The following is a 70206-nucleotide window of genomic DNA, read 5'->3' on the forward strand; positions in this document are numbered from 1 at the left end:
GTTTCATCCCATTCCCCCTTGTTCTGTCACTTCAGTTGCTGACAAAGAGTCCTCTCCCACTTCCCTGTGGGTCAGGCTGTCCCTGCAGTGTCACACATGTGGCTGAAGCTGCAGCCAGGAGAGAGAGAAGCCAAGCTGCCAGAGAGAGGCAATGGGGAAAGTGACATGAGAGGTGAGAGAAGAAGGAAAAAGTAGAGACATGCAAGGCATTGGGTTGGGTGGGCTGTGGCATTCATGCCTTTTAGTAGAGGCCAGGTTCTCTGGTGCACTCAATGACTGTGTGATTGCGGCGTGTCCACAGTGAGCCCGTGTGAGCGAGCTGCACTCCCAGAGGCCGGAGCACACTTGCTTCAAGTGCTGATGAATGAGGCCAGAGACGGGTCTTTGTGTGGAACTCCAAACGCTGTGCATTGCCATGAAGAGGGTCCAGGGACGGAGAGAAAATGAGGCTGGGGTCTGAGGGTTTCATTCGGGGGGGAGAAGGGGTGAAGCCAGGACCAGCAGGGGAGAAGAGAGAGGAGAACATTCTCTGGAGAGTAGATCTAAGGAAAAAATGGCAGTTGAAGTGGGTGATAGCAACAAAACCTGCGGATTGCAAGAGGCTGCAAGTGGCCATGGGTGAGAGCCTTGCATTCAGAGGGGTTTCTCTGTTTCACCTTGGTCCCCTTTGCCCTAAGGTATTACAGTTCAATGGCAGGCCCCTGGGCCTCCACAACTGCCCCCTTTTTGTTTTCAGGAATGAAGGCTTCTGCCATGGACTTTTGCATGCGTTGAGCAAAACTGGATAGAATAACCAAGACAATGAATACAAGAAACAAAGCCCACAAAACAGTCTTGACTAAATCACAGAATCACAGAATCACAGAATCATGAGTTTGGAAGAGACCTCTAAGATCATCAAGTCCAACCTATGCCCTAACATCTCAACTAGACTATAGCACCAAGTGGCATGTCCAGTCTTTTTTTAAACACATCCAGTGATGGTGATTCCACCACCTCCCTGGGAAGACAATTCCAGTGCTTTATTATTCTTTCAGTGAAAATTTTTTCCTAATATCTAACCTATACCTTCCCTGACGTAGCTTGAGACTGTGTCCCCTTGTTCTGTCAGTTGCTACCCGGTGGAAGAGACCGACCCCCACCTGTCTACAACCTCCCTTCAGGAAGTTGCAGAGAGCAATAAGGTCACCTCTAAGCCTCCTCTTCTCCAGGCTAAACAACCCCAGCTCCCTCAGACGTTCCTCGTAGGGCTTGTTTTCCAAGCCCCTCACCAACCTCGTTGCTCTCCTCTGGACACGCTCAAGTATCTCAATATCCTTCCTAAATTGAGGGGCCCAGAACTGGACACAGTACTCAAGATGTGGCCTCACCAGTGCAGAGTACAGGGAGAGAATGACCTCCCTGCTCCTGCTGGTCAGACAAGTCCTAATGTAGGCCAGGAGGCCGTTGGCCTCCTTGGCCACCAAGGCACATTGCTGGCTCATATCCAATCGGCTGTCAACCAGCACCCCCAGGTCCCTTTCTGCCTGAACACTATCCAGCCACACCGTCCCCAGCCTGTAACGCTGTAGGGGATTTTTGTGGCCAAAATGCAGAACTCGGCACTTAGACTTATTAAACTTCATACTGTTGGACGTAAAGATGAAAGCCAGCCTTTCGTGCCCCAGTCTTTCAAAAGTCCAGTGAGCCAGTCGTTGTTGCCTTTTGTCTGGATCTTATTGATTTGATCTGTGAGCAGCTGGACGCTCTGGTATACTGATTCCCTATGTGAGAAGAGGTTGACATGCGTGGCCATGGGCAAGAAATTGTGGCTTGACTATGGAACCACCCATCCGAAGGCATGCGGCATAGTGAGGAGCATCCAGCTTCCTGCTGCAGTGGCAACAAAAGACAGCATCCTTTGACTTTAGCTAATTTAGTATTGGGTGGAGGCTTGGGTGGCCTGAAAGTAAAGAGATAGGGAGATTGCAATGTGAAACTGAAATTCTGGTCCCACTAAACTTTCTCTTCTGTAAGGCAAGGGTTTGAAGTCAGCTTATTAGAAGAATCAAATATCAAGGCTAGAATACAGTTTTTCCAATTGTTAAGCGGTATATCGCAGTTAGTGGTGTCTGAGCTCTCTTGGTGTTGGTCTGTGTGGTCCACACTGCTTAGGAGATCTTCTGCTGTCCTTCTTCTTCTTCTTTTCCAGGCTGCTGCTGTCTCTCTTAGGCTTTTGTTCTGTTTTTCTGATGGTGGCTCTGGTGTTTGCCTCGCCATTGGCAGAAGGGTTTGATGTTTTTTGCTGGGATCCGTCTTGGGCCTGCTGCTGTAGAGACACAAGCATATCCTCCCTCCCAAGTAATGAATGGGAAAGGGCCCATAATTTGTTTGGATTCAGGGTCTTTGATCAAGACAGGTGGCTTTTCTTTTTATTGGGCTGCCAATTAAATATAAAATGCCTGATGACTGGGGGAGTTGTTCAAAAAGTTGAGCACATCAAGGGCCTTGGCCAGTCTCTCAATGGGAGATACTATGTGGACTCCCTGTCTCTGTTGATCAAGGATCCTTTGGATGGAAGAGTGGGCCCTCTGGACTATGGACTGTCCTGTGGCAGAGTGTGCTATGGCTGTGACATGTTTTGTAGCCCACTGGTCAGAAAACGGTTGGAATCAGTGGGAGGTATTAGCAGGACCATGATCAGTTTTAATTTCCTGTGGAACAGGGAAGGTGGAAAAGGCTAAAAAGGAACGTTTTATAGCATCTTTTGATTTTTCACCAGCATGGGCAGGGGCAGAAACCGCAGCGTTGTCGGTGTGGATTGAGACGGGGATGTATTTTAGTCTCCCAAAAGGGGCTTGGTGTGTGATGTGTGATTGCCCGATCTGGAGAGTCTTTAGTCCTCTTGGATTGAGTGCAGCTCTGACAGAAGCAAAGGCACGTTGCTGACAATTTGGGCAGGTGGCTGCCATGAATCTTGCCTGATCTTGGGTAATTTTAAAGATGCTGAGCGGTGCAGGAATGTTTTGATGGTAGAAGTGGTGGCGGATCCTAGCCTGTTCAGAAACATTCCGTAGGGAGGTTTGGAGAAGCATTGCTGAGGCATCTGCTCTAGCATTGCCTACTATAAATGCAGGAAGGGTGGTATGAGACCTTGTGTGCATGATATAGCGTGGGTGTTGTCTGTGGGACAAAAGAGAAATGAAAGGGGAAAGCAAATGCTCTAGTTGGGGTTAGAAATGTCTTTGAAAATGGAATTTTCAGCCCGCTGCACTAGGCCATAGACATCTGCCGAATCAGTGATCAAATGAAGAGGTTCTTTGAAAGTGGAGAAGGTCCTAAGGACTGCAGTCAATTCAGAAATTTGGGCAGGGTGAGGATCCCCTGGCTTGGCTTTTGTCTCTTGAGCAATGCGGAGCCAGGGCAGTGCAGGGCAGGCCGGGAAGCAGAGCCCGGAGCCTTTGGAGGCTGCAAGCCTTAAACATCAGCCCCTGCAGCAGCCTAGATGCAGGTGCCACAGTTGCCAAGGCTGTCAAGGCCTTGAGAGCGGGCAGGTGGATTTTGCATCCCTGTGGGCTGATGGCGGCTCTGGAGCCAGGAGTGGCTGTGGCTGCAGCAGGAAGGGTGGCTGAAAGTTTCCTGCCTTGCTTTGGTGGCATGGCTGCAGGGGCCAGTGCAGTGAGAGCCCCCTCTGTGCTGGTGGCAGCTCAGCTCTTGGGGCCGCGGCTGTGCCCCAGCCCAGGAGCAGCAGCAGTGGCCAGCGGCAGCAGTGGTGTCAGTGGGACCCCCTGTGCACAGGGACCCCCAGCCGCGGGGTGGCCGTGGCAGCAGCCCCAGGGAGCTCCAGCCCCGGGATCCCGGAACAAGTGGAAATCCCAACTGTGCAAACGCTGCCTGTGCCTCTTGGGTTTTCTTTGGTTGAGGGGATTTCGAGGTATGTTAAAAGTCTCTTTTTCTCTAACTTAGCTGTCGAAGGAAGAGTTGAGAAGTATGTGGTTCACTCTCTTAAGGTTGATTTTTATGTTTTGTCTAAAACATTTTTTGCTGGCCTGCTGAGGTTTGTTCAGCAGCTCAGCTTAAGGTACTCTTTTTGCCTCTTGGGTTGGTGTTATCTTTTATATTAAAACCTGCCTATACTATGTTTGCAAGAATGTTTTAATACCTATTACTTAAGTTAGATAGTGACTTTCTACTTGAAACCAATTTGTGAATGGTAATATCGTCTTTCATATGGATGCTAGGGAGAAGAAAGAGGAAGGACAGGGTACGCCCACATTTTTCTATCTATGTAGATAATACCAAACTCTTTCGTACCAGGTTCAAAACCTCTGTGTACAGTGCTCTAAATGTTTTCCGTTCTCTTTGTGATTACTATTACTAGACTATCTAAATTGTTGTGACTTTTAATTCTTGACATAAAGGTGGTAACTTGCTTTATGAGTTAAATTCAAAGGCACAGGGGTCTTTGGCTACATGCCAGGGCCTCCGAAGCCCCTGCCAGGGATTTAAAGCCCCCTGGCTGGGGCTGGGATCATTTAGGATGGTCAGGGGGAGGTCCGGGCTTCTGACAGTGCCCAAAGGAATGAGAAGGAGAAGTGAAGTTTTATAAAGAAGCAGTATTTATTTGCTGATCATCGGCAAACACGAGGATTTACAGAACACATTTCATTACAACAATCCTTATAACAACAACAACAACAATCTACAGCACATATTTATATGGGATCCTATGGACTAACAATCTTCAAAACATATTTACAAAGAACTACTAACCTAAGAACATATTTACAAAAATCTTCTAACTTTTCAAACATATATACACAGGTGTAATATGTACGGCCGTCATCTCCAGCAGTCCTGGAAGGAAGAAAGAAGCAAAGCTGGAGTCAGCTGCCAGCACTGGGCCCAGCTGGGCCCCAGGAGCTGGGACAGGGCTGGCAGGGCTGGTGTGGCTCCAGGCAAGTGCAGGGCAGGCCAGGGCTGGTGCTTGTGGCAGCACAATCCAGGCCCCCTGCGGGCAGCGTGTCCCTGAGCGGGGCCATCCAGCCCAGCCCCAGCCTGGCGCCAGGGCAGCCACTGTGTCTGTGGGCAGGGCATGGGGAGCATCTGCCTGTCTTACTTGTGGGGCTCCATCTTCATCCAAGGACCATGGGCTCCTCCTCATCCTTCTCGTCCACTTCCATCTCCTCGATGTCATCCTCCACATCTACTTCCATCTCCTCAACCTGCTCTTCCACGTCCACCTCCATCATTTCTTCCTCATCCTGCACCATGTCCACTTCCATCTCCTCCACAGTGTCTCTGGCAGTCTGCAAGAGACTGCACAATGTCACAGTGGGGTTCCTGTCCCACACCATCCATTGCCACGTGGCTGCAGCCTGTTCAAGCAGGCTGCCCCCTCCCTGGAATGGCACAGTACCTCCACTGGCGCAGCAGTGCTCATCCTGCTGGGATTGGTGCTCCAGAGCAGGCAGCAGGAAAAGGCCAGGCAGCAGCAGCAACAGCTGAGTGCTGACGGGCAGAGCGCAGAGCGAGCGCCAACTGAGCGCTGGCAGCAGGCAGAGTGTCTGCTGTGGTGGTTTCCAGGTGCTGGACGTTCCACCTGGAACACTGTGGGAGCTGTGATGTCACAGAAGTTTCAGGGCCGCTCCACACTGGGAGGTGGGCATGGTGGAATGATGAAATCCTTGAATGGTTTGGCTTGGAAGGGATCCTAAAGATCATCTGGTTCCAAGCTGAGCAGCCTCCCAGCACAGCAGGTTGCTGCGGCCCCTGTCCAAGCTGGCCTTGGATGTTGGTGGGCATGGGGTATGCACAGGCTCTCTGCGCTGGTCCCTGTGTCAGGGACAAGCACCCTGACAGGAAAGAACTTCTTCCCATCATGGAATGGATTCCAGCTCTTGCAGTTTCATCCCATTCCCCCTTGTTCTGTCACTTCAGTTGCTGACAAAGAGTCCTCTCCCACTTCCCTGTGGGTCAGGCTGTCCCTGCAGTGTCACACATGTGGCTGAAGCTGCAGCCAGGAGAGAGAGAAGCCAAGCTGCTAGAGAGAGGCAATGGGGAAAGTGACATGAGAGGTGAGAGAAGAAGGAAAAAGTAGAGACATGCAAGGCATTGGGTTGGGTGGGCTGTGGCATTCATGCCTTTTAGTAGAGGCCAGGTTCTCTGGTGCACTCAATGACTGTGTGATTGCGGTGTGTCCACAGTGAGCCCGTGTGAGCGAGCTGCACTCCCAGGGGCCGGAGCACACTTGCTTCAAGTGCTGATGAATGAGGCCAGAGACGGGACTTTGTGTGGAACTCCAAACGCTGTGCATTGCCATGAAGAGGGTCCAGGGCCAGAGAGAAAATGAGGCTGGGGTCTGAGGGTTTCATTCGGGGGGGAGAAGGGGTGAAGCCAGGACCAGCAGGGGAGAAGAGAGAGGAGAACATTCTCTGGAGAGTAGATCTAAGGAAAAAATGGCAGTTGAAGTGGGTGATAGCAACAAAACCTGCGGATTGCAAGAGGCTGCAAGTGGCCATGGGTGAGAGCCTTGCATTCAGAGGGGTTTCTCTGTTTCACCTTGGTCCCCTTTGCCCTAAGGTATTACAGTTGCAATGAGAGGCCCCTGGGCCTCCACAACTGCCCCCTTTTTGTTTTCAGGAATGAAGGCTTCTGCCATGGACTTTTGCATGCGTTGAGCAAAACTGGATAGAATAACCAAGACAATGAATACAAGAAACAAAGCCCACAAAACAGTCTTGACTAAATCACAGAATCACAGAATCACAGAATCACAGAATCATGAGTTTGGAAGAGACCTCTAAGATCATCAAGTCCAACCTATGCCCTAACATCTCAACTAGACTATAGCACCAAGTGGCATGTCCAGTCTTTTTTTAAACACATCCAGTGATGGTGATTCCACCACCTCCCTGGGAAGACAATTCCAGTGCTTTATTATTCTTTCAGTGAAAATTTTTTTCCTAATATCTAACCTATACCTTCCCTGACGTAGCTTGAGACTGTGTCCCCTTGTTCTGTCAGTTGCTACCCGGTGGAAGAGACCGACCCCCACCTGTCTACAACCTCCCTTCAGGAAGTTGCAGAGAGCAATAAGGTCACCTCTAAGCCTCCTCTTCTCCAGGCTAAACAACCCCAGCTCCCTCAGACGTTCCTCGTAGGGCTTGTTTTCCAAGCCCCTCACCAACCTCGTTGCTCTCCTCTGGACACGCTCAAGTATCTCAATATCCTTCCTAAATTGAGGGGCCCAGAACTGGACACAGTACTCAAGATGTGGCCTCACCAGTGCAGAGTACAGGGAGAGAATGACCTCCCTGCTCCTGCTGGTCAGACAAGTCCTAATGTAGGCCAGGAGGCCGTTGGCCTCCTTGGCCACCAAGGCACATTGCTGGCTCATATCCAATCGGCTGTCAACCAGCACCCCCAGGTCCCTTTCTGCCTGAACACTATCCAGCCACACCGTCCCCAGCCTGTAACGCTGTAGGGGATTTTTGTGGCCAAAATGCAGAACTCGGCACTTAGACTTATTAAACTTCATACTGTTGGACGTAAAGATGAAAGCCAGCCTTTCGTGCCCCAGTCTTTCAAAAGTCCAGTGAGCCAGTCGTTGTTGCCTTTTGTCTGGATCTTATTGATTTGATCTGTGAGCAGCTGGACGCTCTGGTATACTGATTCCCTATGTGAGAAGAGGTTGACATGCGTGGCCATGGGCAAGAAATTGTGGCTTGACTATGGAACCACCCATCCGAAGGCATGCGGCATAGTGAGGAGCATCCAGCTTCCTGCTGCAGTGGCAACAAAAGACAGCATCCTTTGACTTTAGCTAATTTAGTATTGGGTGGAGGCTTGGGTGGCCTGAAAGTAAAGAGATAGGGAGATTGCAATGTGAAACTGAAATTCTGGTCCCACTAAACTTTCTCTTCTGTAAGGCAAGGGTTTGAAGTCAGCTTATTAGAAGAATCAAATATCAAGGCTAGAATACAGTTTTTCCAATTGTTAAGCGGTATATCGCAGTTAGTGGTGTCTGAGCTCTCTTGGTGTTGGTCTGTGTGGTCCACACTGCTTAGGAGATCTTCTGCTGTCCTTCTTCTTCTTCTTTTCCAGGCTGCTGCTGTCTCTCTTAGGCTTTTGTTCTGTTTTTCTGATGGTGGCTCTGGTGTTTGCCTCGCCATTGGCAGAAGGGTTTGATGTTTTTTGCTGGGATCCGTCTTGGGCCTGCTGCTGTAGAGACACAAGCATATCCTCCCTCCCAAGTAATGAATGGGAAAGGGCCCATAATTTGTTTGGATTCAGGGTCTTTGATCAAGACAGGTGGCTTTTCTTTTTATTGGGCTGCCAATTAAATATAAAATGCCTGATGACTGGGGGAGTTGTTCAAAAAGTTGAGCACATCAAGGACCTTGGCCAGTCTCTCAATGGGAGATACTATGTGGACTCCCTGTCTCTGTTGATCAAGGATCCTTTGGATGGAAGAGTGGGCCCTCTGGACTATGGACTGTCCTGTGGCAGAGTGTGGTATGGCTGTGACATGTTTTGTAGCTCACTGGTCAGAAAACGGTTGGAATCAGTGGGAGGTATTAGCAGGACCATGATCAGTTTTAATTTCCTGTGGAACAGGGAAGGTGGAAAAGGCTAAAAAGGAACGTTTTATAGCATCTTTTGATTTTTCACCAGCATGGGCAGGGGCAGAAACCGCAGCGTTGTCGGTGTGGATTGAGACGGGGATGAATTTTAGTCTCCCAAAAAGGGCTTGGTGTGTGATGTGCGATTGCCCGATCTGGAGAGTCTTTAGTCCTCTTGGATTGAGTGCAGCTCTGACAGAAGCAAAGGCACGTTGCTGACAATTTGGGCAGGTGTTTGCCATGGATCTTGCCTGATCTTGGGTAATTTTAAAGATGCTGAGCGGTGCAGGAATGTTTTGATGGTAGAAGTGGTGGCGGATCCTAGCCTGTTCAGAAACATTCCGTAGGCAGGTTTGGAGAAGCATTGCTGAGGCATCTGCTCTAGCATTGCCTACTATAAATGCAGGAAGGGTGGTATGAGACCTTGTGTGCATGATATAGTGTGGGTGTTGTCTGTGGGACAAAAGAGAAATGAAAGGGGAAAGCAAATGCTCTAGTTGTGGTTAGAAATGTCTTTGAAAATGGAATTTTCGGCCCGCTGCTCTAGGTCATAGACATTTGCCGAAATAGTGATCAAATGAAGAGGTTCTTTGAAAGTGGAGAAGGTCCTAAGGACTGCAGTCAATTCAGCAATTTGGGCAGGGTGAGGATCCCCTGGCTTGGCTTTTGTCTCTTGAGCAATGCGGAGCCAGGGCAGTGCAGAGCAGGGTGGCAAGCCGAGCCCGGAGCCTTTGGAGGCTGCAAGCCTTAAACATCAGCCCCTGCAGCAGCCCAGATGCAGGTGCCACAGTTGCCAAGGCTGTCAAGGCCTTGAGAGCGGGCAGGTGGATTTTGCATCCCTGTGGGCTGATGGCGGCTCTGGAGCCAGGAGTGGCTGTGGCTGCAGCAGGAAGGGTGGCTGAAAGTTTCCTGCCTTGCTTTGGTGGCATGGCTGCAGGGGCCAGTGCAGTGAGAGCCCCCTCTGTGCTGGTGACAGCTCAGCTCTTGGGGACGCGGCTGTGCCCCAGCCCAGGAGCAGCAGCAGTGGCCAGCGGCAGCAGTGGTGTCAGTGGGACCCCCTGTGCACAGGGACCCCCAGCCGCGGGGTGGCCGTGGCAGCAGCCCCAGGGAGCTCCAGCCCCGGGATCCCGGAACAAGTGGAAATCCCAACTGTGCAAACGCTGCCTGTGCCTCTTGGGTTTTCTTTGGTTGAGGGGATTTCGAGGTATGTTAAAAGTCTCTTTTTCTCTAACTTAGCTGTCGAAGGAAGAGTTGAGAAGTATGTGGTTCACTCTCTTAAGGGTGATTTTTATGTTTTGTCTAAAACATTTTTTGCTGGCCTGCTGAGGTTTGTTCAGCAGCTCAGCTTAAGGTACTCTTTTTTGTAAGAGCCTAAATGAGAGATGCGGGACTCCAGGCGGCTCTTCCAACATCCAGTTTATTACATGCAAGATGTTAGAGCAGTCCAGGGTCGTGGGCGACAGAGCCTGAGCCTACAGCTGTCAGCTGCAGCTGCAGGCAGGCCTGGAGACCCTGAGTTTAGGTTACAAATGCATTATATACTTTTCTTTGCTGAGCATCTTAATACAGTAGAACCAATCTATACCTTAACTTTTATCTATAGCCTATCATAACTAATACAATTACCATATTCATGTTAGTATTCTCCAATCACTAAAGGTTAGTACATTACAGTTTAAGCTAGAAGTTGTTCTTCAGTTTTCTTGCAGTGGAAAATTCTGAGACCTTTTTTCTACTTGCAACATTTGCTGACTTGTTTGCCTGTGCTATCTTTCTGCCTGGTAAAAACATCTTCTTGTTTGAGGTGGGTTTATCCTTTGTTCTAAGTCATAAAATTCCCTTCTAACTAACATACCCTTTGCCTCCTTGGTTATCCAGTAAGACTGGCTCAGCAATTCTTTTCTTCTATATCAAAACTTGCTTCTATCTCTATTCCTTCCTCAGCTTCTACATTCAAAAATCTTTCTGCTAAGCATACATATCTGTGAGACTTTCTTGTCAAACTTTCATCCTTCCCAACACTTTTTGCCTCTTGGGTTGGTGTTATCTTTTATATTAAAACCTGCCTATACTATGTTTGCAAGAATGTTTTAATACCTATTACTTAAGTTAGATAGTGACTTTCTACTTGAAACCAATTTGTGAATGGTAATATCGTCTTTCATATGGATGCTAGGGAGAAGAAAGAGGAAGGACAGGGTACGCCCACATTTTTCTATCTATGTAGATAATACCAAACCCTTTCGTACCAGGTTCAAAACCTCTGTGTACAGTGCTCTAAATGTTTTCCGTTCTCTTTGTGATTACTATTACTAGACTATCTAAATTGTTGTGACTTTTAATTCTTGACATAAAGGTGGTAACTTGCTTTATGAGTTAAATTCAAAGGCACAGGGGTCTTTGGCTACATGCCAGGGCCTCCGAAGCCCCTGCCAGGGATTTAAAGCCCCCTGGCTGGGGCTGGGATCATTTAGGATGGTCAGGGGGAGGACCGGGCTTCTGACAGTGCCCAAAGGAATGAGAAGGAGAAGTGAAGTTTTATAAAGAAGCAGTATTTATTTGCTGATCATCGGCAAACACGAGGATTTACAGAACACATTTCATTACAACAATCCTTATAACAACAATCTACAGCACATATTTATATGGGATCCTATGGACTAACAATCTTCAAAACATATTTACAAAGAACTACTAACCTAAGAACATATTTACAAAAATCTTCTAACTTTTCAAACATATATACACAGGTGTAATATGTACGGCCGTCATCTCCAGCAGTCCTGGAAGGAAGAAAGAAGCAAAGCTGGAGTCAGCTGCCAGCATTGGGCTGGGAGCTGGGCCCCAGGAGCTGGGACAGGGCTGGCAGGGCTGGTGTGGCCCCAGGCAAGTGCAGGGCAGGCCAGGGCTGGTGCTTGTGGCAGCACAATCCAGGCCCCCTGCGGGCAGCGTGTCCCTGAGCGGGGCCATCCAGCGCAGCCCCAGCCTGGCGTCAGGGCAGCCACTGTGTCTGTGGGCAGGGCATGGGGAGCATCTGCCTGTCTTACTTGTGGGGCTCCATCTTCATCCAAGGACCATGGGCTCCTCCTCATCCTTCTCGTCCACTTCCATCTCCTCGATGTCATCCTCCACATCTACTTCCATCTCCTCAACCTGCTCTTCCACGTCCACCTCCATCATTTCTTCCTCATCCTGCACCATGTCCACTTCCATCGCCACCACAGTGTCTCTGTTAGTCTGCAAGAGACAGCACAATGTCACAGTGGGGTTCCTGTCCCACACCATCCATTGCCACGTGGCTGCAGCCTGCTCAAGCAGGCTGCCCCCTCCCTGGAATGGCACTGTACCTCCACTGGCGCAGCAGTGCTCATCCTGCTGGGATTGGTGCTCCAGAGCAGGCAGCAGGAAAAGGCCAGGCAGCAGCAGCAACAGCTGAGTGCTGACGGGCAGAGCGCAGAGCGAGCGCCAACTGAGCACTGGCAGCAGGCAGAGTGTCTGCTGTGGTGGTTTCCAGGTGCTGGACGTTCCACCTGGAACACTGTGGGAGCTGTGATGTCACAGAAGTTTCAGGGCCGCTCCACACTGGGAGGTGGGCATGGTGGAATGATGAAATCCTTGAATGGTTTGGCTTGGAAGGGATCCTAAAGATCATCTGGTTCCAAGCTGAGCAGCCTCCCAGCACAGCAGGTTGCTGCGGCCCCTGTCCAAGCTGGCCTTGGATGTTCCCTGGCATGGGGCATGCACAGGCTCTCTGCGCTGGTCCCTGTGTCAGGGACAAGCACCCTGACAGGAAAGAACTTCTTCCCGTCATGGAATGGATTCCAGCTCTTGCAGTTTCATCCCATTCCCCCTTGTTCTGTCACTTCAGTTGCTGACAAAGAGTCCTCTCCCACTTCCCTGTGGGTCAGGCTGTCCCTGCAGTGTCACACATGCGGCTGAAGCTGCAGCCAGGAGAGAGAGAAGCCAAGCTGGCAGAGAGAGGCAATGGGGAAAGTGACATGAGAGGTGAGAGAAGAAGGAAAAAGTAGAGACATGCAAGGCATTGGGTTGGGTGGGCTGTGGCATTCATGCCTTTTAGTAGAGGCCAGGTTCTCTGGTGCACTCAATGACTGTGTGATTGCGGCGTGTCCACAGTGAGCCCGTGTGAGCGAGCTGCACTCCCAGGGGCCGGAGCACACTTACTTCAAGTGCTGATGAATGAGGCCAGAGACGGGTCTTTGTGTGGAACTCCAAACGCTGTGCATTGCCATGAAAAGGGTCCAGGGACGGAGAGAAAATGAGGCTGGGGTCTGAGGGTTTCATTCGGGGGGGAGAAGGGGTGAAGCCAGGACCAGCAGGGGAGAAGAGAGAGGAGGACATTCTCTGGAGAGTAGATCTAAGGAAAAAATGGCAGTTGAAGTGGGTGATAGCAACAAAACCTGCGGATTGCAAGAGGCTGCAAGTGGCCATGGGTGAGAGCCTTGCATTCAGAGGGGTTTCTCTGTTTCACCTTGGTCCCCTTTGCCCTAAGGTATTACAGTTGCAATGAGAGGCCCCTGGGCCTCCACAACTGCCCCCTTTTTGTTTTCAGGAATGAAGGCTTCTGCCATGGACTTTTGCATGCATTGAGCAAAACTGGATAGAATAACCAAGACAATGAATACAAGAAACAAAGCCCACAAAACAGTCTTGACTAAATCACAGAATCACAGAATCACAGAATCACAGAATCATGAGTTTGGAAGAGACCTCTAAGATCATCAAGTCCAACCTATGCCCTAACATCTCAACTAGACTATAGCACCAAGTGGCATGTCCAGTCTTTTTTTAAACACATCCAGTGATGGTGATTCCACCACCTCCCTGGGAAGACAATTCCAGTGCTTTATTATTCTTTCAGTGAAAATTTTTTCCTAATATCTAACCTATACCTTCCCTGACGTAGCTTGAGACTGTGTCCCCTTGTTCTGTCAGTTGCTACCCGGTGGAAGAGACCGACCCCCACCTGTCTACAACCTCCCTTCAGGAAGTTGCAGAGAGCAATAAGGTCACCTCTAAGCCTCCTCTTCTCCAGGCTAAACAACCCCAGCTCCCTCAGACGTTCCTCGTAGGGCTTGTTTTCCAAGCCCCTCACCAACCTCGTTGCTCTCCTCTGGACACGCTCAAGTATCTCAATATCCTTCCTAAATTGAGGGGCCCAGAACTGGACACAGTACTCAAGGTGCGGCCTCACCAGTGCAGAGTACAGGGAGAGAATGACCTCCCTGCTCCTGCTGGTCAGACAAGTCCTAATGTAGGCCAGGAGGCCGTTGGCCTCCTTGGCCACCAAGGCACATTGCTGGCTCATATCCAATCGGCTGTCAACCAGCACCCCCAGGTCCCTTTCTGCCTGAACACTATCCAGCCACACCGTCCCCAGCCTGTAACGCTGTAGGGGATTTTTGTGGCCAAAATGCAGAACTCGGCACTTAGACTTATTAAACTTCATACTGTTGGACGTAAAGATGAAAGCCAGCCTTTCGTGCCCCAGTCTTTCAAAAGTCCAGTGAGCCAGTCGTTGTTGCCTTTTGTCTGGATCTTATTGATTTGATCTGTGAGCAGCTGGACGCTCTGGTATACTGATTCCCTATGTGAGAAGAGGTTGACATGCGTGGCCATGGGCAAGAAATTGTGGCTTGACTATGGAACCACCCATCCGAAGGCATGCGGCATAGTGAGGAGCATGCAGCTTCCTGCTGCAGTGGCAACAAAAGACAGCATCCTTTGACTTTAGCTAATTTAGTATTGGGTGGAGGCTTGGGTGGCCTGAAAGTAAAGAGATAGGGAGATTGCAATGTGAAACTGAAATTCTGGTCCCACTAAACTTTCTCTTCTGTAAGGCAAGGGTTTGAAGTCAGCTTATTAGAAGAATCAAATATCAAGGCTAGAATACAGTTTTTCCAATTGTTAAGCGGTATATCGCAGTTAGTGGTGTCTGAGCTCTCTTGGTGTTGGTCTGTGTGGTCCACACTGCTTAGGAGATCTTCTGCTGTCCTTCTTCTTCTTCTTTTCCAGGCTGCTGCTGTCTCTCTTAGGCTTTTGTTCTGTTTTTCTGATGGTGGCTCTGGTGTTTGCCTCGCCATTGGCAGAAGGGTTTGATGTTTTTTGCTGGGATCCGTCTTGGGCCTGCTGCTGTAGAGACACAAGCATATCCTCCCTCCCAAGTAATGAATGGGAAAGGGCCCATAATTTGTTTGGATTCAGGGTCTTTGATCAAGACAGGTGGCTTTTCTTTTTATTGGGCTGCCAATTAAATATAAAATGCCTGATGACTGGGGGAGTTGTTCAAAAAGTTGAGCACATCAAGGGCCTTGGCCAGTCTCTCAATGGGAGATACTATGTGGACTCCCTGTCTCTGTTGATCAAGGATCCTTTGGATGGAAGAGTGGGCCCTCTGGACTATGGACTGTCCTGTGGCAGAGTGTGGTATGGCTGTGACATGTTTTGTAGCTCACTGGTCAGAAAACGGTTGGAATCAGTGGGAGGTATTAGCAGGACCATGATCAGTTTTAATTTCCTGTGGAACAGGGAAGGTGGAAAAGGCTAAAAAGGAACGTTTTATAGCATCTTTTGATTTTTCACCAGCATGGGCAGGGGCAGAAACCGCAGCGTTGTCGGTGTGGATTGAGACGGGGATGAATTTTAGTCTCCCAAAAGGGGCTTGGTGTGTGATGTGCGATTGCCCGATCTGGAGAGTCTTTAGTCCTCTTGGATTGAGTGCAGCTCTGACAGAAGCAAAGGCACGTTGCTGACAATTTGGGCAGGTGTTTGCCATGGATCTTGCCTGATCTTGGGTAATTTTAAAGATGCTGAGCGGTGCAGGAATGTTTTGATGGTAGAAGTGGTGGCGGATCCTAGCCTGTTCAGAAACATTCCGTAGGCAGGTTTGGAGAAGCATTGCTGAGGCATCTGCTCTAGCATTGCCTACTATAAATGCAGGAAGGGTGGTATGAGACCTTGTGTGCATGATATAGTGTGGGTGTTGTCTGTGGGACAAAAGAGAAATGAAAGGGGAAAGCAAATGCTCTAGTTGTGGTTAGAAATGTCTTTGAAAATGGAATTTTTGGCCCGCTGCTCTAGGTCATAGACATTTGCCGAATCAGTGATCAAATGAAGAGGTTCTTTGAAAGTGGAGAAGGTCCTAAGGACTGCAGTCAATTCAGCAATTTGGGCAGGGTGAGGATCCCCTGGCTTGGCTTTTGTCTCTTGAGCAATGCGGAGCCAGGGCAGTGCAGAGCAGGGTGGCAAGCCGAGCCCGGAGCCTTTGGAGGCTGCAAGGCTTAAACATCAGCCCCTGCAGCAGCCCAGATGCAGGTGCCAGAGTTGCCAAGGCTGTCAAGGCCTTGAGAGCGGGCAGGTGGATTTTGCATCCCTGTGGGCTGATGGCGGCTCTGGAGCCAGGAGTGGCTGTGGCTGCAGCAGGAAGGGTGGCTGAAAGTTTCCTGCCTTGCTTTGGTGGCATGGCTGCAGGGGCCAGTGCAGTGAGAGCCCCCTCTGTGCTGGTGACAGCTCAGCTCTTGGGGACGCGGCTGTGCCCCAGCCCAGGAGCAGCAGCAGTGGCCAGCGGCAGCAGTGGTGTCAGTGGGACCCCCTGTGCACAGGGACCCCCAGCCGCGGGGTGGCCGTGGCAGCAGCCCCAGGGAGCTCCAGCCCCGGGATCCCGGAACAAGTGGAAATCCCAACTGTGCAAACACTGCCCGTGCCCAAAGGAATGACAAAGTGAAGTGAGGTTTTAAAAAAAAATCAGTATTTATTTGCCAAAGATCGGCAAACACGAGGATTTACAGAACACCTTCCATTACAACAATCCTTATAACAACAACAACAACAATCTACAGGATTTATTTGCATGGGATCCTATGGACTAACAATCTTCAAAACATATTTACAGTGAACTACTAAGATGTGAACATATTTACAGAAATCTTCAAGTATTTTAAACGTATATACAGAGGCGTAATATGTACGGCCATCAACTCCATCTGTCCTGGAAGAAAGGAAGAAGGAAAGCTGGAGTCAGCTGCCAGCACTGGGCCTAGCTGGGCTGAGAGCTGGGCCCCAGGAACTGGGACAAGGGTGGCAGGACTGGTGTGGCCCCAGGCAAGTGCAGGGCAGGCCAGGGCTGGTGATTGTGGCAGCACAATCCAGGCCCCCTGCGGGCAGCGTGTCCCTGAGCGGGGCCATCCAGCCCAGCCCCAGCCTGGCGTCAGGGCAGCCACTGTGTCTGTGGGCAGGGCATGGGGAGCATCTGCCTGTCTTACTTGTGGGGCTCCATCTTCATCCAAGGACCATGGGCTCCTCCTCATCCTTCTCGTCCACTTCCATCTCCTCGATGTCATCCTCCACATCTACTTCCATCTCCTCAACCTGCTCTTCCACGTCCACCTCCATCATTTCTTCCTCATCCTGCACCATGTCCACTTCCATCTCCTCCACAGTGTCTCTGGCAGTCTGCAAGAGACTGCACAATGTCACAGTGGGGTTCCTGTCCCACACCATCCATTGCCACATGGCTGCAGCCTGTTCAAGCAGGCTGCCCCCTCCCTGGAATGGCACAGTACCTCCACTGGCGCAGCAGTGCTCATCCTGCTGGGATTGGTGCTCCAGAGCAGGCAGCAGGAAAAGGCCAGGCAGCAGCAGCAACAGCTGAGTGCTGACGGGCAGAGCGCAGAGCGAGCGCCAACTGAGCGCTGGCAGCAGGCAGAGTGTCTGCTGTGGTGGTTTCCAGGTGCTGGACGTTCCACCTGGAACACTGTGGGAGCTGTGATGTCACAGAAGTTTCAGGGCCGCTCCACACTGGGAGGTGGGCATGGTGGAATGATGAAATCCTTGAATGGTTTGGCTTGGAAGGGACCCTAAGGATCATCTGGTTCCAAGCTGAGCAGCCTCCCAGCACAGCAGGTTGCTGCGGCCCCTGTCCAAGCTGGCCTTGGATGTTGGTGGGCATGGGGCTTCCACAGGCTCTCTGCGCTGGTCCCAGTGTCAGGGACAAGCACCCTGACAGGAAAGAGACAGGAAAGAACTTCTTCCCTTCATCAAATGGATTCCAGCTCTTGCAGTTTGATCCCATTCCCCCTTGTTCTGTCACTTCAGTTGCTGACAAAGAGTCCTCTCCCACTTCCCTGTGGGTCAGGCTGTCCCTGCAGTGTCACACATGTGGCTGAAGCTGCAGCCAGGAGAGAGAGAAGCCAAGCTGCCAGAGAGAGGCAATGGGGAAAGTGACATGAGAGGTGAGAGAAGAAGGAAAAAGTAGAGACATGCAAGTCATTGGGTTGGGTGATTTGTGGCATTCATGCCTTTTATTAGAGGCCAGGTTCTCTGGTGCACTCAATGACTGTGTGATTGCGGCGTGTCCACAGTGAGCCCGTGTGAGCGAGCTGCACTCCCAGAGGCCGGAGCACACTTGCTTCAAGTGCGGATGAATGAGGCCAGAGACGGGTCTTTGTGTGGGACTCCAAACGCTGTGCATTGCCATGAAGAGGGTTGTCCTGGGTTGACTATATGATGCTTTCATCCCCAATCGTCTTGTTCTGTTTATACTGAATAATAAGTTTTACACCTTTAAGACTCTCTTCCAGACAGTCAAGAGGGGAGGGAAGAAGGGCGCAGTTTGTTTTCAGACTGCTCTCACTCCTCCACATTCCTGCTCCTGGACTGTGTTGTCTGCGGATGGACAGACAGCCGGACAGAGCTCCTTTTTTCCCTTTTACTTGCTTTTAGTTAGTTTTAGCTAGCTGAGGCAAAGAAGTTCTCCGGATTGTGATTTTTTTTCCTTTTTTCTTGGACCTGTTCAAGCCTGCTCTGGACTGAACACCCAGAAGAGCACCGGCAGCTCCACCTGTGGCCCCTGGCCAGGCCTGGGCCGCGGCGTTTCCAGCACCAGAGACTGATCAGAAACTGAGTGAGCCGAGCTGCAACCAGGGGAGAGGACTATTCTGAGTTTGCTTTCCTTGGATCAGTGAGAAGTTTTATTGTTTAATATTGTTTGGTTTCTATTGTTTAATAAACAGGTTTCTTTCCACTTTTCTCCAAAGAAATATTTTCTCCTGAACCGGTTGGAGGGGGGAGGGGCAATTGGATCTGCTTTTGTAGAGAAGCCCCTTTGGGAGTTATCTCCCAAACTTGCCCTAAACCAAGTCAAATACAGCTAGTGGCGCCCAATGTGTGGCTTGAGAATGTGGAAAAAAAACCTTTATTGATTGTAGGTTTGTTGTGCTTGGTGTGTAGTAGGTTAAAGTACCCAGTAGCCATGTTATTTGAATTTGTAATGTCTCTTGGGGAGGCCTTTATGTAGCTCTGGTCTCTAGACCTTTTTGAGGTTTCAATACCTTTCTGGTCACTAGGATTATTGTCCCTATCACGTAGTTTTTGCGGTAAAGGGGCATGGATTAGGTTAGCTATTGTGTTAGCCTTGGTGATAATGATTTATAAGGCGTTTACAAAAATACTGGCGTCTGTTTACGATATGTATGGTTTATGGTTTCTTCGTCCTATCCTGCATCCCAGTTCTAGCAGTATGTTTTGGGAATTTATTAGTAATTGCACCCAGCTGGTTAGAGGAGGAGCAGGGAATGAGGCTTTCCAGCCTTTCCTTTCCTTCTTCTCCTTTGAATCTGTTATGTCACTTGTAGAGAATGTTCAGTTTCCCCTGAATATTAAAGAGACCATCTTTCTGGTATTTAATCTGGTAGGCTTCCTCTATATGGTCTGCAGCTTCTCTAGAATCAGGGCTGAGATGTCTAGAAGAGCTGATGAGACCCCTGACCCAGAAGTAGACCCACGTGTGGAGAATCCTGAGTGGGGTGGAGAATGGGAAAATATGAGCCAAATCCTGAAAGAATTCTCTGACCCTATAGTCTGGGACTTTCCCCATGAACAAATTCAGAACCCAGCTGAGGTGGAGAAATATCTGAAAGAGAAGTATCATGATGACCCTAAAAAGAAAAGGATCATTGCAGTGAGCTGGGCCCTGGCATATGCTTATCGCACACTGCTAGATACTCTAGGGCAGCAGACCGAGGAAGAGGGGCAGGGAGATACATCAAGAGCTATCCCAGTCACTCAGGCTGCAGCCAACACCCCAGGCTCAAAGCCAGCAGCTAAACCACATAGTGAGCCTAAGCCAGCAGTTAAACCAGACAATAAGCCTCAACCAATGGCTGTTGCTACTAGCACTAGAAGTGGGAAGTGCACAGACAAGACCGATCGACCAGTGGATGATGATGATGATGATGCAGGAGAAGGACCCTCAACATTTCCTGACATAAAATCAGGAGTCAAAGCAACTGGCACAAGATCAGAAGCCAATATTGAGTCCTTCTCCCTGAAGGACCTGCATGGCCTAAGGAAGGATTACACCCGACTATCTGATGAATCCATAATTAGCTGGTTAGTCCGTCTTTGGGATGCTGCAGGTGAGGCTACAATTCTGGATAGCACGGAAGTGAGGCATTTGGGATCCCTGTCACATGATCCTGTCATCGACCAAGGCATGATGAGGGGGGCTAACCCTCACAGCCTTTGGGCACGGGTCTTGGACAGTGTAGCGCAAAAATACCTGTGTGCCGATGATCTCTACATGCAGCAAACACAGTGGAAGACCAGAGAACAAGGGATTCAACGCCTGAGAGAAATGGCAGTGGCGGAGATTATCTTCTCAGATGACATAACAACTAGGAATCCAGACTTGGTACCATGCACATCTGTGGTGTGGCGAAAACTGGTACGACTTGGGCCACATGAATATGCTTCTGCTCTAGCTATCATGAAGCGGGATGACACGGATGAGACCCTGCTTGACATGGCAAAGAAGCTCCGAGCTTATGCAGATGCTGTACATGTCCCAACACATGCCAGAATTGCAGTGGTGGAAACACGTCTGCAGAGATTAGAGGATAAGATAGAGGAGAATCATAAGAAGCTCAGAGAGGAGATTAAAGAAGACCTTCTCCAAATCTTGGCAGTACAGATCAGCACTGTGGGGCTGTCACAAAGGTGACTGGGATGAAGAGAATAATGATTCTCCCATTTGGCAAAGCCCCCATGCCTGTGAATTTGGCATTTATTCAGGAATTTAGCTGCTTGAGCTGGGCTTCTGGTGGGACTTTCAGCAGCCTTGTGTTCCTCACCTTGGGGTGAATGAACCTTGTCAGACTCACTGGTAACATTTGCTCCCTTTCCTCCAGTGTTTTTAAGAAACTTTTCAAGGAAGGACAAGAAAACATTTTCTTTCCACTGGCCACCGAGCCACCTACAGCCTTTTTCCTCATCAGTTCTCCCATAAGTTGCTCAGATGAAGCTGCATCCAAGTTTCCAAGAGTTCATCCAGAGAGAACCACAACCTCCTCAGAGGAGGGAACCATGCTGTTGTCAAAGGCACTTGGGGGCAGTGTCTAAACTCACTGTGCCCAAATAATGTTGCAGTCTGGTTAAGAAAATTGTCAGAGAGATGCTTCTGCCCCAATTAAGGTGCTAAGGAGACCAAATCCAAAGTGGATTTTATTGAACAGGAAACGTGAGGTAGAGAGAGACATGGAAAGAAAGAGAAAAAGAGAGAAGAAGGGGTAGGGCAAGGTAGTGAAGGGGACAGAGACCTCCCCTGGCAGGGCAAGTGTGACATTGTCCCCTGTGTGTGTGGCTTTCCTGGGGTGAGGGTTTTACACCTGAGCCAGTTTGGGTAAGGGGGGTGGTGTTCACCCCCCCAGCAGGGATTACCCCACTGTTTCAGGTTGCAGTGCAAGATGTAACCAAATGCATGTTTTCCATGACCATCTTGACAAACTTATAAACAGGCGGGGCAGTTTTCTTTATCTCTTCCATGACTCAGCCCTGATAACGCCCCCCAGGGGCTATCTTCTGTTAATGGGCCATTGAGTGTCCCTGCAGGACTGGTAAAATGACATCATCCCATTGTGGGATGCTCCGCCCAGGGGGAGGAGCCAGGCATTCCTACCTGGATATAAGCTGAGGCTTGCAGCCCCAGGAGCACCTTGCCTACTGGATTCCCAGAGCACAAGAGCTCCATAAGCACCACTGGACCTTCAGAGGAAGACCAGACCCTTCTACAGGATCACTGCTTTGACAGAATCACGTTCATCACTGCAACAGGACTGCAGCCACCATTTAACGGGACTGCTACCACCACCCGGACCAACAGGGTGCCGGGTTAGATCCTGACTCTGTCAGTTTAAGGCAGTGTATCATTGCGTTGACCTTATTGTAATTCTGGCTTAGACTCTCCCCCTGGTTTGCCTTCAAAGCAGTACAAAACTCAATGTACTCATCTCTTGCTTTCCTCCCAGAACAGAATTTCCCATCCCAAACTCTTTCCCAGATGGAGGAGGAAGCTGTGAGGAAGATGAAGATGCCCTGGGACACCCAGGCAGGTAAGGAGGAAGTCACTGCCCTTTTCCCCCTTTCCTTTGCTCCATGTCCCAGCCCAGCATGGCCCCTGGCTGCAGGACAACACCACTGGCAATGCTGTCCTGCCAGGGATGAACTGGGGGGATCTCCTACCCCTTCCCTGTGGCACGAAGGCAAATCCCATCCTCTTCTTGTCCTTCCTCCCCCAGACAATGACCTGAGGATGGAGACCAGTGAGGACAAAACCCCATGGCACAACTTCGTAGCAGAGGCCATTTTGAGAAGCTCCACAGCACAGGAATACAACAGGGAAGAAAAGCCCCAGAGATCCCACAGGAAGAGGGGCTGCAAACCCAGCCCAGGCTACTATGAAAAGGAAAGACCCACCCTGAGCCAGGAAGGTGGACAGAGCTTCAGCCAGAGCTTGGAGCTGGTGGTCCAGGAGCAGCTTCCTGATGGGGCTAAGCCCCACAAGTGCTTGGAGTGTGGGAAGAGCTTCAGGCAGAGCAGCACCCTGATTAGCCACCAGAGGATCCACACTGGGGAATGGCCCTACAAGTGTGGGGAGTGTGGGAAGGGGTTCAGCTACAGATCCACCCTTGTGACTCACCAACGCATCCACACCGGGGAGAGGCCCTATGAGTGCCCTCAATGCCAGAAGAGGTTTCGGATCAGCTCAGATTTCCTCCTGCACCAGCGGATTCACACCGATGAGAGGCCCTTCTGCTGCCCAGATTGTGGGAAGGGCTTCAAGCGCTACTCCCACCTCATCAGGCACCAGCTCATCCACTCCGGGGAGAGGCCCTATGAGTGCCCCCAGTGTGGGAAGAGGTTTCAGACCAGCTCCAATCTCCGCCTGCATGTACGGATTCACACAGATGAGAGGCCCTTCCGCTGCCCCGACTGTGGGAAGAGCTTCAAGCAGAAATTCACCCTCGTCAGGCACCGGCGCATCCACACTGGGGAGAGGCTCCACGAGTACCCCACATATGGGAAGAGCTTCACCCAGAGCTCTGACTTGACCAGCCAGGAGTCACCAGTAAGGGATGTCCTGCCAGTGCCCCAACTGCAGGAAGAGATTGATGAACTGCTCCAGCTTCTTCCCCCATTGGAGGACCCATATTGGAAAGAGCCCTGTGACCCATGGTGGGAAGACATCTGTTAATTTTCCTGCCCCTGCCAATGACGTGGTGTGAGATTGAAGAACATGAGGGTCTGGCCATGGCCCTGTCATCACATTCACTTCCACCTCAGGTCATTGCCAGGGGCAGGAAAGGGACTCTCTCTCTCTCTCTCTCTCCCTGAGTGTGGTATTCACATGCCTTCTGAACATGTGAATGTTTGAAGCTGTGAGACAAGCAGAGAAGAAGGAAAACATAATTATTACCTCTCTTGCTGTGCCTGTGTTGTGCTAAAGTAGAATGCAATATGGAGATTGTTTACTGTTGTGTTGTGTTTTTCAGGTTCTTAAGCTAAGTTGTATATTGTAAGTTGGTTTGTTCCATTCGCCCCTGTGGTTGTGTAATGGTTCTACCCAGGTTGTCTCCTCCCCTGCAATCCTTGTCAGTCCCCCTGTCCCCTCCCCTGTTACCCCAGTTAACATTATATCCTTTGTTTTGTCGCACCCTGGTGCTTTGTCTGTCACTCAGCAACCCATCCTCTCTATCTAGAAGCTTCTCTTCTGGGCACCAAGTGATTGGTTCAGCGGCTGGGGCCCTTCCCCTAGTCACTCCCCATTGGTCCCGTAGCAGTGTCCTTCTTTCCTTTTCCACTCCCTCCTGCTCCTCTATTGGTTGGAGGGCAGGCTCCACCCCTGTTGCCACCTCCCTTTATAAGTTGCTGTAAGCCCTTTTCCCACTGTCTTCAGCTTCTGGACGCACCTGGACTTTTCATCTCACTGCTGCTCCCAATAACCCTGTTTCACCAGAAGTCGGAACCCGCTTTCTTCACTCCTGTTGGCATCGGCCCAGAGTCCGTCAAGGCATTTGTGCCTAAGGCTCTCTCCTTGCAAGCGCAAGTGAGGAGAGTGCCCCCCACACCTCGCTGTCACTCACATGCTAAAAAGCTAGCCTGGGGCAGCCCTCAAGGTGGGCTTTTGGATGCATGTGGCCACATGTTTGGCACCCAGTGCGAGGGCTGAGGTCATCACCGGACCCTGTGGAAAGTGGACTCTGGGCTCTTGCAGATCTCCATCTGGACCTGCTGTGGGAGTGACCTCTTGAAACCACCTGGCCGTGAAGCTTCCTCCAGTAGGAGAAGACCCATCTCTGGTGGGTGGCACTCCTGGAGGCTCGAGGAGGCAGCTCCTGCACCCGAGGAGTCTTCCCCTGACAGGAACCACCCCCTTTGGTCTTTTGTTCACCTAACACTGGATTTTTCCTGAGAGGGGGCCCGAGTTGAAGTGGTGTCGAATTCTGCGCCTGACTGTAAGTGGTGTCCTCTCCCCTTTTCACCTCCTTCTTGTTCCCCTGTCTCTCTACCCCAGATCCTTTCTATTGTTGAAGGGTCGGGGCATCCTGAGTTCCTTTCATTTACTTTGAGCCAGGTCTTTTTAACTTAGCACCTTTGCCTCTTTTTCTCTGCTGTGCAGCCACCATCTTTTTTGACAGGGGCCGGTGTGGGTTTTTCTGCCTTTTCCTTTTATATTTTCTTACGGGTGGTGGGTATTGGTTCTCTCTCTTAACATCATAAGCCATGGGTGCGAGGCTTTCTGGGATCCAGAAAACAGTGTTTATCCAAGTTGAGGGAATCCTTGCGGGTGGGGATGTTCATGTTAAAAAGTGAGAATTAAGAAAGTTAATTGTTTGGTTGTTTTCTCATTTCCTGGAGGTTACCACTGGCCAATTGTATGGGGTCGATTTTTGGGATGTAGTCATTGCAAAGTTGGCAGAATTAGGACGGTCAGGGAACTCCTCCCTTTCTAAGATCATTTTCTGGTTTCACCAAGTAAGAGCCATTTTAAATTCAAGGTGGGAATGGAGAAAGCAACCGGCAGTTAACACTTTAATCCCCATTTCATGTGGTTCTCCCCGTCCTACCCCTCTTCCCTCTCCCGTGTTCCCAAAAGGTGAAATCTTGAAGGGAGCTTCCACAGTTGTCCCAGATTGGGGTCCCTATCTGCCCGGCTCTCTACAAGGTTCTCACCCCTCCCGCCCAAGAAGTCCCACTACAAACCAAGGCCTAACCCGGCCCTGGCCCCACATGGGCATTCCAAGCATCCCAAGGTGTCTCGGGACATTGATCTCATCCTGCCTCTGACAGCGACCACAGTGACTGTACGGAACCTCATGGAGCCAGGGGTCAGTTGTGACAACGCGGGTCCAAGGACACCATGGTGACACTACGGAACCTCATGGAACCAAGGGGCCACTGTGACACTCTGGTGCCTCATGCAATCAAGGAGATCATTGTGAAACTCGGGGCCCCAAGGAACCAAGGGTCCATGGTGACCTTGTGGATCCTGTAGTGTCACAGAGAAGCCATTGTGATACAGCGAGGGGGCATGGAGCCGAGGGGCCATGGTGACACATCAGGGCTTTGTGGGAGCATGAGCCATTGTGACGTTGCAAGGTCTCATGGAAGCACGGGGCCATTGTGACACTGCAGAAGCAGGGGGAACATTCTGACACTCCAGGGCCTCATGAAACCAAGGAGACCATTGTGACACTCTGGGGTCCCACAAAACCAAGGGAACAGGGAACAGGTCTGGCTGGCTGGGCCTCCTGGGGACCACCTGACAGGTCCAGCTGACCTTGGCATGTTGAGGGCTTCTTCTCATCTGTCCCTGGAGCACTGGGGCTCTGGGCTTTCCTTCTTATGAGAGAGAAGTGTCCTTCTCCTCCAAGGCCCCATGGCCAAAATTTGGATTCCTTCTCCACATTTCCTTATATGCAAAGGTTGTTTCCAGATGAAATCCGCCAGGAGTGACAGATCTGGTTGCCTTGGCCATCCAGGGGCCATCTCTCATCTGTCTTTGAAACACTGGGACCATGTGCTTTTCTTTCTTATGGGAAAAAAACATCCATCCCGACCAAGTACACATGGCCAAAATTGGGCATCTGTCTCCAGCATTCCCTATATCCAAGGATAACTCTGAGACAAAAGCTGCCAGGAGTGACAAGTCTGGCTGGCCTTGGCTTCCTGAGGGCTGGCACTCATCTGCCTCTGAAACACTGAGGCTCTGCGCTTTCTTTCTTCATAGAAAGAACTATTCCTGTCCACGTATCCACAGCCAAAATTGAGATTTCACCACCTCCAAAATGCTCTATGTCCAAGGATAGCCCCTAGACAAAAGCTGCCAGGAGAGACAGGTCTGGCTGTCTTGGCCTAAGGGTGGCTACCTCTCATCATCTTCCAGAACACTTGGACTTGGCACTTCTCTTTCCTGTAGGAGCAAATCATCCATCTTGACCAGGTGCCCATGGCCAAAACTGGGATTCCACTTCCAAAATTCTGTACATCCAAGGATTGCTCCCAAGTGAAAGTTGCCAGGACTGACAGGTCTGGCTGCCCTTGGCCTCTTGGGGACTGCTTTCCAAACACTGGGGCTCAGTGCTTTCCTTCCAATGGAAAAGAACCATCCTTCTTCTCAAGGTGTCCATTGTCAAATTAGAAATTCTTCCTCCCAAATTCCATATATCCAAGGACTCCTCCATGATGAAAGCTGCCAGGAGAAACAGATATGGCTGGCTGAGCCTCCCAGGAGCCATCTCTCTCCTCATCTCCATTTGAAACACTTGAGCTCTGTGCTTTCCTTCCTATGGAAAAGAACCATTCTTCTTAACAGTGCAGAAATGGCCAAAATTGGGATTCCACCTCCCAAATCCCCTATATCCAAGGGTTGCTGTCAGACAAAAGCTACCAGGACAGAGAGGTGTGGCTGGCCTTGGCCTCGCATAGCTGCCTCTTAGCTGCCCCTGAAACACCAGTGTTCTGTGCTTTCCTTCCTGTTGAAAAGGACTGAGATTCTCCCCCAAGTGCCCATGTGTGAAATTGGGATTCTACCTCTAAAATTCTGTATATCCAAGGGTTGCTTCCAGGCAAAATCTGCCAGTCCCATCAAGTCTGGCTGGCCTTGGCCTCTGGTGACTGCCTCTGCAACACTGGGGCTTGGTTCTTTCCATCCCATGTGTTATGAATAGAAAGTTGTATTTTTTTTAAGTTTCAGAGTTAAAAAAACCAAGCCAGACCGAGTCAGACTCCTTTAGGTTCCCTGTGGAAGAAAAGCCCTTAATCACTCGTTAATGGCAGGTGATTAACTGATTGTTTCCCTGATGCTAGCTGTATGCCAAGGAGATACCAAGGGAAACCCTCCAGGGTAAAGAGATGGGCAGTGACACCAGAGACAGCATGCAAATAAGAAACGCAGTGCACCCTGGATTTTTACAGTTTTACAGTTTTTATAAGAAAAACCCCTAAAATCACGAGCCAACAAGTGACTTAAAGTGACGTCTAAGGATGGGAGCATTGTCCCGTACCTGCTTGTATCTTTTTATTTCTCACCCTAACCTGAAAAGAAACTGATGAAAGAGACCCCCCCAGGTTTCTAAACCAACAAACCAAGGACTCAACGACTCTCCCGTGAGGACAGAGTCCCCAGTTCTGCCTGCAGACCAGTGGACAAAACTGCATCATCCTCCTGCTTCGTGCCACGCCTGGGAGCAGCGGCGGCGAGGGCGCAACCCGTCGATTTCTTCCCACCTGAGCTGATTCTTCTTAATAAAGGCATTAAAAAGGAGAAAGATCTCCTGCCCATTTATTTCACCATGGGGATCCCTGGGATACTGTGGGGACCTCATGAAAGCAAGGGGTTCATTGTGGCACCACTGGAGCCCATGGAACCAAGGGGCCATGGTGACACAGCGGGGCTTCATGGAACCCAGAGATCATTATGACTCTGTGGGGCCCGATGGAACCATGGAGACCATGAGGGCCTTTCAGGACCTCATGTCACCAAAGGGCCATTGGGACACCTCAGTGCGTCATGGAAGCAAGGGACCATTGGGACACTATGGGGCCCCGTGTAACTGAGGGAACATGGAGCAGGTCTGGCTGGCTTGGTCTCCCCATGGGCCACCTGACAAGTCTAGCTGACCTTGGCATGTCAAGGGCTGCTTCTCATCAGCTCCTGAAACACTGGGGCTCCGTGCTTTCCCTGCAATGGAAAAGAACCATCCATCTTTTCAGATGCCGGTTGCCAAAACTGGTACACTCCCTAAAAGATTTCTGGTGGGCAAGGGTATATCTCAGAAAAAAACTTACCTGCTCTGGCTAGCCTTGGCCTCTGGTGGTCACCTCTCATCTGCCCCTGAAACACTGTGGCTCTGTTCCTTAATTCCTGTGGAAAAGAACCACCTTTCATGCCCAGATGCCATGGCCAAAATTAGAATTTTATCTCCCAAATTCTATATATCCAAGGATTGCTCAGACAAAAACAGCCAGGTCAGGCTGGCCCTGTCCTCTGGTGATTTTCTTAGACTCTGAGCTGAATGTTTTCATTTGAAAACACCTTGGAGAGACCCCAGAAACCTCCCAGGGAGGGGTTTTGAGGCCTCGGGCACATGAGGACTACATATGGACAAAGGAGCTCTGTGCTCTGTGCTGTTGTGGTGGAAGTCATGTTCTAAGAGAAGGTGCTAGCACTTGCCTCCATGTCTAACAGAAAACCAATCAGTAATTAGCTTTGAGAATTGGCAATCTGTTAAACCACTAAGGAAACTATACACACCTCTGTGAAAACACATATTAAAGATGAGAAAGCCTAGGAGGGTCTCTTTCCCTTGGGGCCAGCAAAGAGATAACAAGGCTGGCCCAGCCCCCGTCTCAGCCGGGCCGGGCCGGCTCGGCCAAGATTCTGCCACCCTCGGGGTTCACCCGCAAGCCCCGGGCAGGGGGAGGAGAAGCCATGGGCCCCGGCCGTGCTGCTGCTGTGTTCTGGCCTGGCTGCTGAGATCCTGGCCCTCCCTCAGCGCGGCCCATCCTGACACAGCCCCAGCGCAGCCGCTGCAGAAACCTCCATCGTAAAACAGCTCCGGCCACAAGGACCCAGCCCGGCCGGGGTCACAGAAACATCTGCAGGCCCCGGGAGAGATATTAACTCTTTCAGTGCTTCCATCCTCCCTCGAGGGAGAGAAATGGACAAAGTGCAGGCACACAGAGGAGCAACACGAACACACCAACTTCAGTGAAGAGGAAGTTGAGCACCCGATGGGAGCTATGAGGAAATGCCCTGATCTGAAGATTTAATTCCTCTTGTAAAGCTAAGGAGAAGGATGTCATTGATACATCAGACTCTCTTTTTCCCAATAACGCATTGAAAATATGGGGAGATGACTTCTTCAGCAATGGCGTCCATGCTAAAGGAAGCAAATGTTGAAGTAGCTGTGATCCCATGGCAAGTTTGAACAGAGAAAGAGTGATGAGACCCTGTGCCCTCAGGGAGAGAAGAAAAAGGTCTCTGTTCTCAGAGATGAAGATGATTTCAGAAATAGATTAAGAGAACCTTTGCTTTTAAACAGCTTATCTTTAAACTAATACCCCATAAGTTGGCATGGCCCATAACCACAGCTGAGGGAAAAGCTGTGAAAAATGGGAGGGACTTGACGATTGCAGATTTTCCAGGCAGCTGGGATGTGGGCTAGGGGGGGATGCTGAGGGCAGGACAAGGGGCTGACAGTGCCCAGCCTGGCTGGGGCTGTGCCAGGAGGCCCCAGGGCCTCAGGACAAGGTGTCTCCTCCCAGCCCTTGGTGGCACAGACCCTGCTGTGCCCCAGGTCACCAAGACTTGGCTTCTCTTTGTCCCCACCTGTCATCACTGCCTCCAGTTCTCTGCTCTGCCTGGGGCCTGGGGACACCTTCTGAGTTGTGTCCCTCAGTGTCACCCATTAAAAGTCCAAGCAAATTTGGAGTTGGATTCTGACTTGGAGTTCTGGAGAGGTTTCTTCAGCTGCCTCTCACGGACTGATGTTCAGGGCCTCAGCACCACAAAGCCCCAGAGGGTCATTAAAGTCCTTGTGCTGTGTCTCTGCTGCTGAGCTGGGCTGAGCTCCTGGCACAGAGGCAGCTCCTGGTAAGCAAGAAGAGCTTCAAAAGCACATTTCTCTTGATGAGCAGCTCTTCTGCCAGCCCAGCAGGGCTGGGGCACTGCCTGCAGCCACCCAGGCACAGCCCAGAGGCACAGAGAGTTTCAATCAGTCAGGGCTGGGAAGGTGCTGAGAAGTGCCTGGGGCAGAATCACTGCCAGTCCTTGGCACAGGAACCTCTGGCTGCAGGACAATGCAGCTGCAGCTCCTGGAGCCATCTCCTAAAGCTGGAACATCCCAATGCCTCCAGACCCTGTGAGTACAACTCTGAATATTTCTGGTGCAGGGGCATGAAATGCTCCTGAAGCTCTGACATGCTGAGGGGTTCTGATCAGTCATAGAATATTTCCAGGACAAGGATTTTGATAAAAATAAGGAAATTTCTTAAGACTTTTTATTCAGTTTCGTACTAATTTGGAATGGCAGGGAGGGGAGATAAATATTAAAGGTTGATTATGAATTATATTGAGTTATGAATTATTGAATTATTATTAGTTATGAATTTATTATTTGTTCTGAATTTTGACAAGTGCCTGAGACATCCAGACTGTTATTTTTAGTGATCAGTAGCTTAACAGGAGATCCCCAATGTGTTTTCAGCCACTCTGCCCATGGACAGCAGCAGCATCACCTTTGCTGCACCCATCAGGCTCAGTCTGAGCTGTCCTTTCTCCAAGCTGCAAAGAGAACCTGCCCCCAGCCAGTGCCCTGCAAACACACAGGGTTCTGTCAGGCCAAGGAGAGTGCACAGAGATTTGAGGTCTGTGAGTGCTGGCAGGGAGAGATGAGGCACAGGGAAACACCTGCAGGAGAAAAATCTCCAGGAAACAGAGAGAAGATCAGGGAACGGGAGAAAACAAATCTGAGAAATGCTGAGGCAGGGAGAGTTTAGAGATGTCCACAGAAGGCCCTCCAGTGCAGCCCCTCCCTCTGAACAAGCCCCCTCCCTCCTGTCCCCCAGCCAAGCCTCTGCCCTCAGGGCCGGGGCTCCAAGGCGTGAAGCCCCTCCTGTGCAGGCAGAGCTGCAGCAGAGCCGTGGGGCAGCTCTGCAGACCCGGGCCCAGTTCCCTCTGCAGAGCACAGGGCTGGGAGCAGCTGCCTGGCCCTGGGGACTCTGGGAGGGGGCACAGCTGGCTCAGGGTGACGCTGTGCACAGTGCCTGGCTCTGGGCAATGCTGTCAGTGCAGCCAGGGAAGGAGCTGCATCTCCCTTCATCCAGTGCCAGCATAAGGACACTTGGAAGTCTCCCTGAGATTTCAGTCCAAGCTGGGAGCTTCAATGCAGGGGGCAAACCTGTCCTAGAGCATCTCTGAGTTGTAAGATTGATGGGGAAAGGCAGAGGTGTTCTGACACTGAAAATGCAGTTGGGTTGGTGAAATGAGCATCGTGAGTCCTTGGCTACAAATGTGGTGCTGGGCTGTGGTGGATCCATCTGCTCTCAGCAGTACTTGGTGAACTTTACAAATAACTTAGGAGTGCACAAATCCTCCAACTGAGGAAAGTGAAAGCCCAGAGAAACTCCAAATACAGTCAAGTGAGAGACCATCTCCCTACAATCTCCACTCATAATCTTTCCTCCGGGAAACTCACTGTGTTCTACCAGAGTGAAACAGAAATGCTGAGAGTTTCTGATATCCAAGAATACCAGGAGATTCATGGGGGAAGCTTAAAAAGAAAACCTCAGAACTCGTAAACACTAAAGAGGGTCTGTGTGGGTTACAGAGGAGGGTGTATGGGAAATGCCTTTGATTTTAGTTACAGGCATCTCTTCACTGTCCTTTCTCCATGAACAAGTCCCCATGGCCAGCCCCTGCAAATGTTCAACAGCAGCTCCATCAGGCACTTCCTCCTGCTGGCATTGGCAGACACGCGGCAGCTGCAGCTCCTGCACTTCTGCCTCTTGCTGGGCATCTCCCTGGCTGCCCTCCTGGGCAACGGCCTCATCATCAGCGCCGTAGCCTGCGGCCAGCACCTGCACACGCCCATGTTCTTCTTCCTGCTCAACCTGGCCCTCAGCGACCTGGGCTCCATCTGCACCACTGTCCCCAAAGCCATGCACAATTCCCTCTGGGACACCACGATGATTTTCTACACAGGATGTGCTGCTCAGCTCTTTTTCTTTATGTTCTTAATCTCAGCAGAATTTTATCTCCTGACCATCATGTGCTATGACTGCTACGTGTCCATCTGCAAACCCCTGCACTACGGGACCCTCCTGGGCAGCAGAGCTTGTGCCCACATGGCAGCAGCTGCCTGGGCAAGTGGCTTTCTCACTGCTCTCATGCACAGAGCCAATACATTTTCCCTGCCCCTGTGCCATGGCAATGCCCTGGGCCAGTTCTTCTGTGAAATCCCTCAGATCCTCAAGCTCTCCTGCTCCAAATCTTACCTCAGGGAAACAGGGCTACTTGTAGTTACTAGCAGTTTATCACTGTGCTGTTTCGTGTTTATTGTTTTCTCCTATGTGCAGATCTTCAGGGCCGTGCTGAGGATCCCCTCTGAGCAAGGATGGCACAAAGCCTTTTCCACCTGCCTCCCTCACCTGGCCGTGGTCTCTCTGTTCCTCAGCACTGGCATATTTGCCTACATGAAGCCCCCCTCCATCTCCTCCCCATCTCTGGATCTGTCCCTGTCAGTTCTGTACTCGGTGGTGCCTCCAGCCCTGAACCCCCTCATCTACAGCCTGAGGAACCAGGAGCTCAAGGCTGCAGTGTGGAGAGTGATGAATGGATGCTTTCAGAAACATTAAACTGCTGGCCAGTTTCAACAAATTGCTTGAAATAAAAGTTATCTCTGATGATTCTTTTTTTGTTTGGTTCTTGTATTTTTTTTGACGATTCCCATTTTAAATATTGTCCACACAATTATGTAATTGTTTGTGCAATTTCTCATTTTGTTTCTCTCCTCATTTACAGTGGCACCAGATTGTGTCAACAAAGAACTGGTTTCTCAATGGCTTTAAACAAGCTAAAGGATCTCCCATCAGCATTTTCTGCAGAGTTGCCCTTTTGTTGCCTTCTCAGGCACTGCAGCAGCAATGTCTGTGTGCAGAGCTGGGGGCAGATCAGTGCTGGCACAGCAGCTGTGCCCAGCAGCAGCAGCAGCACTTGGTGTTGGCAGTGCTGCTGCCGTGGCCCTGCCCCGCTGCCCTGGTGGCCCTGGTGTTGCTGCAGGGCCTGAGTGCTCTCGGGGCCGGGCACAGTCCTGGGGGTGGCAGTGCCGGGGCTGCAGCAGGGACAGGCCATGGGCACTGCTGGGGCAGCGCTGACGCCTCAGGCCAGGCCCTGGGGGCTCCAGGCTCCTTGCCCAGGCTCTCTCAAGAACACGGCCAGGCCAATGCTCAGCAAAACACATATGAGCAGACCCAGGCTGTTGGTGTGGTGACAGGCACCTGAGGGACCAAAAATGCCATCAGCCCCTGGGGCCAGCAAGGGCTGGGGGACACCAGGGAAAGCACTCAGCTTTGTCCTGGCCTCTGCAGTCAGCCAGAAAGTTTGTTCCCATCAGCTGGGAGTTTCCTGTCCCACTGCAGACCCTGTTGCTCAGAGCCAGGGCTGCCTGGCAGCCAGCCCCAAACTGCCCTCAGCATTTCCTTGGCTTCACCTTTGCTTTCTTTACCCATCCCTGATCCAGATTTCTTCCTATTGCCCAGCCCTGTCCCCTCCCCTGCAAAAAGCCAATTCCTGTTTGCCCTTTCCTCTCTGGCCCCACTCCCCATTGCAGTTCCTGACTTGGCACCACAGGAACGTCCCTTGGGGAGCAGGATCATCCTCCAAGTGCTGCAGAAATTGTCTGCAGGCTCCTGCAGTGCCTGGTGCTGCTCCATTGCCAGAGGCACCCCAGGCCAGGGGGGCACATCTGGGCTGCTGTGTCTGCCTGTGGGGCTCCCTATTCTGGGCAATGAGGAGGAGCTGCAGAGGCTCTGCAGGACTGACAGGATGGGCTTTGGGGCTGGCAGGAGAAGCTGAGGCACCTGGGCTGCTGGAGCTTCTGAACAGGAGGCCCAGGGCTCATCGTGCAACTGCTCCAAGGGTGGTTTCAGAGAATCACAGAATCAGCAAGGTTGGAAAAGGCCTTGGAGGTCATCAAGTCCAACCTGTACCCTGACACCACCGTGTCTCCTTTGAGCCTCCTCTTCTCCAGGATAAACAACCCCAGCTCCCTCAGCTGCTCCTCAAAGGACTTTTGCTCCAGTCCCTTCACCAACCTTGTTGCCCTTCTCTGGACACGCTTCAGCCCCTCCATGTCCTTCCTAAATTGGGGCCCCAGAACTGGACACAGCACTCAAGGTGCTGCCCAACCAGGGCCCAGCACAGGGGAAGAATCACTGCCCTGCTCCTGCTGGCCACACCATTCCTGATCCAGGCCAGGAGCCATTGGCCTTCTTGCCCACCTGGGCACACTGCTGCCTCATGTCCAGCCTGCTGTCCATCAGTCCCTGCAGGTCCCTTTCTGCCTGGCTGATGTCCAGCCACTCTGTCCCCAGCCTGTATTGCTGTAGGGGTTGTTGTGGCCAAAGTGCAGGACCCAGCACTTGGTCTTGTTCAACCTCACCTTGTTGGATTTGGGCCCTGGATACAGCCTGTCCAGGGCCCTCTTCAGAGCTCTCCTACCCTCCAGCGGATCCAGACTATCAATGCAGATATTGTAATCCACGCTGGCTGGCTCTGATCCCTCGGCCATCCTGTGAGTGCCCTGTGATGGCACTGAAGGTGAGCTGTTCCATAACCTTGCCAGGCAGCAAGGTCAGGCTGACAGGTCTGGAGTTCCCCAGATCTTGCTTCCAGCCCTTCTTGGGGATGGGCTCACATTGGCACCTCCACTCCTCTGGGACCTCCCTGCTGAGCCAGGACTGATGGTAAATGATGGAGAGCAGCTTGGGGAGCTCATCCACCAGCTTCCTCATTGCCCTAGGGTCGATCCTATCTAAACCCATACATGTGTGAGCACCTGAGTGGCTGAGCAGGTCCCTAGCTGCTTCCTCCTGGATTCCAGGGGCTGTTCTGCTCCTTGTGCCCATCTACCAGCTCAGGAGAACACTTGTCCTGAGGACAATCTGTGCTAATATTGAAAATCAAGACAAACAAGGTGTTAAGTATCTCAGCCTTTTCTTTATCTTTAGTTATTTTATTCTCTACTGTGTCCAATAAAACGTAGAGGTTCTCCTTATCCCTCCTTTTGCCATTTATTTTTTTACAAAAACTGTTGGTTTTTTTTAATAGAAAAGCCACCACATGAAGTTCTAACTGAGTCATCACCTCTCCACTTTTCTTTTTGTATAACCTAACATCATCTTTGGACACTTCCTGAGTTTTAAGTAATTTTTTGCTTTGAGTTGCCACAAAAGCTCCATGGGTAGCCAGGCCAGTCGTTTTCCTCACTAACTCAACTTTTGCCACACTGGAACAGGCTGCTCCTACTCCTTTAAGATTATTTTCTTGAAATGTCTCTCTCTTTCCTGGATCCCTTTGTTTTAAGGGCTGTTTCCCTTAAAAAATCAGTACCTGATTCAGTACTCCCCAAATCAGCATCCTAAAGAGGACAAAGTCTGCCCTACCTAATTCCAGTGCAGAAGTTTTGTTGCTGCCCCTCCTTCTTTCACAGAACATGGAAAACTTGATTATTTCATGGTCACGGTGCCTCAGGCAGCCTCCGACCCCCACATCTGCCACCAGCCCTTCTCTGTTTGTGAACAGCAGGAGACAGAGCTCCCCTTGGCGGTAGGAGTGTTACCAACAATTTGGTAAAACAGAAGACTCCTTAACACCACTGTAGCACTAAGAAGCAGCATTCTTTATTCAGCCAGATGCACAGAGCATAGCTTCTCCCAAAGCTGTGCATGCTGAGCACAGGAAAGTTTCTGTTTATATTCTGTATTTTGCACACATATTCATTGATTGCCCTGGACTAAACACACATATGATAATAATTTCCCCAAAATCATTAACATACTTCTCCTCCCCTTTACCCATGTGTTCTTCTATCCTAGGAGTCTCTCTGGTGGTCCCTGGTGGTCGTGGACCCCAATGTTCCAGTGGGCCTGGCTGAACTTCCTGAACTGGAAGTTCACCAGGCCACACTGAGGCTGGTGAACTTCCAGTTCCCCTTCTCACACAATGGGCATTGTGTGGTTTCCATAGGCCTGGGGTTTTGGAGAACAAGCTCCAGGTGTGAGCTCACCTGCTGTAGGCAATTGATCATCTGGTAACATGAGGTGACAGAATGGGCTATGACATCACAGAGTGCGTTAGGTGAGGTTATCAAGAACTATGACATCATAGACTGCCTCCGTGACGTCACAGAACTAGCTGTGACATCACAGGGCAGAGGTCTGGCATCACAGAGAAGACTATGACATCACAGAGTCAGCTGTGACATCAAAGACCACCTGTGTGACATCTAAGAATGCGCTGTGACATCCCAGAGGGGCTGTGTGACATCCCAGGAGGGCTGTGTGAGGTCACTGGGTTGCTCACTCCATCCCAGCTCCCCCTCGCAGTTTCTCCCAACAAGTCCAATGCTGTTCATGCCCAGCAGGGTCCCTGTCCCCCGGTATCCCCCCACTCCACCTGGAGCCACAGCCTCCAGCAAAGGATGTTGCACAGGATCTACCCCAGAGCCTGACATGGGGACAAGGGGCCAGGGCTGTGTGACCAGGACATCAAGGACGTGGATGATCCAGGTCACTGTGGCCTGATTTGGGTTGCCCAGGGCAGGAAAGATGTCTGGCAGCTGGAGCAGGGTTAGGGAAGGGCCTCCAAGGTGGGGCTGGAAGCCTTGGGCTGTGGGAAGAGGCTGAGGGAGCTGGGCTTGTCCAGCCCAGAGCAGGGAAGGCTGAGGGGCTCCTCATCCCAGCCCAGAGCAGTGCCAGTGAGGAGGTGATGGAGAACACAGAGCCAGGCTCTGCACCCGGGGGCCTGGTGGGAGCATCCTGATACAAGAACCTAATTGTGTTTATATCTATCACAGAAATATGTTTTTCTGAAATTAATTCTAGTATGGAAATCACTTGTGGATGGTGGACTCATCAGACACTGCTGGGACGTTGCACATAGCTCAGGAAAGAGTGTGATTGTTATTAAATTGTATCCTGTTCAACCATGGTCTGTTTGCCATGAAGAGAAACTTTCAGTTGGTTCCTGTGCCCTCAAGATTTCCGTTTTGAAGCATGCCCACCTTTCCCGAACTCCTTTGTTTTTAAGGGCTGCTTCCCAAGGAACTTTCTGAATAAGTCTCCTGAGAAGCCAAAGTCTCCGGAAGTCCAGTATAAGAGTCTTACTGACATTCCTTCTCATTTCACCAAATATCAAAAAGTCTGTAATTTCATGATCACTCTGCCCCAAGCAGCCTTTAACCACCACATCTCCCACCAGCCCATCTCTATTGGAAAACAAAAAGATCTAACACAGTCCCTCCCCTGATGTGCCCACCCACCAGCTGTGACAAAAGGTTGTCCTCCACACACTCTAAAAATTTCCTGGACTGCCTTTCTTTCTACTGTATTGAGTTCCCAGCAGATGTTAAAGTTACCTACAAGAACAAGGGCTGATGAGCCTGAAACATTCTCTAGCTGCTTATAGAATGAGTTGTCCACCACTTCTTCTTGGCAGGGTGGACGATAACAGACTCCCAGTAGGATGTCAGCCTTGTTGGTATTCCCTCTAATTCTCACCCAGACGCATTCATCTTCATCATCATTAGTTTCAATACCTGTGGTGTCCAAAGCCTCCCTAACATAAAGGGGCACCCCTCCACCTCTTCTCCCTTTCCCATCTCACCTAAAGAGCTTGTAGCCATCCAGTGCAGCACTCCAGCCATGTGAGTCATTCCACGATGTTTCTGTAATGGCAATTACATCATAGCTCTGCTGTTGGACCATGGCCTCCAGCTCTTCCTGTTTGTTACCCATGCTGCATGCACTGGTATCCATGCACCTCAGCTGGGCTGCTGATTTCACCCCTAACTCAGGCTTACCACCCTTGGGCCTGCTTCCAGACAGCCCAACAGCATCCCCTTCCCCCTTCAATCCTAGTTTAAAGCCCTCTCAACAAGTTCTGCCAGTTCATGAGCTAAAATTCTTCTGCCCTTAACAGAAAGATGGAGCCTGATGCTGTAAAAGTTGCCGCATGATTAAAGAATCCAAACTTCTGTTGGTAACACCAACCCTTAAGCCACTTGTTAATAATTTGAGCTCTCCTATTCCTTTCACTGTTCTTCTTAGCCACCAAAGGGACTGAGGAAAAGACTGCCTGTGCCCCTGTCCTATCAACCACTTGTTCCAGTGCCCTAAAGTCCCTTTTAATTGTCCTGACACTCCTCTTTTCAATCTCATCACTGCCAGCCTGGAGTATCAGCAGTGGGTAATAATCAGCAGGCTGAATCAGCCCAGGCAGTCTCTCAGTGATATCCTGTACCCAGGCCCCAGGGAGGCAGCAGACCTCTCTGTGGGGTGGGTCTGGTCAATATATGGGGCCCTCTGCTCCCATCAGGATGGAGTCACCCACTACAACTACTCTTCTTCTCTTTTTGATATTAAAAGTGGTGATCCTTCTCATAGATGAATCATAATTGGGAGGCAGATAATTTTCTTTTAAGTCTGACTCTCTAGATCCAGGGGTTCATACATGTTCTGAAGTGGCACCTGACTAACGGATGGGGATCAGGAGGAGTTTTTATTAATACTTCCCTGAGCAAGGACCCATTTCCACTCCCCTTCATCTACCAAGCATTCTTCTATACAGTGGGAGGCATAGGAGTCCTTTGGTCTTTGGTGGGCCTCCCTTAAGGATGGAAGGGCCAAACTCCACCAATCTATTTCCCTTTTCCTGATACTCCCTTAGTCTTTCAACTTCCTCTCTAAGCTCAGTGACCAATGAAAGGAGATTGTTCACATCTTCACACCACAGGCAGATTTCTTCCAACACCCCCTGAAACAACTGACAAGCTCAAACACTCCACACAGGAATGGGTTTGGAGAGATGGATCCTTTTTGGAGGGTTCCACCCGGTTACTTTTACTAACTGCAGTTTTCGATCACATAAAAACCATTACTACCAGAAATCCCAAAACCAACCAACCAACCAACCAACAGAAACACCGCAAACAACACACAGTAAAACCTACTAGCAAGAAAACTTGCAACCCTGACTTAAAAATGCAGTTGTTAGAATGGTGGGTGCTGCTGCCTACTATCTGTTCCCAACAAACCTCTGCTGTAGAAAAGCAGGTTGAATTAACATTCAGACAATACAGTCAAGCCCCCACTCAACACTCACCACAGCTGGCTCAGCAATACAGGCAAGAAAGGCTCTTTTTGCAAGGTTTTATTCCAGCAGAGTATCACATGTGGCTACAAGGAACCCAGATGAAAAGAGAACAACCACGTGGAGCAGGCAGCTTAAGAAGGGGAAGGGGTGGAGGGTGGAGCTAAGGGCAGAGCAGAGGGGCTTGGTCTCCAGGGGAAAGGGCACAGCCAGGGGTATCCAACCAATGAGGGGACAGGGCAAGGAGAAACCAGGAATCCGTGAGACAGAAGTCCAATGGGGAATCTGTCTTTTCCCCCAGCAGGACCACCTCTATGGTAAGTAGTTACTGCCATTGCCAGGGCCGAGGACTTAAGAATTGGCTGAAATGGGAGAGTTCATGGGATGCTACACTGCCTGCTTGCCCTGCCTGCATGAACTGCCTCGCAAGCTGCCGTGCCACGCTCTCAGAGGCGTGCCACACCCATTTGCCCACAAACTGCTGTGCCACACTCTCAGAGCCATGCCATGCCCGTTTGCCCACACACTGCCGTGCCACACTCTCAGAGCCGTGCCACACTCCTGTTTGCCCACACACTGACATGCCACACTCTCAGAGCCATGCCATGCCCGTTTCCCCACACACTGCGGTGCCACACTCTCAGAGCCGTGCCACACTCCTGTTTGCCCACACACTGCCGTGCCACACTCTCAGAGCTGTGCCACACCCCTGTTTGCTCACACACTGACATGCCACACTCTCAGAGCCATGCCACGCCCTTGTTTGCTCACACACTGACATGCCACACCCTCTGAGCCATGCCACAGCTGTTTGCCTGCTCCTGTTTGCCACCCTTGTTTGAAGCCTCTTTTAATCAGCTCACTACTCAGTGACAGAAGCAGCCGCACCTCGTCCCTGCCTGACTCACGAGCGCAATGAATGCACCTGCTCAGCATTCTTCTATGGGTTTGGGATTTAATGTTCTGTTTAGGAAGGTTTTGTCCTCATCATTGAAGTCCAAACATCAGCACTAAACACACTGAGGCCCTTTGCTCAGCTTCTCTGCTCTACCCTTCTTGCCAGCACTGGATGACAGCGTCAGACTTCACTTGAAACAAACTCCTCTGCGTGCCTCCCCTCTTGCTGAAGGAAAGCTCATGCTAAACTGTTCCTTCCCTGCTTTCCAGCCACAATGTCCACAGCCTCTTCCTGAAACATCCTCCCATGAATGTCTGTCCATTTAGAGGAGCACACACCCTTAGTTGTGTTTTGCACACAGGGTCTCTACTTCTGTGCTGTTTGTATTTCAGCCTGTAAGGGGAACACACTGTGCAAGGAGAATGCCAGAGGCTAAAGATAACAGGAAGTCATCTGGTTGCAAACAAACAATTCTGAAAAGTTTATTCCTTTGCTTAAATCTTATCTTATTAATGGAAGTCTAGTATTTATAACATTGAAAACAGAGATTGTTTCTAACAACCAATACAGAGAGTACTTCTAACAGTCAATACAGAGAGTATTTCTAACAATCAATACAGAGATTACAGCAATCAATACAAAGTATTTCTAACAATCAGTACAGAGTATTTCTAACAATATGGAGAATTTCTAACAATCAATATAGAGATTATAGCAATCAGTACAGTATATTTAACAATCAATACAGAGAAATAAAGAAATTCTTAACCTAAGGAGCTTAAGGAATTTCAAGCACCAAGTTTTTCCTACTGGAATGACGTAATTTAAGAGCTAATTCAACAAGTCTATATGCAAATACTGGAAGATATCCTCCAGTTCTGCCCATTGAGATGCAAATTGCCCTGAGCAGCACAAAGGGCTTTGTCAGGAAGGCCACTCCTTTCCAGGCTTTCCCCAGGAGCCCTGGGCCAGTCTCTTCTTCTCTGTTCTCCCCTCCATTCCTACACTGCCTCCAGATCATGAACATGGCAGAGACAACCAAGCAAATCACTGTGCATGTGTGCCATTGGATCTTTCTCTCCAGTTCCCACAGAGGCCATGCCAGAGACTCCTGCCTGGCTTCCAGGTCTGCCATTTCCTTCTCCAGGTGCAGCTGGTGCTGCCGAAGGATCAGATCACCTCCCGCTCCTTCATCCTCTGGACAATTTCTTTGTCATCCTCAGGAGGAATCCCATTCTTTCCAGAGGGCTGGTTGATGCTGACAATGGCCATCAGCACCTGTTACCTAAGGAAGATTCCTTCAGCCATGGCTGATCCTTCCTTGAAAGAGAAAGAAAGGAGGAAAGAGCCAAGTTCCAGACTGTATTGCCTTGGGAAGAGAAAGGAAAGAGGCTCTCCACTGGGAGGAAAGCTCTGGGTAGCCCTGCAGAAAGGCTGGAGGCCAGAGGTGCTCCTCAGGGCACACCTGCTGCTGCAAGTTCCAAGTCCAGCTGCCCAGAGAGGCTCCATGAGCTCGTGGTGAGGAGGAAGGGGAGGAAGATATGAGACACAGGGACACAAATGCTGAACAGCCAGGTTTGATGAGAGAGAAGCTCAGCATTGCAGATGACAGAGGAAACCAAGCCCACTCCCTCAAGCAGGAGGAGGAGAGGAAGGGCCCCCCAAGCTGGCTGCAGGCAGACAATGGAGACCTTGCCCAGATGTTCCCAAATGGGCTGGGGAGAGGGAATACACCGCCCTGCTTTCCAGCTGCTCCCAACACTTCTGACCCTGCCACTGTCTTGAGACAAAGCCTGATGAAATCCTGCTCAAGTTGCCTTCAAGGGCAACTAGGCCCTTGAAGGGCTTAGTGTCAGGTCAAGGCTTCCTTTCCCTCCCAAAGCCCTTTCCTTGGCAGCCTTGGGCAGGGGATTCATCCTCACTCCCTCCTCCTTCCCACAGACCTGCTCTGAACCACTCCATGGGCACACTTTCCATTCTCCGTGTCCTCCTCAACTGCAGTGTCAAACTGGGTCAGTGGGCTCTGCCCTGAGCTCCCAGGAGCTCGCAGGCTGCAGATGGCAATGCTCAGCCACACCAGGACACTGCCACTGCCAGCAGCACCCCCACAAGCAGCAGTAGCAGTAGCAGTTGCCTCTCAGCTGTTGGTGCCCCTGCACTGCAGCCCCTCCCACTGGCACCAAAATTCCCTCCTTGCCTGGGAGACAGTCCTCAAATCCATCCATGGGGTCATAGAGCCATGGAATCCCAGAGTGCTAGGTTAGTGGAATCCTGGAGTCATTGAATCCTGGGACCCACACTCATCTTTGATGTTGAGAAGATGCTGGGACATCACATTCCTGAGAATGATCTCTACTTGATTGTCTGGATATTTTCAGTCAATAATTATGTGACAGGGTTAGTTTGCCAGCCAACTGGCTCCCAAAGACAAATCTGCAGTGATGTACAGGGCTCGGCAGCTCATTCCGTACTCCTCACCATTTGAATCCATTACAACCAGCCAAGAAAGTGACTAATTTCAACTATGCATGCTTCTTTAAAGGAATGGGAGAAAAGGATTTATTGTGAAAATATTAACTTTTATTCTCCCTGCCCATTACGGATTGTGGGACAGCCTGTACCATCATAAGAGCACAAAAAAAAGGAGACCAAATTACAAAGGGAAGTGAGAGCAAACATAGGTTTCTGCTCTTCTGCCTGGCAGGGGTATTTAAACAGAGACACATCTGGAGTTCCAAGGCTGCCATTCAGATGGTTAAATGGGCTAATTGACACAGTTTTCTTGTAGGGGGTAGGTGCCATATGAGAGGTCAGCAGAAGCAATGAAGAGAACCTTTGCTTTAGCAGCAGCTACCACTGAACATCCACCTTTTCTACCCAGCACACTCAGCACACACAGAGAGTTTGGGGTTTTTCTCAGTTTGGCAGAGTATGGCCATTCTGATCCAAAGCTCCCATTTGCTGCAAGGGCAGCACACTCAGATTGATCCTGTGTGATTCAGAGAGGCTCCTTTCTGTGTCAGATGGCTGATACAGACATCATGCAGAGAAGCCTGAACCTTTTCATCTTGGAGTGGGTGATTGTGAAAAGCATCTATGCAATTATTCAAATTGCTTGAGTTACTGTCAGTAGAGAAGGTTAGTTCAGCTTAAGCCCTTGTTGGAGGATAACCTGAGCCTAAATAATAATAATTAAAAACACGTTCAGTAACTGTTTTTCAAGACTTGTTTTATTCACAGCCTAGAACTGAAAGAATTTCTATTATTTAGAACAGGTAAACAAATTAACATCTGTGGGTCTTTGCAACAGAAACTTATGTCAGGGTTGATATTTCAGCCAAGGCTATGACTTTAGACACTGTTACATGAATACAACAAAGATAATAGTTCAGTGAACTTGTTGCACTGTAACAGCTTAAGGACTGAATTCATCAACAATACTAATGACTTTTTCTGAGCCAAGATCCCACAGTCCATTCCTGAAGAAAGACAATGGATATTTGGTTGCACCAAGAGCATTGGACTATTTGATTTCAGGATTGTGTGAACAGAGGAAGAACCTCTGAAACATCCCCACTGGAACTCTGCATTGGTCAAACTCTGGAAAACTTATTGAAAATATCCAGGTAGAATTCATTGGGAACAATTCAGAGATAATAATAAACAACAGTAACAAAAAATAGATTCAGAGAAGCACACACAGAGCTACAACCTCCTGGATTCCAACATTGTTCAGATGGAAATTCCAAGAGGAGGTAGGGTCAAGATGTGTGCTTGTCTTGTGGTCAGCCTTCAATACCCCTCGGTCTTCCTGGGCCCTTACCCCAGGTGGGACTTGGGCTCATTTGGTCACTCAGGAGCTGGGCTGGGGCTGCAGAGGTGGCTGTGGAGCATTGCCTGTGCTGTGCCAGGGACTGGCAGCCACTGCTGGGCTGGGATAGAGGCTCTGGGGGATTGGGGTTGCAGGGCAGGGCAGTGCTCCAGGGCAGGGCAAGGCTGGATCTGCCCCTTCCTCCCCCACACATGAAATGTTTCCAGCCAACAATCTCCTCCAGTCTGTCACAGGATGCAATGTTGTAGGTGAAATCCCAGTTCTGGCCATGGACACCTGGAAAAGAAGGAGAGCTCTTTTCCACAGGAAGGAAAGCACAGAGCCCCAGTGTTTGGAAGGCAGGTGAGAGTCTCACTAGCCAGACTTATCAGCAATGGCAGATTTTGTCTGGGAGCAGTCTTTGAATTTAGGGAATTTTGGAGATGGAAGCCCAGTCTCAGCCATGGCTGCCTGGAGAAGCAGGGCAGCTCTTTCCACAAGAAGGAAAGCATGGAGCCTTCCCCAGAGATTTGGGGACTGATGAGAGGTGACCCTCATTAAACCGTTGTCAGCCAGTCTTGTCCTGGCAATATTCCTATGGGAATAATCCCTGGATATAAGGAAATTTGGAGATGAAATCCCAATTCTGGCCATGGATGCCTGCAGGAGAAGGACAGATCTTTTCCATATGAAAGAAAGTATGGAGCACCAGTGTTTCAACAGCAGATGAGAAGAGGTCTTCAACATGCCATGGTCGTTGGACCAGTCAGGCAGTCCACAAGAGGCCAAACCAGCCAGACCTGTTCTGTGTTGTCGTGGTTTTAAGAGGCCCTGCAGTATCACCATGCTCCCCTTGGTTCCATGGGGCCCCAAAGTGTCCTAATGGTGATTTGATTCCAGAGGGTCCAGAAGTGTCACAATGGTGCTTTGGTTCAATGGGGTCCCCCAATGTCACAATGGCTCCTGGGTTGCAGAGGGCCCTGAATGTCACAATGGGCCCAGTGATTCCATGAGGCCTTGCACTGTCACAATGGTCTCCATGGTTCCCCAGGCCCCACAATGACACGTGACTCTGTTCCATGAGCCGGGATGTGTCACAATGGACCTTTGGACCATGGGGGTTTGCAGTGTCACAATGGTCTCCTTAGCCTCCACAGTGTCACAATGGACCAGTGATGACATGAGGCCCTGCCATGTCACAATGGACCTTTGGCTCCATGCAGCCCTGCAGTGTCACAACGGTCCCTTGGTCTCACAGGGCCCCACAGTGTCACAATGGTCCCTTGGTCTCACAGGGCCCCACAGTGTCACAATGGTGCCTTACTGTCACAGGGCCCCACAGTGTCACAATGGTCCCTTGGTCTCACAGGGCCCCACAGTATTACAATGGTCCCTTGGTTCCATGGGCCCTGTGCTGCTGCATTCCCCCCTCCCCTTCTCAGGCCGCCCTGCCAGCTCAGAAATGCTCCTTGGGCCTCGGCCTTGGCCAACAGCCCCTGGGCTCAGCTCCTCTGCAGCTCAGCACAAACACTGCCTGCTCCAGGCACTGCTGTGCCCAACCAGCTCCTGGTTGCTGTAGGAGCAGCCCTGGCAACTGTTTGTGTTCCCTCAGTGGCACAACATCCCTGTTCGCACACTGCCAAAGAAAGCTGTTGATGCCAAGTGTGGCCAGGATGAGCCATTGCTGTGACTGGAGCCCCTCTCTTGGGGCCCTACAAACAGCGCTCCAAAAGGAGCCCTTGGAGCTCTCCTGGGCCAGCGACTCCCTCTGAGTGGGGCCTTTCCGAGCCGGGAACTCTCCCGTTTGCTGCACTCGGGGATCCCTGAACAAGGACAGAGCCTGGGCCGATCCCCCCACTCCTCCAGGCTCAACCCTTCACCCACTGGGGAGATGCCAAAGGATCCACAGGGAGCATTTGCTGCCCTCAGGGGAATTTCTCTCAGGTGCCTTGCACTGACTCTTTGTGTTTGTGTGCACCCAGGAGTGCCTGTGCTGGGGAAATGTGGCAGAAATGCTGCTCTTGGAGGGGTTTGAGTGCCTTGGATAGCTGAGTCAGTCAGGCCTGTAAGTGAGGTTAAGTCACAAGGTCAAAGCTAAGTTAATTGCTTCTAAGTATTGCTCTTTTGCTAATTTGTTAGGTTTCATTTAAGTTATTAGGTAAGATGACTATTGTTAAGTGTTATTCCACTGTTAAATTATTTAGTCATAGGTTATAAATGAGGTTAAAGACTGTTAAGTGTTGTTCTTTTGCTAAATTGTGAAGTTTAAGGCAGAAATTAAGGTTAAGATATAAGTTAAGTCCTGTTAAGTTTGAGCTCTGTTCAGCTTTTAGATCATATTCCTTTTAACCTTGTCCTCACTGTCCTTGTGTCACACACACACACACACACACAGGGACAGTTCTTGGTTCATTTCTGCTTTATTTGCCTGGATTTGGTTTGGTTTTGTTGTTGTTTTGTTCCCCCGGTGTGCCTGAAGTGTCCAGTCAGGAGCAGAGTGACTCTTGCCAAGGAACTTTGTGGTGCTATTGCTTAATATTAAATCTGGTTTTTGCTGATCCCTTGCTGGGGATTTTTTCAGTCCTCTCAAGCCCTCGTTCAGAACAGGGTGAAGGAGCCCTGGCCCAGGCTCTGGCCCTGGGGGACACAGGGATGCTGCCGGGGGGTCCCTGTCCCCCTGTCCCACCCCCCAGGGCCCCGGCCCCCCTGCCCCGTGTCAGGCTCTGGGGTCGATCTCGTGGAACATCCTCTGGGGGAGGCTGCGGCGCCAGGGGCGGGGGGACCCGGGGGGACAGGGGACCGCGCTGTGCACGAGCAGCGTTGGACTGCTCTGGGGGAACTGTGAGGGGGGCCGGGGCAGAGTGACCTCCCCAGTGACCTCACACAGCCCTCTGTGATGTCACACAGCTCCTTTGTGATGCCACAGCCCTCATTATGATGCCACAGCCCTCATTATGATGTCACAGTTAATGTTGTGATATTACACAACCTACCCTGGGGTGTCACACAGCCATTCTGTGATGTCTCATCCCCTCTGTGATGTCACACAGATACCCTGTGATGGCCGAATCCATTCTAAGATGTCACAGAACCTATGCTATGATGTCACAGGCAACTCAGTGATGACACACTAATGCTCTGTGATGTCACAGCCTGCTCTGTGATGTCACAAAGCCCCTTCGTGATATCACAGGGCCAGTGCTGGGATATCAGTCTGTGATATCATAGAGCTGCACTGTGATGTCACAGAAGATTCAGTGATGTCACAATGTCACCATGTGATGTCACAGTCTGTACTATGATATCACAGCTGGATCTATGATGTTACTCAGTCACCCAGTGATGTCACAACCCACTCTCTGATGTCACAGAGAAACCTTCCATGATGGCAGAGGCTACTCCATGGCCTCACAGCCTACTCTATGACATTACAGACAGCTCTGTGATGTCACAACCACTTCAGTGATGTCACTAACCCCTCTCTGTGATACCATACTGCCACTCTGTAATGTCACAGCACACACTGTGACCTTACAGCCTGCTCTATGATGTCATACAGCCATACCATGATGTCACAGCCTGCTCTGTGATGTCACACAGTTACCCCTCTATGATGCTGTAGCTGCTCAATGACCTCACACAACAAACTCTGTGATGCCATAGCCCAATCTGTGACCACACACAGCCCACTCTGTGCTGTCACACAGCCCCTTGCTGACATCACAGCTGCTCCTCCTGCCTCTATGACACAGCCACAGAGGTGCTGCTGTGACACAGCCCCCTCTGGGACATCCCCCAGCCCCTGCTAGTGCTGAGCCCCTGTCAGCTCTGGCTGTGCCCTGCTCGTGTCCCTGAGCTGCCCTGGCAGTGCCCCAGCCCTGCTGGGCTGTGCACAGGAGCTGCTCCTGGCCAGAGCTGTCTCTCTGCAGCGCTGCTCTTGCCAGGAGCTGCCTCTGGGCCAGGAGCCTGGCCCAGCTCAGCAGCACAGACACACCACCAGGACTTTAATGACCCTCTCGGAGATTTGGTGCTCGTTTCATCAGACTCAGTCCCTTGCAGTGTGCTCAAAAAGCTTCTCAGCACTCAAAATCAAAGTCCAAACTTCCTTTAACTTTAAATGAGTCCCACTGTGGGACACAACTTACTTGAAAGTGTCCCCAGGTTCCAGTCAGAGCAGAACACTGGAGGCAGTGATGACAGCTAGGGACAAGCAAGGCAAAGGTGTCTCTGGTGCTGAGCAAACCTGGATGTGTTTCAGGAATGCAAAGGGCCAAGGCCTCAGCCCCAGCCCCTGGCAAGGCAGATCCTGTCCCTCCCTCCTTGCTCAGGGCTCTTCCCGGGATGGGCACTGGCATGTGGGGATGTGCAATGCCAAGGGCAGCACCATGGGGCAGCCCCTGCCAGGCTGCTGAGCAGGGACAAGGAGGCAATGAGGCCCCAGGCCTGCAAGGGTCACTTGTCCCCTGCTCCTGGCTCAGGCCCAGGGCCAGCAGCCATGGCCAAAGCGCTGCCCAGGTTGGCTCTGTCAGGGCCTTGCAGCTGCTGCAACTCCCTGTGCCCTGTGCAGCCCAGGCTGTCCTACGGTGTCCCTGCCCTGTGTCTCTATCCCTGCAGGCTGTCGTCATCCCCTGCCTGTCCCACCTGGCTGGCCCCTTCCTTTGCTGACAGCTCTGCCTCCTGCCTGCCGCTGCCTGCCCACACAAAGCCTTGGGCTGACCCAGACTCCTTCTGGGGGACGTGTTGCACAACAGCCCTGCCCTGGCAGGGAAATTCCGTTCTCCTGGTGTCCAGTCTGGGCCCCCCCATCTGCCCTTGTGTTGCGTTCTGCCAAAAGAAATGGAATAAAAACTCCCTGAGGCCCTGGAGTCTCAGACCTCAGGCAACCACCGATGACCAAGAGGAAAAGGAAGGCAACAGAATAGATCTTGTTTAGCAAAACCCAGGACCCTTAATTTTGCCAAGGCCCAAGACAAGAAATGAGGGGGAAGGGTCATGAGTTTAGTGGTGGAGTTTTAGCCTCAGGGTCCAATAGCAGAAGGAGCAGGGGACAGCAAAGGGGTGGATCAAGGAGGACAACCAATGGAAAAATCTAACGTGGGGACTTTGCAGTAGAATTTAAAAACCAATGAGGGTAAAGAAGAGGAAGAACATTTTGGCACCATTCCTTATATGACCAGATGGGGTGGAGTGTCTTTTCCCGGGCATGCAGGGGCACGCCCCACAGTATGGAGGAGTGGAATCTTCTTTAAGTCACACCCCTCACCCGATGGTCTCTGTCTGGGTAGAGTCCCTGCCTCCCGGGGTAGGGGTGCTCCTCACCTTTGGTGCCATTATTTCTTTCTCTGGCTGTTTTATACAATGAAGAAGAGCACCAGCCTCTCTGAAACCACCCTTCAATCCCTCTCAGGCTACTCCTGTTCTGTTCTCAGTCTCCATACCACTGAGCTTAGAGTCATCAGCCTCTCCCCACTGGTTATGTGATGAGCCGTCCAAATGCCATCTTGGGAGATGTTTGGGTTCTCACCAAGGTCTGTGAAAATCGAAAAAAAAGTGGTCAAAGTTATTTTCTCCTAAATCTTACAGTGACAGAACAAGGGTCAATACCATTAGACTGAAGGAGGGCAGAACTACATTTTTTGGAATGAAGAAAATATTTTACAGTTATGGAAGGAGGAAATTATGTGAGTGGCACAAAACTTCAACTGGTCTTCCAGAGAAGAGGATGCCTCACTCCAGAAGTTGTCCAAGAGCAGGAGCTTTATTCAACCTGACCCAGTGAAACCCTCTCATCCCCAAGAACAGAATTCCTGTTCTGTGGGTTCTCTGATGTGCTGGGTGCCCTCACAACGCTTCTGGCCAGAATGTCTGCCGAGGGCAGCCAGGCTGCTGCAGGGGCAGTGACCTCACAGCCATCACCATGGCAGCCCTGTCCCCTGGGCCTGGCTCTCCCCTTTCCTCTGCCCCTGCCGTGTCTCTGCTGGCATGAGGAGTTTTGTCATGAATATCTTGTCCCCAAGGTGCTGGGGCCAATGGCTTCCCAGGAAGGCTCCTGGAGCAGAAGTGGCTTTTCAGAGCCCAGGCAGAAATGAGCCCTGAGGCAGCAGCTCTGCAGTGCTGGCAACCAGGCCGGGCTGCCAAGGGAGGCTTCTGGCCATGCCCTGCAAGCAGCTGCTGCTGCCAAGGTGCCTTTGGTGCCTCAGGCTCTGCCTGGCACAGCTCCCAGCATGGCACTCTGCTCTTGTGCCCGAGCCCTTCCCTGTGCTGGGGCTGGCCTGGGGCTTTTCCTGCAGCGGGACCTGCCCTGCTGATGGCACAGGAAAGGCAGCTCCTGCTGGAGCAGGAGGCTCTGCCTGCAATGGGCTCCAACAGCTCCGGCCAGGCCCTGTTGACTCCAAAATTGCTTCCTAGAGCAGAATATTCTAATAATTGTTATAGCTTCCATACTGTGGAATAAATAACTCTTTTTAAAAAAAAATTACTCTGTGGTGTAAATAAGCCATTCTGTCTAATCATGATCACAACTAATCAGAGCTGTATTTATGTAAATTTATCTGGTATTCCATTGTTAATCCCGTGGGACAAATTGCATTGAAGCTCAATTTCACCTGTCCAATCTTTACAACTTCTGGCACAGTGTGGGGCTGGGATTGGATCCAGCTGCTCCCAGCCTCTGCTCTTAGAAGGAATTTTAGAAGTCTAGGGCCCCTGCAGGGGTTTGAGGATCCATGGTGGCTGTTGGGTGTCATTTCTCCACCTCATGACACAGCAGGAGTTTCTCAAAAAAAGAACTAAAGCGTTTGCCTGAAGCTCCCACTCTGCCCATGACAGGAAACCATATGACTATCTGGAGTATTCTGGATCTTTGGCTGCCTGGGGACTCCTGGGATGTCACCGTGGAGCTCCCATGAGTGTCTGTGACAGATCGATGCCTTTGCAGCCCAAGGTGCCCTGGGATGTCACCGTGGAATGACTGTGACTGCCTCTGACCACAGGGCTCTTTACCATCTCCAGAAACCCCTGGGAGGTGTCCATGGAGCCCCTGTCTCTACCTGTGACATTCCAGCTCTCGAACAGCCTGAAGACTCTTGAAATGTCCCCATGGAACATCTCTGAAGGCCTGTGACAAATCTGATCCTTGGCGGGAAACCATCCCCAGCCCCCTGTTGCTATGGTCAGTTTCCATGGCAACCATCCCCAGCCCCCTGTTGCCATGCTCAGTCCCTTGGCAGCTCCATGCAGACCCCATGCCAGGGGTGGTTGCCATGAACACCAGCTCAAGCCTGCAGCCAGAGCCTGTTGCCATGGCAACCACTGGCAGCCCCCCCCACCCCCAGGGTCATGGGATCCCAGATCCACAGAACTGGCTGAGCTGGGAGGGACCCATCAGGATCCTGGAATCCAACTGCTGGCCCTGCACAGGACACCCCAACAATGCCAGCCTGGGCCTGGCAGCGCTGGCCAAACGCTGCTGGAGCTCAGAGAGCCCTGGAGCTGGGAGCCTTCCCTGGGGAGCCTGGGCAGTGCCCCAGCAGCCTCTGGGCAAAAACCTTTTCCTGAGATCCAACCTGAGCCTGCCCCGACTCAGCTGCAGCCGTTCCCTCCAGTCCTGTCCCTGGGCACCAGAGGGAAGAGGTTCCCACAGCCCCAGCCAGGGACCCGCTCCCAAGGCTGTTGCCATGGCCACCAGGGCTGGGACCAGTTGGGATGCTCGCTTTCCACAGTCTGGGGTTCAGGAATGGGATTCCCCAATTTCCTGCTCCCGCTAAAACCGCGCTGCTGCTCGCTGCCCTCCCACCTCCCATGGAAACCACAAAAGGCAAAGATCCTGGGCTGGGATAAGAACAATTTACTGGGAACAGCAACAAGATAAAGAACAAACAGGAACAGAAACAATACTGGTAACCGAAGGGAAAAGAAAAACTATTTACAGGGAAAACCAAAACACAACTCACTGGGTCATCCTGGCCACTTATTTCCTCCTGCCTGGGAAGGACACCCTTCTCCTCAGGGAGAGAGAGACCCTTTCCTGCCTCTGGCAATGACTTGAGGAGGGAGTGAATATAATGACATGGCCCCAGCCAGATCCTCATGTTCTTCAATCCCACATCATGTCATTGCCAGGGGCAGGAGAAGGGACAGGTGTCTTCCCAGCATGGATTACAGTGAACATGGATCACAGGTCTCTTCCCAACGTGGGTCCTCCAATTGGGTATGAAGCTGGAGCCAGGCACGAAGCTCTCCCTGCAGGGACATTTGCAGGGCTTGCCTTACCGGTGCTTCCATATGTGTCTGTTCAGGTTACAGCTCTGGGTGAAGCTCTTCCCACACTGGCGACACTTGTAGGGCCTCTCCCCACTGTGGATGCACTGGTGGGTGATGAGGTGGGAGTTGTACTTGAAGCCCTTCCCGCAGTCGGGGCAGCGGAAGGGGCTCTCCTCGGTGTGAATCCGCTCTGTGATGGGAATACGACCTTTTTGTTCACTAAAAACAGGAGGGAATATATTGTAAATAAGTAACTGTCAGTTGGAATGTGATAACTGTGAGGGGAACATGACCTTGTTGTTCACTAGAAACAGGGGGGGAATATAGTGTAAATAAGTAACTGCCAGTTAGAATGTGATAACTAGCTTACGAACTTGAGAAACCGCAAAAGACAAACACTGTTGAGCTAATCAACCACAAGTTGTTCCAAGTCTTAGGCTCAAGGACTTCATCAACGACCACCAGAAGGCAGGAGAAGACCCCCTGGCAGCAAGGCGAACATGCGCGGAGAGAGACACCGGAAGGAGGAAGGATGGGGGCATAAAAGGAGAACGGAACGACCCTCAGCGCGGTAGTTGGTGGAGCGAGGACTCCCCTGCCGCCCAGCGCTGCATTTTGCTTTCTCTTTTCTGTAATAATAAATTGGCTTTTAATTGGCTCCGATAGCCTGTTGTGCTCATTTATAACAGCTTGGTGCCGTGACTCGGATCGGAGGCTGCGGGGGATTCTCAGTCGCTGGGGGGGCGCCCCACCAGCTTGGTGGCCCCAGTGGCTGAAGAGTTCAGCCTCGGCCCCGACCGACGAACCCCGAAAAGAAGGAAAAGAGAAAGCAAAGGGAGATTAAGGGCCCAGGAAACCCCTTAAAAGTTTTGTAAACAAAGTCCGGACGAAGACGCGGGACGCGTAAGTATTACGGGATCCGTCCGGGTGGGGTTGGGATCCCGGAGTGCGGCGAGTGTGTGGTGTGTGAGAGGAGAGCTGGCAGCCGGACTCTCCAAGCGAGTGTGGACCCCCAGTAGTGCGGTTCCCACAGAGCCGCGAGGGCTTGGGCCACGAACCAGGGGAAGCGAAAGTTGATTGTGTGAAAGAAGGCACTCCGGAAGAATGGGACAGGGGAAGAGTAAGCCCCCTGTCGATGTAAAACTCCCTCCGATTCCTAGGGAGAGTCCTTTAGGATTTTTAATAGAGAACTGGCAACATTTTCCAGGCACACAAGGCAAGGATAAGGCTAAAATGATTCACTATTGTGTTGAAGTATGGGGAGGAAAGGAGATTTCAAAGGGTGTATTTTGGCCTATATTCGGATCCTCAGAGGATTGGGTAAGGCAAATCCTGAATATTTGGGTAAACAGCAAGAAACCCCCCTGTACTAAAGAAGAAAGTGATTATGCAAAGGTGTGGGTAGAAAAACCAGAAGTGTTTCTTTTTAAACTCTCTGAAGTGCCAAAAGGGAAAAAGAGCAGGAAAAAGGGAAGTAGACCAGAAGAAACCCTAGTGCCTCCCCCACCCTATGTACCCCCACCCCAGGAACAGGAAGTGGCAGCCCCTCCGAATGCACCGACAGGGACAGACTCAGATTTGGATGGACCTGAGTATACAGGACCAGCGACCCGAAGTCGAACCAAAAAGGGTTTATACCCCTTAAGGGAAATGCCTATGGGGGGGCCACAGGCAGGTATAGGGTTTGTGTCGGTGCCCCTGAGCTCGGGAGATGTCAGGGAATTTAAGAAAGAAATGGGACACCTCTTGGAGGATCCGCTTGGGGTTGCTGAACGGGTAGACCAATTTTTAGGGCCCAACATGTATACCTGGGAAGAATTACAATCTATACTGAACATTTTATTTACGGCAGAAGAGAAAAATATGATTAGAAGGGAAGGGATGCGCATTTGGGATACGCAGCATGCGCAGGGGCCGGCGGCAGACATAAAATGGCCATTACAAAACCCCAATTGGGACCATCAAAACCCGGCCCATAGGGTCCACATGCAGGATCTCAGAACGATAATCGTGCAAGGAATCAGGGAATCTGTTCCGAGAGGGCAGAATATTAACAAAGCCTTTAATGAAAGACAAAAGAAGGATGAGACCCCCACCAAATGGCTGGAGAGACTGAGAAAGAACTTTCAGTTATACTCAGGAATGGATCCGGATGGGCAGATGGGGCAGGCAGTACTAAAGGTACATTTTGTTTCCAAATCCTGGGAAGACATCAGAAAGAAAATACAAAAGTTGGAAGATTGGCAAGATAGAGGATTAGATGAGTTGTTAAGGGAAGCTCAGAAAGTGTACGTGAGGAGGGAAGACGAGAGAGATAGGAGGCAGGCTCGAATAATGGTGGCAGCGGTACGCGAAAGCCAGGGGTTAGATAGGAGATTCGAGCAGAGCAGAAGGGAACCGAGACGGAACGAACCATCCCCAGGGGGATGGAAAGGTCCAAGGGAAAAGCAGGAGTTAAAGGTGTGCTTTTACTGCGGGAGAAGAGGACACTTTAAGAGGGAGTGCCGGATGCGGATCCGAGATGAGAAGGAGTTCAAGGAGGATTAGGGGGGTCAGGGGCTCTACCTCTTGGGGACCCAGAAACATCAAAGGGAGCCCTTGATAAAATTGAAGGTGGGTCCCCAGGGCCAGGAAGTTATCTTCCTGGTCGACACTGGAGCTGAGAGATCTACGCTCCAGTCGTTACCCAAAGGGTGTAAATTATCAAAAGAAACTGCCACGGTAGTGGGAGCAAAAGGGGAACCTTTTGAAGTTAAGATAATAAAGGAAGTACCGGTGGAATCAGATTCCAAGATGGGTATTGGAAACTTTTTATTAGTGCCAGAATCAGACTATAACCTATTAGGTAGAGACATGATTGTAGAATTAGGCATTCAAATCGAAGTGGTAGAACAGGAGATTCGGATCAAGTTGTGCCCCTTAAAATTAGAGGATGAGAAGAAGATTAACCCTGAAGTATGGTATAGTCCTGACAGTGCCGGAAGACTGGAAATTACTCCCTTTAAAGTAACAATTAGAAATCCGGAGATTCCAGTAAGAATAAAACAGTACCCGATGTCCTTGGAAGGGAGAAAAGGGTTGAAACCAGAGATTGACCGACTAATCAGTCAAGGATTGTTGGAGCCTTGCATGTCTCCTTATAATACTCCAATTCTCCCTGTAAAGAAACCAAACGGGTCCTATCACCTAGTACATGACCTGAGGGAAATAAATAAGAGAACAATAGCTAGATTTCCGGTGGTAGCAAACCCTTATACATTATTGAGTAAACTAAGCCCGGACAACCACTGGTATAGTGTAATAGACCTAAAGGATGCCTTTTGGGCTTGTCCCTTGGATGAGGCAAGTAGAGATTACTTTGCCTTTGAATGAGAAGATCCAGAAACTGGAAGGAAACAACAACTCAGATGGACAGTATTACCCCAAGGATTTACAGAATCCCCGAACTTATTTGGACAAGCCTTAGAACAAATTCTAGAGAATTACCAGACAGATGCTGGAGTAACCCTGATACAATATGTAGATGATTTATTATTAGCAGGAAAAGAAGAGGAAGAAGTAAGAAGAGAAAGTATAAGGCTTTTTAATTTCCTGGGACTTAAAGGTTTAAAGGTTTCAAGGGCTAAATTACAGTTTGTGGAAGAAGAAGTAAAGTATTTAGGGCACTATTTGAGACGGGGTGAGAAAAGAATAGACCCAGAAAGGGTACAGGCTATTTTATCATTACCAATACCCAAGAATAAGAGACAAATCAGGCAAATCTTGGGGTTAACAGGGTACTGTAGACAGTGGATTGAAAACTACAGTAGCAAGGCCAGATTCTTGTATCAAAAATTGACTCAGGATGGATTGATGAAATGGACTCAAGAGGATACTGAAAATTTGAAGGAACTGAAGGAAAGTTTAGTACATGCCCCTGTTTTAAGCCTCCCTGATTTAAAAAGACCCTTTTATTTATTTGTTAATATAGAGGGAGGAGTTGCCTTCGGGGTACTTACCCAAGAATGGGCAGACAAAAAGAAACCTGTAGCGTATTTATCAAAACTTTTGGACCCCGTAAGCAGAGGATGGCCCACATGTTTACAAATGTTGGCTGGGTGCGCCTTACTAGTTGAAGAAGCTAAGAAAATTACCTTCAACAGTAGCCTTAAGGTTTACTCTCCCCATAATATCAGGAGTGTAATGCAACAGAAAGCAGACAAATGGATATCCGATGCTAGACTCCTAAAATATGAAGGGATTTTACTAGAAGCACCAAATTTTACCCTAGAAACAACTGCAATTCAAAATCCAGCTACCTTTTTGTTTGGGAGCATAGAGCAAGAACCTTTAACACACAATTGCTTGATAACTATTGAGGAACAAACCAAGATCAGGCCTGATCTGGAAGAAGAAGAATTAGATAAAGGAGAAAGGTTGTTTGTAGATGGATCCTCCCAAGTGGTAGAAGGAAAACGGCAATCAGGGTAGGCCATCATTGGGGGCAAAGGCTTACAAGTAGTGGAATCAGGGGCCTTGGATAAATCTTGGTCAGCACAAGCCTGTGAACTGTACGCCATCCTTCGGGCTTTAAAACTTTTAAAAGGAAAAGAGGGAACAATATATACTGATTCTAAATATGGGTTTGGGGTAGTACATACCTTCGGAAAACTATGGGAAGAAAGGGGACTAATCAACTCACAAGGGAAGGGATTAGTTCACCAGCAATTGATAGCTGGGGTATTGCAAGCCCTGAGAGGGCCAAAAAGGATAGCTGTAGTACATCTGAAAGGCCACCAAACAGGAACAGACCTCAAGACTAGGGGTAATAATGCAGCAGATCAGGAGGCAAAACGGGCAGCAGCAAGGGAAATGGTTTTAAGGGAAAACTCAGGAGAGCAAGATAGACAAAGGGCAAATACGGAATTAGTCTTCACCCCCGAAGAGGAGGATAAGTTAAAAAAACTAGAGTTGTCCAAGAATAATGGGAAATGGATAACCCAGGATGGGTGGGAAATATTACCCAAAGCAGTAGCCCAACGAATTCTGTATAAATTACACCAAAGCACACACTGGGGAGCCCAAGGGTTAGCAGACCATTTCGCAACTAAGTACATGACTATTGGGTTACACGACATTGCTAAATATATCACCAAGAGCTGTCCCACTTGTTTACAGGTTAATCGAAGTAACTTGAGGAAATTACCTCCTGGAGGGCGGCCTTTAGCAAAAAGGCCATTTTCGAGTATACAAATTGATTTTACAGAACTACCTAAAGTGGGGCGAATCAGATACCTTTTGGTGATAGTAGACCACCTTACACACTATGTGGAGGCGTTCCCAACTACTAGAGAAACTGCCCAAACTGTAGTAAAAACCTTGCTAGAAGAAATAGTACCAAGGTATGGGGTACCTGAGACTATAGATTCAGATAAAGGGCCACATTTTACCTCAAAGGTAACACAAGATTTGGCTAATGCACTGGGAATAAAATGGGAACAACATACCCCCTATCATCCTCAAAGCTCGGGACGGGTGGAGAGAATGAACGGGGAAATAAAAAAGCAATTAACCAAATTAGTATTAGAGACCAAGTTGTCATGGGTAAAATGTATACCGCTGGCCCTGCTGAATGTTAGGACACAGCCACGAGCAGATATGGGCCTATCTCCTTTTGAAATGTTGTATGGGATGCCTTATAACCTAGAAAAGGTACAGTCAAATCCCAATATAAGTGATCAGAATTTGAACCACTACTTAACTATTTTGGCAAAGTACAGAAAAAGTTTGTGGGAAAAAGGAATGTGGGCCCAGAGACCTCCTCTAAATCTTGTATTACACCAGGTTCAGCCAGGAGACTGGGTGTTAATCAAGAGCTGGAAAGAAAACCCTTTAACCCCAAAGTAGGAAGGCCCATATCTCACCCTGCTTACCACAGACACTGCTGTACGGACAGCCGAAAGAGGGTGGACTCACGCCAGCAGAATAAAAGGACCAGTGAACCCTTCCAACTTCCCTGAGCATCCACAGAACCCTCAGTGGAGAATAAAAGGACCCCCAGACGGCCTAAAACTAACTCTCACTAAAACCCCAGAAATGGGACGTCACCCTGATGACTGAGCAATGGGAAAGACTGGGACGGGCTGACCAAAGGAGAGTCCAACAGAAACTGTCATTAATTCTGCAGCCATATTTACTAAGTTTAGCAGGCTTCAATTCGGCAGCTCGAGAGGCCATAACGAACCCCCCGGACAACTGGGTTTGGTGGATTGAGACTTATAAATATCAGGAGGAACCTTCGTTCCGACCCCTTAGATGCAGTCCATGTTGTAATTGCGGTAAGGAGTGCTGCGAAGCATGGGTAGCGTTCAGGTGCGGGGGTTGCCATAAAGTGTATTGGACAGTACAAAGGGTATTGAATGAATTGCGGTGTGGGCAATGTCGGAGTAGAGACCTCAGAGAGGACGACTGGAGTCTTGCACTAGAGCAGGAAAATAGAGTACCCTATTCTCAATTTAGGGCAGTTTATGAAACCCCAGAACAATTGTTATTAGCCTGGGCTCGATGGGAAGTCAAAGGATGGCTGCGTAAGTGTTCAGAGATAGCTCACTCTCTCATAGTGAGTACTAAGTGTTTATATACGGTTCCCTCCCTGAGAACTTCAGTAATAGGACCTATCCCAGAAGGCAAGACTCCAGAGGACGCTTTAGCGGACCGGGTTGCGAAATTATACTTATAGCTGATAACTGTAAATTTAGTTGTAAGGAGAAGTGGTGGATTCACTGCCAGTAGGGGAGGGGTTCCCCGAGGTGTACACCCACCCTGTCGGGAATAATAGAGGGATCTAACCAACCGGGGTTTTGAAATATAAGGTAGCCACCTGGGGATTAAGAAAGAGACCCCTTGCGTGGCGGAATATCTATCCTGAAGGAATGGATCCAGAGCTTTACTGTTATCACCCTATCGAGCCCTCTATTCTGCCTGCTGTCGATATTTTGGGGACCAAGTGCCGGAAAGAAAGTGGGAGAGAGGAGTTGAGCCCATCCCCGAGGAAAATTCTTGCTGCCGAGAAGATGAGTTACCCCGTAGCTCGAAGCAACCGGGTTGACGGGTTAGGCAGAGGAATGATCCATGGGGAAGGGCGACTCTTACACGGCACAAGAAATAAAGACCACAATATGATGACGGCGAAACTGGGCGAGGGGAATAACAGAGGGGAGAAGGCAAAGCAGAGAACTAATAGAATGAACCACTCTGGCAGTGGGTCCTTCCATTTTTCCAGGTGGGGCTGGAACGTGTGGATAATGCTAATGATGCCTGGGGCAAAAGCCAGCGTGTCGCACGAGCCCTTTAAATGGTCTCTAGTTAGATGGGAAGATCAGAAAGTAATCAAGAACCTTACCCAGCCAGGAGCCCCGGCCTTTTGTGTTTACTTAACTGAATTGCTCACCATATGGCCCGGAGATGTTCCAACAAGCCCCCACAACCCCCAGAGACGATATAAAGCCTTTTACATGTGTCCAGCCTCGAATCCCGGGAAGTCTTATTGTAATTACCCTGGATATAATTATTGTGCATATTGGGGATGTGAGACTATAGCACTGGGATTCTCCCCCGGAGGAGGGCCGGATAGATACTTAAAGGTGAACCGTGGGCCCCCAGGATGTCAGGACCCACGTTATGGGTATGATGGGATAATAAATGGAGGACACTCACGGTGGTGCCAGTACATATGTTTAAATGTAACACAACCTGAAGATTCTAGTTGGTTCATAGGGAGAACATGGGGTCTACAACTCTGGGAACCAGGAAGGGATAGAGGAGGGAAGATTTTGATAAAGAAAGAGGCAGCACCAGTAGATAGTCGAGCGGTGGGGTCTAATAGCTTAATACGGAATGCAAACACTTCCGAGGTGGGAAACTCCACCGCGGGATCAAGTGAGTGGCCACTAACTGACCAAACCACCCAAGAGCATAGCATGTTATGGAAAGTAATGCAAGCAGCATTTGGAGTTTTAAACCATACAAACCCAAATTTGACAAAGGAATGTTGGTTGTGCTTTGCTGTTGCTCCTCCCTTCTACGATGCTATAGGTACTACAGCAGAGCTTCGCAGAATTAATGGATCTAATCCACGAGAATGTTATTGGAAAAAGGGAACAGATAGAACTCCAGGTATATCAGTAGCTCAAGTAACAGGGAAAGGGAAATGTATAGGGAAGATCCCCAAAGACAAACAACATTTGTGTGACATCATAGCAGACACCGGAAAAGGAAAAGGACAACCCGCTCAATGGCTCCTCCCGGCAGAGAATGCCAAATGGGTGTGTAATACTTTGGGAATAACTCCATGCATATCCATACCTCATTTCAACGAATCTTCCGAGTACTGCATACAGGCGGTGATACTCCCCCGGGTTATATATCACCCAAAGGAGTACGTATACGAACATCAGACCGTGTCCGAATATCATTTGATGAAAAGGGAGCCCTTCACAGCCTCAGCTCTCACGCTAGCTATATTGCTAGGGATAGGAGGAGCAGGAGTAGGAACAGGGGCGGCCGCTCTAATAAACCAGCAGCAGGGAATGAGGGACCTAAGAGTGTCAGTAGATGAGGATTTAAGTAGAATTGAAAAGGCCATAGATGGACTAGTAAAATCAGTAAGATCATTAGCAGAAGTAGTGCTCCAGAATAGACGAGGGTTAGACTTACTGTTTTTGCAACAAGGAGGGCTGTGTGTAGCATTACGAGAAGAATGTTGCATGTATGCAGATCACACTGGTATAGTAATAGATACCATGGCCGAGCTCAGGAAGCAATTGGAAAAACGTAAAAAGGAAAAGGAAGCGCAGCAAAGCTGGTATGAATCATGGTTCAACCACTCTCCTTGGCTCACAACACTCCTGTCCACTATAGCAGGACCCCTAATATTATTCATCTTAACATTAACGTTTGGGCCCTGTATTTTCAACAAACTAATTAACATAGTAAAAGGAAGATTAGAGGCTGCCCATCTCATGCTCATTAGGGCGAAATATGAACCTTTGAATGGAGGGGAGACAGAGGACTACCTGGAACTCAGCAGAAGGGAGCTTGCCAGATTCAGTGAACAAAAAGAGTAAAATAGAAGAAGGGGGGATTGTGATGGGAATACGACCTTTTTGTTCACTAAAAACAGGAGGGAATATATTGTAAATAAGTAACTGTCAGTTGGAATGTGATAACTGTGAGGGGAACATGACCTTGTTGTTCACTAGAAACAGGGGGGGAATATAGTGTAAATAAGTAACTGCCAGTTAGAATGTGATAACTAGCTTACGAACTTGAGAAACCGCAAAAGACAAACACTGTTGAGCTAATCAACCACAAGTTGTTCCAAGTCTTAGGCTCAAGGACTTCATCAACGACCACCAGAAGGCAGGAGAAGACCCCCTGGCAGCAAGGCGAACATGCGCGGAGAGAGACACCGGAAGGAGGAAGGATGGGGGCATAAAAGGAGAACGGAACGACCCTCAGCGCGGTAGTTGGTGGAGCGAGGACTCCCCTGCCGCCCAGCGCTGCATTTTGCTTTCTCTTTTCTGTAATAATAAATTGGCTTTTAATTGGCTCCGATAGCCTGTTGTGCTCATTTATAACACGCTCGCGAAGGAGGAGATTGGAACTGGTGTGAAACCTCTTCCAACACTGGGGACATTCACAGGGTCTCTCCCCAGTGTGGATGCGTTGGTGGATGATGAGCTCAGAGCCGCACCTGAAGCCCTTCCCACACTCCCCACACTCGTAGGCCCATTCCCCAGTGTGGATCCTCTGGTGGCGGATCAGGGTGCTGCTCTTCCTGAAGCTCTTCCCACACTCCAAACACCTGTAGGACTTCTCCCCATCATGAAGCTGCTCATGGGCCACCAGCTCTGCCTGAAGCTCTGTCCACCTTCCTGGCACAGGGTGGGTCTGTCCACCTCAGAGCAACCTGGGCTGGGTTTGGAGCCCCTGGTCCTGTGGGATCTCTGGGGCTTTTCCTCTCTGTTGGATTCCTGTGCCGTCGAGCTGCTCAGAACAGCCTCTTCCATGGGGTTCTTCTGTGGGGATTTTTCCTCCCTGCTCTCCATCCTCAGCTCCTTTTCTGGGGCAGGAAGGACAAGGAGAGGATGGAATTTGCCTCCATTCCAGAGGGAGGGGCAGGAGATCCCCCCAGTCCATTCCTGGCAGGACTATGTCAGAAGTGGGGTTGTCCTGCAGCCAGGGGCCATGCTGGGCTGGGAGATGGAGCAGATGAGAAAGGGAAAGGGGCACTGACTTCCTCCTCACCTGCCTGCATGTTCCAGGGCTTCTTCCTCTTCCTCACAGCCTCCTCCTCCATCCGGCCAAGGTTTGGGAATGAGAAATCCTGTTTGGGGAAAAATACAATGTGTGAGCACATTGGATTAGGTGGTTCCTCCTGCCCAAGTCCATCTCTAGTGCTGCAGCACATCCACAACGAGCCCCTGTGAGCAACCTGCACTCCCACAGCCCAGGGCACGCTTGCTTAACCTGCTGATGGACAAGACCAGAGATGGGTCTGTGTGCACAGCTCCAAACACAGTTTATTGCAATGTAGAGGGTCCAGGCACAGAGACAAAATGGGGCTGAGGACACAGGGTTTGATAAGGGGGGAAAGGGGCGGGTCTGAGGGCCAAGGGCCAATGGGAACTGAGCACAGGTGGTGCAGAGGAGGGGCAGCCCACTGGGGAACCAATGAGGTAACAGGGGCGGAGCATTGCAGTAAACCGGGACCAATGGGGGACAAGAGAGGGGAGAACATTCTAAGGGGAGTACATATAAGGAAAAAAGGGCAGCTGGACTGGGTGATACCAATGAAGGCTGCTGCATTAACATGAGCCTGCAAATGCTGATGGTGAGACCATTGTCCTCAGAGGGGTGTCTCTCTCTGACTCTGGTCACCTTTGCCCTGAGGTATTACAGTTCCAGTGTTGGGCCCCTGCACCTTCACACTCTAGAAGTCACTGGGAATTTGGTGCCCATGTAAACCCCCAAAACACCAAGATTCAGTCCCTCAAAATGCACAAATTACCAAGATGCAGCAAAAATACCCAACCCTCAGTTTCCCCTCTCTGGTCTCTCCACTTCGGGCTCCTGGAGGCCCCCCTGTCTGGGTTGCTGCGGGTCAGGTTTGTATTGGTGTTCCCCTCTCTGGGCTGCTGGGGCTCCTGGCAATCCCACAGGTTCCCCTTCTCTGGGCTCACCACTTTGGCATCATAGGCATCCCAGGGGTCAGCATTGTCTGGGGTCCCTGTTTCAGAGTCCTGGGGTATCCAAGGGTCCACCCTGTCCATGCTGCCAACATGTCCAGGCTTCTGGAGCATCCCCAGCTCTCGCATTGCCCGTTTCTGCTCCCCCCAGTGCCGGTTTCCCTGCCAGCCCTGGCGGTCCCGGGCGATCCCCAGGTGGCTCTGGGCTGACAGTGCAGCCCCTGGGCCGGGCAGAGCCAGCCCCAGCACGGGGGGACCCTGCATCCTCCGCTGCCTCGGCAGCCGCGCCTGTTATGAAATGAACACAATAGGTCATAATGCCAATCACACAATTGTTTAATTGAGGATAAGAAAGCAAAGCACAGCGCTGGGCGACATGGGAGTTACCACTCCACCAACTGCCACAACCCGAACCCGAGTCCCGCTTTCCTTTTTAAGCAACTCCTTTTCCAGGTTTTAGGTCATCCTTCCGGTGAATCTGTGGTGAATCTGCGCATGTTCTTCTTGTTGCTAGGGGGTCTTTATCTGCCTCCTGGTGGTCGTTTGATGAAGGCTCGTCGTCTTCCTCGCTTGCGTCCCTTTGGCTTATTCGACCTATGTTCTACAATATTGCTCAAAAAGGCTTCTGTGGTTAATATTGCTTAAAAAGGCAGTTCTATAATAAGGCATCTGTGGTCAGTATTGCTTAAGAAGTTAGTTCTCAGCTGATCATGCTTGAGTAACCAGTTCCTGCACAGTACATTTCCAGACTTTTGCTCTACAATGCAATTATACATTCAACGGGCAAAAAGAAGGGCCACCACTCTATCACAATCCCCCATTTCTCTTTATCAATCTTTTTGTCCGTTGAACCTAGCTAATTTTCTTTTACTAAGCTCTAAATGTTCCTCTATTCCTCCTTCTGCCAATGGTTTATATCTCGCTCTTATAACCATTAGGTGGGCTGCCTCTAGTCTCCCTTTCACAATAGCAATTAGTCTGTTAAACATGCAAGGTCCGAATGTAAGCGTTAGAATGTTTTCCCACTTGATGAGAGACTATTTGAAGGGTTCATGTGATACATTGGCCTTTGCCCCTGATACTATTAGCATTATCTATACATTCCAATCTCACCTGGAAAAGTGGTAGTGCTCACTGCCAGAATGGTTTATTTTCTTAATTCTTTGCCCTGTCATCTCCCCTCTGTTATTCCCTTCGCCCAATTCCGTTATCGTCAGATTGTGGTTTCTATTTCTGGTGCCGCGTAGGAGTCGCCCCTCCCCATGAATTATTCCTCTGCCTCGCCCGTCAACTCGGTTGCGTCGAGCTACGGGGTAACCCATCTTCTCGGCAGCAAGAATATTCTTCAGGGATGGGTTCAACTCCTCTCTCCCACTTTCGTCTTTTTGACTCCCAATTTTTTGCTTTATCGGTGGGATACAACACCTGAGCTCTTTCACGTCCTTCCGGCACCCGACCCTCAAAATATTGACAGCAAACGGAACGAAGGGCTCATTAGGGTGATAACAGTAAAAGTCTGGATTGACTCCTTTAGAGTATATTTTAAAACCCGGTCGGTTAGATTCCGCTGCTTTCCCCAACAGGGTGGGCATACACTTCGGGGAACCCTCCCTCTCTGGCAGTGAATCCACCACACTTCTTTACAGATCTTGCAAGAAATACATACGAAAGGATAACAGGGACAGTCTAGCCAACTGCACTTCACCCGTACCTCTTTGCTGTTTACATGCCCCTCCCCATTCCACAATTTAGACCTATATTCCAACCTAATGCGTCGATAATAAGGTTGTTGAGCCCAATCTTCTAAATATTTGCAGTACCCGGGTGCTTCTGAATGTCCTAGTAGTTCCTTTTGCAATATCCAATTATCTTTCACCCAAATGTCCCCAGAGTTTATTTAACTTCAAGGCTGTTTTCTCTTCAGAGTTAGTTTCAGGTCACCCGCCGTACCCTTTACCTCCCACCCAGAGTCTTGAGTGAATTTAGAAGGGTCCACTGGTCCTTTTATTCGGCTAGCATGTGTCCATCCCTTCTCCGTGGTGCGCACAGCTGTATCAGTTGTAAGTAGCACCAAATAAGGTCCTTCCCATTTAGGTGTTACCGGATTTTCCTTCCAACTTCGGATCAATACCCAGTCTCCAGGCTGTACCTGATGTAATACAAGATCTAGCGGTGGTCTCTGAGCCCAGATTCCTTTTTCTCCCAATTGCTTTCTAAATTTCATCAAAGTTGTTAAATACTTATTGATGCATTGATCACCTATATTTGGGTTAGCCTGTACCCCTTCTAAATTGTATGGCATACCATAGAGCATCTCAAAAGGAGATAATCCCACATCCGCCCGCGGTTGGGTTCAGATATTTAATAAGGCTAGTGGAATACATTTTACCCATGATAGCTTGGTTTCTAGTACCAATTTAGTAAGTTGTTTTTTTATTTCCCCATTCATTCTTTCTACTCTGCCGGAACTTTGGGGGTGCCAGGGAGTATGGTGTTCCCACCTTATCCCTAGTGACTTTGCCAATTCTTGCATTATTCCTGATGTGAAATGTGGACCTTTATCAGAATCGATAGTCTCTGGTACGCCATACCTGGGGACTATCTCCTCCAGCAGTACTTTTACCACCGTTTGCGCTGTTTCTCGCACAGTTGGAAAAGCTTCCACATAATGAGTTAAGTGATCTACTATCACCAGGAGATATTTAATTCTTCCCACCTTTGGTAACTCAGTGAAATCTATTTGTAGGTTCGAAAAGGGTCTTTTTGCTAATGGTCTTCCCCCATAGGGTAGCTTCCTCAGGTTGTTCCGGTTTACTCGCAAACAAGTAGGACATCCCTTCGTAATGTGTTTAGCCATATCATGGAGTCCAATACTCATATAATTGGTGGCAAAATGATCCACTAGCCCCTGTGCTCCCCAATGTGTTTTCTGGTGTATTTTGTATAGCATGCGTTGTGCAACTGCCTTAGGCAGAACTTCCCGTCCATCCCCCAATATCCATTTTCCTAGCTCTTCTTTTACCCCCATTTTTCTTAGTTTTTCTTTTTCCTCATTTGTGAAAACCGGGTTTGTGGTAATCTCATCACATTTTCCATTATCTTTTAACCCTTCCATTTGTTTTAGAACCATTTCTCTCATTGCTGCTTGTTTTGCCTCCCGGTCTGCTGCATTATTTCCTCTACTTTTAAAATCTAACCCTTTTTGATGCCCCTTAAGATGGACAACAGCCACTCTCCTAGGTCCTCTCAAGGCACGTAATATTTCCACTATCAACTTTTGATGTATCAGATCTCTCCCCTGTGAGTTAATCAAACCTCTTTCTTCCCATAATTTCCCGAAAGTGTGTACTACCCCAAATCCATATTTGGAATCTGTATATATCGTCCCCTCTTTATCCTTAAGTAATTGCAAGGCCCTCAATATAGCATATAGCTCACATGCCTGTGCGGACCAGGACTTTTTTAGGGGGCCGGCTTCTATTGTTTGTAAATCTGGACCCCCCACAATTGCATACCCTGATTTCCTCTTTCCTTCTACCACCCTGGAGGATCCATCTACAAACAGTTTTTCACCCTTTTCTAACTCTTCCTCCTCTAAGTCAGGGCGGATCTTGGTTTGTTCCTCGATTGTAGTTACACAATCGTGAATCAGAGGCCCGTCCTCAGGCCCTCCATATAAAAATGCAGCTGGGTTTTGTAAGGTAGTAGTTTCCAGAGTGAAATCAGGTGCTTCTAATAAAATTCCCTCATATTTTAGGAGCCTAGCATCAGAGATCCATTTGTCTGCTTTTTGTTGCATCACACTTCGAATATCATGAGGGGATAGCACTTTAAGGCTACCGTTAAAGGTAATCTTTCGAGCCTCTTCCACTAATGTTGCACAACCTGCTACAATTTGTAAACATATGGGCCATCCTCTACTTACAGGATCCAGTAATTTTGATAAATATGCCACTGGCTTCTTTTTCCCTGCCCAATCTTGGGTTAATACTCCAAATGCAATGCCCTCCTCTATATTTATAAATAAATAAAATTGTCTTTTTAAATCAGGGAGGCTTAGGACCGGAGCATGCACCAAACTCTCCTTTAGCTCCTGTAATTTGTCAGTGTCTTCCTGGTTCCATTTCAATAACCCCTCTTGTGTTAGTTTCTGATATAAAAATCTGGCTTTTCCACTATAATTTTCGATCCATTGTCTACAGTATCCAGTGAGCCCTAATATTTGGCGAATCTGTCTTTTATTCCTTGGTATTGGTAATGACAAAATGGCTCGGACCCTTTCAGGATCTATTCTCTTTTCTCCTTTTTTTAGATAGTGTCCGAGGTATTTAACCTCTTCTTCCACGAATTGGAGTTTAGCTTTTGAAACTTTTAACCCCTTTAGTCCCAAGAAATTTAATAACCTAATACTTTCTTTTCTCACATCTTCTTCACATTTACCTGCTAATAACAGGTCATCCACATACTGTGTCAAAGTCACCCCCGGCCCCGTTCGATAGTCCTGTAAAATTTGTTCCAGTGCTTGCCCAAACAAGTTTGGAGACTCTGTAAATCCTTGGGGCAGCACAGTCCACCTAAGTTGTTGACTCCGCCCAGTGTCAGGGTCTTCCCACTCAAATGCAAAATAATCCCTGCTGGCTTCATCCAAGGGACAAGCCCAAAAGGCATCTTTTAAATCTATTACACTGTACCACAGATTGTCAGGTCCCAGTTTGCTTAAGAGTGTATAAGGGTTTGCTACCACGGGAAATCTGGCTAGGGTCCGTTTGTTTATTTCCCTTAAGTCATGTACTAAACGATATGATCCATCTGCCTTTTTGACAGGGAGTATTGGTGTATTATATGGTGACATGCAGGGTTCTAAGAGTCTTTTACTCAATAATCTCTCTATCTCAGGTTTCAGCCCTCTCCTTCCTTCAGGGGAAATAGGATATTGCTTAATTCTTACAGGATTTTTAGGGTTCTTAATTTTTACCGTAAAGGGGGTTATGTTTAATTGCCCAACATCACCAGGGTTATACCACACTTCAGGGTTTATTTCTTTCTCATCTTCTAGCCTAAGAGGGCAAAGCCTAATTTGTAATTCTTTTTCCACTACTTCTATTTGGATACCCAATTCCACAATCATATCCCTACCCAACAAATTATAATCTGATTCAGATACCAACAAGAAATCTCCTACCCCTATTCTAAGCTCTGATTCTATAATTACTTCCTTAATTATTTTTACTTCAAAGGGTTCCCCCTTTGCTCCAACTACTGTAGCCGTTTCTTTGGATAGGGTGCACCCTTTAGGTAGGAATTGAATAGTAGATTTTTCTGCACCCGTGTCGACCAGGAATGTAACTTCCTGGCCATGGGGACCCACCTTTAATTTTATCAAGGGCTCATTTTGCTGTTTCCGGGTCCCCATTAAGTAGAGCCCCTGACCCCACTCACACACACTGGGCACACACACAGAGCTGTTTCCCAGCACACACAGCCCATCGTGCTCAGCACACAGCAGCACACCCGTGCACACAGCAGCCGTGCACAGCTTGCACAAACACACACAGACACATACACAGCCACAGACACAGCAAAGCACAGCCAAAGTGGCCTCTACTCCCCTATTCTACCTTGAACTCTTTTTCACCTGCCACCCGAATCCAACAATCCCTCTTGAGGTGGCCTCTCTCACTGCAGTAAAAGTTTTAGATTCCGCTCTTTTCTTTGAATCTCTCGCTTTCCCATACTCCTGGGGGGGCCACTTTGTCATCTGCTCCTGACCCTATCTCCTGTCTTCACGTACCGCAGCAACCATCATTCTAACTTGCCATTTATGACTCTCTTCCTCCGTCCCAACATATGCCTTCTGAGCTTCCTGCAACAATTCTTGCCAATCCTCTAACTTTTGTATCTTCTTCCTAATATCCTCCCATGATTTTGAAATAAAGTGTACCTTCAATACCGCCTGCCCCATCTGCCCATCCGGGTCTATTCCCGAGTAAAGTCCCCACACTTTAGCGTAATCACTTTCCTAGAAAGTCTTTTACTCAGTCTTCTGATGATCCAAACACTGGCCAAAATACTCCTCGGGATATCTCCTTCCCCCCCCCAGACTCCCATGCAGTAGTGTATCATCTTAGCCTTCCCTCAGTGTTAGGGAAATGTTTCCAGCTTTCCCTCAGTGTTAGGGAAATGTTTCCAGCTTTCCCTCAGTGTTAGGGAAATGTTTCCAGTTATCTAACAAAAATCTCCCCCAGGAGACTATCCCTGGGGATAGGGGGCAACTTAGTTCCTGCAGGGGGTATCCTTTCCCTTCCCCTGCCCTATTCTTCCGGAGTGCCTTCAATCAATCCGCAAACACCAATCGCTTCCCCTGGTTCGTGGCTCACTCCCTCGCGGGACGTGAGAACCGCACTACTAAGGGTCCGCACTCGCTTAGGGAATCTGGCTGCCAGTCCCCCTCTCACACACACACCTTTTGCCGCACTCCGGGATCCCTGACCCCGCCCGGACGGCTCCCGTCTATACTTACGCGTCCTGCGTCTTCGTCTGGACACTGTGCACAGATCTTTTAAGGGGTCCACCTGCCCCCTGGGCCCGATTTTTGGTTTGCTTTCTTCTCCTCTTGTTACTAGGTTCGTCGGTCGTGTTTAGAGGCGGACTCCGAGAACTCAGGACCTGCCAAATGGGCA

General features: G+C 49.8%; 1 protein-coding gene and 3 long non-coding RNA genes across 9 annotated transcripts; 2 read left to right on the forward strand and 2 right to left on the reverse strand.

Moving 5' to 3' along the window:
* The first annotated feature begins 5634 nt into the window (after positions 1–5634).
* Positions 5635–8027, forward strand: LOC135292885 (uncharacterized). Its single transcript, XR_010355049.1, has 3 exons — positions 5635–5787; positions 5920–6056; positions 6186–8027. It is a non-coding gene; the product is annotated as an uncharacterized LOC135292885 (long non-coding RNA).
* Positions 8028–17467: 9440 nt separating this feature from the next.
* On the forward strand, positions 17468–32866 carry LOC135292877 (zinc finger protein 239-like). Of its 6 annotated transcripts, none has more exons than XR_010355043.1 (3): positions 17468–22006; positions 22193–24409; positions 32535–32866. XR_010355043.1 is itself a non-coding variant. In XM_064406951.1 (3 exons), the coding sequence occupies exons 2-3, from the start codon at positions 21955–21957 to the stop codon at positions 23146–23148; spliced, it is 1008 nt and encodes a 335-aa protein (XP_064263021.1). In that variant the 5' UTR covers positions 17468–18579; positions 21923–21954; the 3' UTR covers positions 23149–26372. The 6 variants fall into 6 exon arrangements, 2 of the variants coding, with proteins under 2 accessions (XP_064263021.1, XP_064263020.1); XR_010355042.1 differs by lacking the exon at positions 32535–32866 and adding an exon at positions 25245–26372; XR_010355041.1 differs by lacking the exon at positions 32535–32866 and having other exon boundaries at positions 22193–24070; positions 24169–26372.
* Positions 24597–27104, reverse strand: LOC135292879 (uncharacterized). Its single transcript, XR_010355044.1, has 2 exons — positions 26988–27104; positions 24597–26740 (listed from the first exon to the last, which is right to left on the reverse strand). It is a non-coding gene; the product is annotated as an uncharacterized LOC135292879 (long non-coding RNA).
* Positions 32867–62044: 29178 nt separating the features above from the next.
* On the reverse strand, positions 62045–63553 carry LOC135292875 (uncharacterized). Its single transcript, XR_010355038.1, has 3 exons — positions 62808–63553; positions 62586–62664; positions 62045–62400 (listed from the first exon to the last, which is right to left on the reverse strand). It is a non-coding gene; the product is annotated as an uncharacterized LOC135292875 (long non-coding RNA).
* Between the last annotated feature and the right edge of the window lie 6653 nt (positions 63554–70206).

This window comes from Passer domesticus, unplaced genomic scaffold (genome assembly GCF_036417665.1).
Source record: "Passer domesticus isolate bPasDom1 unplaced genomic scaffold, bPasDom1.hap1 HAP1_SCAFFOLD_55, whole genome shotgun sequence".
In the NCBI taxonomy this organism is placed as follows: Eukaryota; Metazoa; Chordata; class Aves; order Passeriformes; family Passeridae; genus Passer; species Passer domesticus.

Coding starts and splice junctions, on each gene's coding strand:
- LOC135292877 (XM_064406950.1), top strand. CDS start 17,776: ATGTGGCTGAAGCTGCAGCCAGGAGAGAGAGAAGCCAAGCTGCCAGAG. Junction 17,852..21,922: donor TGGGGAAAGTGACATGAGAG/GTGAGAGAAGAA, acceptor CTTTCCTCCCAG/AACAGAATTTCCCATCCCAA. Junction 22,007..22,192: donor GCCCTGGGACACCCAGGCAG/GTAAGGAGGAAG, acceptor TTCCTCCCCCAG/ACAATGACCTGAGGATGGAG.